The sequence below is a fragment of the Triticum urartu genome, chromosome 2A, assembly GCF_056163025.1.
Source record: "Triticum urartu cultivar PI428250 chromosome 2A, HENAU_Tu73, whole genome shotgun sequence".
Taxonomy (NCBI): Eukaryota; Viridiplantae; Streptophyta; class Magnoliopsida; order Poales; family Poaceae; genus Triticum; species Triticum urartu.
In genome coordinates, this window is record NC_141874.1 from 254,362,943 (window position 1) to 254,435,031 (window position 72,089).

Genomic DNA, 72,089 nt, shown 5'->3' on the forward strand with positions numbered 1-72,089 from the left:
TGCTAACGATCCGTGAAACCTAGAGATTCGAAGTAGCAAGCGGCGCACTCCGGGTACTCTATCGCAAACAAACAAGCATACAATAAGTACTCAACTAATGCATAGGTAAAACTCAAATAAAAGATCTAACCAGAAAGTTCAACTTAAGAACTCCGGTTGGCAAAAAGAATCAAATCGAATGAAGCAACGAAAGACAAACGGCAAAAGAAACAAGCTTCGTTTACTATTCTGGATCTAGGTCAAATTTTACAGAGGCAAAAACTTGTTTGAGTTGGTTAAATGGAAAGAGGGTTTCGAGACGAAACTCCATGCGCATGAATCGCCTGATTCCGATAAGCGAGCAAAAAGTTATACTAAAACGAAAATCGGATCAGGAATCGCGATCACAGAAATCATGGATTTAATCCGAGAAAAAGAAAACGACGAACAGATTAACGAACGAACGTTCGTTATCTGGATCAAAACGATGAACGCGTTCGCTAAAACAAACGAATAAGCGAACGCTCGCTAATTAACTAAACCAAGAAAAAAAACAATCTATCTTAAAACGAATCTAAAAAAACCGAAAAAAACCTGGTGAAAACCAACGGTTTAAAAAAAACGGCGGGCGGCGGCGGCGGGGCGGCGGCTGGGGCGGGCGGCTAGGGCGGCTAGAGTTGAGCGGCGGCGGCTTTGGGCTGAGGCGGCCCGGGTGGCTTGCTATATAAAGCCCCGGCCAGGCGGAGTCCTGGCCGGACACGGCCCAAGGTCGGCTCGGATTTTTTTTAAAATAATTACGCTCAGAAAAAAACAAAAGGAATACTAAACGGACTCCAAAAATCCCGAAATAAATTTTCCCCGGCTTCTAAAATCAAGCCGCACATAATGAACATTTATTTGGGGCCTAAATGTAATTTTGAAAAACGCGCATTTTTCCCAAATTCAAATAAAATAGCAAATAAAACCAAAATAAAATCTTATTTGATTTTATTATTAAATCCTCAATATTTCTTTATTTTGGGAAAGTCATTTTATTCCCTCTCTCATATTTTTGTAATATAAATAATTGAAGATAAAATAAATAAAATCAAATGATCCTATTCTCAAAATTTGAGAAAACTCAAATATGAAAATAACGAAACCACCAACTCTCTCCGAGGGTCCTTGAGTTGCGTGAAATTTCTAGGATCAACAAATTGCAATAAAATATGATATGCAAAGATGATCTATTGTATAACATTCCAAATTGAAATTTGGGATGTTACAAACCTACCCCCCTTAAGATGAATCTCGCCCTCGAGATTCAGGTTGGCTAGAAAATAGGTGAGGGTGGTCCTTCAGCAATTCTTCCTCTCGTTCCCAGGTGGCTTCATCCTCCGTGTGGTGGCTCCACTGAACTTTACAAAACTTGATAACCCTGCTACGGGTGACTCGGCTGGCATACTCAAGAATCTTAACTGGTTTCTTTTCATAGGTCAAATCACTGTCCAACTAAATCACTTCCAGCGGCACTGTATCTCTCAACGGTATATCAACCATCTCCGCGTGGCACTTCTTTAACTGGGAAACGTGGAACACGTCGTGAACTCCTGACAATCCTTCGGGCAATTCCAACTTATAAGCTACTTCTCCCATACGTTCCAAAACCTTGTATGGTCCTCCAAAACGTGGCGCTAACTTTCCCTTAACTCCAAAGCGCTTAACTCCCCGAAGTGGAGATACTCGAAGATAAACTCGGTCTCCGACTTCGTAAAATGTCTCCTTGCGTTTAGAATCTGCATAGCTCTTCTGCCTGGACTGGGCTACCTTGAGCCTATCGCAAATCAATTTCACTTTTTGTTCAGACTCCTTAATCAAATCCGCTCCAAACAACTGACGGTCTCCAACTTCATCCCACGACAATGGGGTCCTGCACCTCCCTCCGTACAAGGCTTCGAAAGAGGCCATCTTCAAACTGGATTGATAACTGTTGTTGTAAGAGAACTCCGCGTATGGCAAATTCTCATCCCAACTAGATCCATAATCTTGTGCACAGGCTCTCAGCATATCCTCCAAAATCTGATTGACTCTCTCAGTCTGTCCATCTGTCTGTGGATGGAAAGCTGTACTGAACTCTAGCCTGGTACCTAAAGTCTCATGCAATTGATTCCAGAACTTTGAGGTAAATTGGGTTCCTCTATCTAATACAATGCTCCTTGGAACTCCATGCAGACATACGATCCTGGTCATGTATATCTTTGCCAACTTGACACTAGTATAGGTAGTCTTTACTGGAATGAAATGAGCTGCCTTTGTCAAACGATCGACTACAACCCAAATAGAGTCATAGCCTAAACAAGTTTTGGGCAATCCCGTGATAAAATCCATGCCTAACTTATCCCACTTCCATTCGGGTATCGGCAATGGCTGTAGCAATCCTGCTGGCTTCTGATGCTCTGCCTTTACTCTCTGACATACATCACAAACTGCTACATACTCCGCAATATCCTTCTTCATTCTGGTCCACCAGAAAGTACCTTTCAAATCCAAATACATCTTGGTATTTCCTGGGTAAATCGAATATGGTGAATCATGGGCCTCTTGCAGAATTAACTTCCTGATCTCCAGGTCATTAGGCACATAAACCCGATCTTCAAACCATAAGGTATCGTGCTCATCCTCACGAAATCCTTTAGCTTTTCCTTTGCTCATTTTCTCCTTAATAAAAGCAATCTCCTTGTCAATCTTCTGGGCTTCTCTAATCTTATCCATCAAAGTAGACTGAATCTCCAATGCTGCTACATAGCCTTTCGGCACTATCTCCAAACCTAGCTCACGAAGATTTTCGGCTAACTCTCTTGGTAAATCTCCCTTCATTAGGGTGTTGACATAACTTTTACGGCTCAGCGCATCGGCTACTACGTTAGCCTTTCCGAGGTGATAATGCAATCTCATATCATAATCCTTGATGAGCTCCAACCATCTCCTTTGCCTGAGGTTCAACTTCTTCTGCGTGAAAATATACTTCAAACTCTTGTGATCCGTGTATACTTCACAATGGTTTCCAATGAGGAAATGTCTCCAAGTCTTCAATGCATGCATTACGGCTGCTAACTCCAAATTATGCGTAGCTAATTCCACTCATGAGGCTTAAGCTATCATGAGGCATATGAAACAACTCTTCCTTCCTGCATAAGCACTGCTCCAAGTCCTCGACGTGAAGCATCGCAATACACTTCATAATCCTTGTTCTGATCTGGCAGAATCAACACTGGTGATGTAACCAAACGTTTCTTCAACTCCTGGAAACTGGCCTCACATTCCTCGGTCCATATGAACTTGGTGTCCTTCTTCAACAAATCTGTCATAGGCTTCGCAATCTTCGAACAATTTTCAATAAATCTCCGGTAGTATCCTGCGAGTCCAAGGAAACTCCGGATCTCTCCAACTGTTGTTGGCGCTTCCCAATTTGTCACGGTGTCAACCTTGGTGGGATCTACTGCTATACCTTCTCCGGATATAACGTGTCCGAGAAATCCAACTTCCTTCAACCAAAACTCACATTTGCTAAACTTGGCATATAACTAATGTTCCCTGAGCTTACCAAGTACCAAACGCAAATGCTCCTAATGCTCCTCTTCATTCTTCGAGTAAACCAGGATATCATCAATAAACACTACGACGAACTTATCCAAAAACTCCATAAACACTTTGTTCATCATGTTCATAAAATATGCAGGTGCGTTAGTCAGACCAAATGACATAATGGTATACTCATACAGCCCATACCTGGTGGTAAAAGCCGTCTTAGGTATATCCTATTCTCGAATCTTCAATTGATGGTATCCTGATCGCAGATCGATCTTGGAAAATACCTTAGCTCCTTGCAATCGATCAAATAGATCATTGATCATCGGTAGTGGGTACTTGTTCTTGATGGTTACTTCATTCAATCCTCGATAATCAACAACCATCCTTAACGATCCATCCTTCTCCACTAGAAGTACTAGCGATCCCCAAGGCAAAGAACTTGGGCGGATATATCCTTTATCCAATAACTCCTTAATCTGCTTCTTAATCTCTTCCAAATCCTTTGCGGGCATCCTGTATGGTCTCTTAGATATTGGCCCTGTGCCTAGCAAAAGCTCAATCAAAAACTCAATATCTCTATCATGTGGCATGCCTGGCAACTCCTCTGGAAATACATCAGGGAAATCCTTCACCACTGGTACTTCCTCTTGCACAACTCCTGCTAACGAATTTATTTGAGTCCTCTTCAACACATGCCGGGATACATACTTGATCCTTCTTCCTTCTGGGGTGGTGAGCAAAATCGACTTACTAGCGCAATCTATGTTTCCTCCATACATCGACAGCCAATCCATACCCAGAATTACATCCAAACCTTGTGATTCCAAAATGATTAAATCCGAGGGAAACACATGCCTACCTATACTCAATGGCACTTGAAAACATCTTTGGCTGGTCATATACTCCGCTCCTGGTGAGCTTACTAACATGGGTGTTCTAAGAACCTTAGTGGGCAGGTTATACTTATCCACAAATCCCCTTGATATGTATGAATGCGATGCACCAGTATCAAAAAGAACGAGTGAAGTAAAAGACTTAACCAAAAACTTACCGATTACTGCATCCGGCTACTCTTCAACCTCCTCCATGTTAACGTGGTTCACCTGTCCCCTATTGATAGGGTTTGGCTTCTTCCCAGAGCTTCCATTGCCATTTCCATTCTGAGATTCAGGACATTCATTGGCATAATGTCCGGTCTTCTGGCACTTAAAGCAAGTGACTTGGCTTAGGTCTCTCTTGGCTGGGGTTGATGGGTTGGTACGGTTCTGGCCGTTGCTTCCTCCATTCCCATTACCATTTTTGGGGCCATTATGATTGTGCGAGCTACCTCCTCCATGGGTATGCTGAAAATGCCCTCCCGGTCTAGGGGTAAAACGCGGCTTCTGCTGAGCTCCTGAATTGTACTTCCCTTGTCAATACTTCCTCTTGTGATTCTCAATCTGCCGCTACTTCCCTTCAATCATAAGAGCACGATCTACCAACTCCTGGTAGTTGTTGAAGGTTGCTACCATCAACTGCATGCTCAACTCATCATTCAGCCCTTCCAGAAACTTCTCCTGCTTAGCTGCATCCGTAGCAACGTCATCTGGGGCATAACGTGCTAGCTTACTGAAGTCCTCCACATACTGGCCAACTGTCCGTCCTCCTTGGCGCAAGTTGCGAAACTCATGCTTCTTCATGGCCATAGCTCTTGATGAAACATGGGCGGTACGGAAAGCCTGCTGGAATTGGTCCCATGTGATAGTGTCGATAGGGAAAGTGGTTGTGAAATTCTCCCACCATGATGCTGCGGGTCTGTTAGGCTGATGCGCGGCAAACTTCACCTTTTCCGCATCTGTGCATCCTTCTGTGATCAATTCCCTTGCTGTCCTACGGAGCCAATCATCTGCTACTATCGGCTCGGTGCTACTGGAAAACACCGGCGGATTCAGCCTAAGAAAATGAGCTAAGTGATCAACAGGTGGTGGTGGCGGTGGGTTGTTGTTGTTGTTCCCCTGATTTTGATTCTGACTAGCAACTGCATCAATGTGTTCTGCTGCTGGATCAACTGAGTGAGCTCCGGTGGGAAGGTAAATCCGGGGTCAGGTCTCGGAGGCATCTGAGGGTTTAGAAAAGATGAGATTTAAGAATAGAGAGGGGTCTAGAGAGAAAACACTACCCATATGCACATGAGGCAAAAGCAAACAATTTACTTCATTCAATCAATCAAACAAGGACATACAATCGGCCTAACTATCGCAAAAGTGCTCGGACTACTATATTTACATGGTGGACTACTATTACTATTGGGGTGGTCTACTAGAAATATTCTTAGGTTGCAGACTCCATGATATCTGCTCCAGCTTCATCAACATAGTCATCATCGATATCATCTGGATCCGAGTCGGTGTCGTCGATGATGATGTAGTCTTCCGGGCGAATCTCCTTGGGTTCTTCGTCTTCTTCTACTGGTGTAGGGCCTCCCATGAATATTCCGATCTTCTTGATCAGATCGTCATTCTTCTCCACTAATACCTCGATTTCCTCTTCATAATCTTCATGTGTAGCCTTGAGTTCTTCCTCTAGTTCCTTGATTCTTGTCCTTGCCTTCTTCAGATCTATCATGTCGGCGCACATCTGGTTCTCCTGGCGTCGAATGTGCTGGTTTAACTCCTGGATAAAAGCTGCAATTGATCTATCCTTCCTTGTGATGATCATCTCCCAGTGCTCATCTCGGCGCCCAAAAATCTGGTAGATAGTATCCTTGAGATCATTGCGGTAAACTTCTCCAATATGTCCCATGGCGATGTGAGCTGCCATGCTCTTTCCTAGACACCAGGTTGGTGCATCAAAGGAAAACTCTATGGGCTCGGTGACTGGCATGAACGTCCTTCCTGGAACTTGAACTTGGATCATCCAGCGCTCCTCTTCAGGTAAAGTGGCGTTGTAGGTTCTGGTGAAACTTGGTACTCCTATGTTTAGATATCTAGTGACTTCCTTCTAGTGACGTACAAAGGGTGTATCTTCATCCCGTTGTGTGAACTTGTTTCTTGCATCCGCCATCCTAAAAGAGAAAAAAAGATGAGAAGTCAGAATGAGAAGAGAGTAGTGATCTAGGGCTTTAGCTTAATGGTCGTGTCCTACAGTCAGCATGTGCTCTGATACCATCTTGTAGCGACCAGACCTCAAACGGTCCAATCTCTATGCTCGGGTGTCATCCCTGGATCAGTAATGCTGAAACCACATAGTACTTGAAGGATTTATAACAGAGTAGCAATCACACACTTAATACATCGAGTGTCTCAAAAGATAACTTATTACAATAAATATGGCTTAAGGCCATCTAATAATGATAACAGCGGAAGGCTTGGAAGATAAGTGAGTCCATCAACTCCAACGGCATCATTGAGTATAGAACCACGACCTAAAAGGCACCTTACTCGTCGTCTGAAAAGTCTGCAACATGAACGTTGCAGCCCGAAACGGGTCAGCACATGGAATATGCTGGCAAAGTAACACATAGAGAGCAATGAAATAATAAGGATATACTACATGCATATTGGCTGGTGGAAAGTTCTATGGTTACGGTTTTGCGTAAAGCCAATTTTTCCCTACTACAAAGAATTCATTTTTATAAACTATTAGGTGGTTGTTAAACATTGAGAGTGTAGACACCCTCTCAATCCCAATTAAGCATCAACATTAAAACCCAACAAAATTAATTAGAGTAACATGATGAGATTCACATGATAATCCAGGTACTAGATACTCAAGTTGTCCATAACCGGGGACACGGCTAACCATGATTAGTTTATACACTCTGTAGAGGTTTGCGCAATTTTCCCCACAAGACTCGATCTCCTCCCCTGAGATTCTAGCACTACATGGTGTTTGAGAAATGGATGACCGAGACATAGTCTTTCAGAAGTGCTCACACCTTATGAACGGGTAGACCGTTACACCTACTTTCCCCTACATCTGCTAGTCTACCACTATAAGAGTTCGCACAACTTAGTGAACTATGCTAGAGCCCATAGTAGCTTGTGGCTGCACACGGAAGTTTCTAGCATGAATAATATCATGATCCTTTTGAGCCTAGGTGGCGGTCCAAAAGAAAACATGCAATCACTGGAATACCCAGGTGCCTCAATCCACCCAGATGTGTATTTAAGTTGCCACCTTAGATAAACCATTGAATTAACAATCTCACATCTGTCATGGATACACTCACCCTATCCATGTCTACTAGCATAGCATGGCCTAATAAGCAACGTAGATGTAACTCCTAAAGGTTTGATAATAACAGGTAATAGGTACTACCTCGTCTACTTCCCAAACCCACAATTTAATTATGTCCTAATCGTGCAATGTGTGAGGATTGATCTAATGCAATAAAAACTGGGACATAGGAAGTATGATCATAGTGTTACTTTCCTTGCTGACGATCCGTGAAACCTAGAGATTTGAAGTAGCAAAGGGCGCACTCTGGGTACTCTATCGCAAACAAAAAAGCATACAATAAGTACTCAACTAATGAATAGGTAAAACTCAAATAAAAGATCTAACCATAAAATTCAACTTAAGAACTCCGGTTGGCAAAAAGAATCAAATCAAACGAAGCAACGAAAGACAAACGACATAAGAAACAAGCTTCGTTTATTATTCTGGATCTAGGTCAAATTTTACAGAGGCAAAAACTTGTTTGAGTTGGTTAAACGGAAAGAGGGTTTCGAGACGAAACGCACGCACTTGAATCGCCTGATTCCGATAAACGAGTGAAAAGTTATACTAAAACGAAAATCGGATCAGGAATCGTGATCAGAAAAATCGCGGAGTTAATCCGAGAAAAAGAAAACGACGAGCAGATTAACGAATGAACGTTCGTTCGTTAAAACGAACGAATGAGCGAATGCTCGCTAATTAACTAAACCGAGAAAAAAACCGATCTATCTAAAAACGAATCTAAAAAAACTGAAAAAAAACTGGTGAAAACCAATGGTTTTAAAAAAAAACCGGCGGGCGGCGGCGGCCTCCGGCGGCGGCGGGGCGGTGGCGGCGGCTGGGGCGGGCGGCTAGGGTTGAGCGGTGGCGGCTTTGGGCTGAGGCGGCCCGGGTGGCTCGCTATATAAAGCCCCGGCTAGGCGGAGTCCTGGCCGGACACGGCCCATGGTCGGTTCGGATTTTTTTTAAAATAACTACGCTCAGAAAAAAACAAAAGGAATACTAAACGGACTCCAACAAACCCGAAATAAATGTTCCTCGGCTTCTAAAATCAAACCGCACATGATGAACATTTATTTGGGGCCTAAATGCAATTTTGAAAAACGCGCATTTTTCCTAAATTCAAATAAAATAGCAAATAAAACCAAAATAAAATCTTATTTGATTTTATTATTAAATCCTCAATATTTCTTTATTTTGGGAAAGTCATTTTATTCCCTCTGTCATATTTTTGTAATAGAAATAATTGAAGATAAAATAAATAAAATCAAATGATCCTATTCTCAAAATTTGAGAAACTCAAATATGAAAATAACGGAACCACCAACTCTCTCCGAGGGTCCTTGAGTTGCGTGAAATTTCTAGGATCAACCAAAATGCAATAAAATATGATATGCAAAGATGATCTATTGTATAACATTCCCAATTGAAAATTTGGGATGTTACACCAATCCCATCTCGGTGAGACCAAAATCCCTATCGGTAGGACCAAACTGATTAGGGTTTCTGGCTATGGCTATGTCAAATGAACTCGGTGGCGCCGGATGGATCAAATTGGTGGGGCCGAGTTTGATTTTTGGTTTGCGACATATGTGGATATAATAAAGTGGTTGAGGGCTTTTGGAGTATATAGTTAAGCATTTTTAGCAAGCAAGCCATATATCAACAACTCATCGCCTTTTAATATTATTGGCTTTTCCTATGGACTCAATGTGATCTTGGATCACTAAAATGAAAATGTAGAGTCTTGAGCTTGAGCCAATATGTGTCCTTAGCATTTTGAGGGGTCCACATCTCTTGTCCATGCCATGCCAATCATTGAACTTTCTGAAAAGATTATCTTGAATGGATATTAGTTCAATGAGCTATATGTTGTTAATAATTACCAAAACCACCCAGGGATTAGTTGCACTTTCACCGATAAGAGCCATAGATACATGAAAATAAGCAAACAACACATAGAAAATAGAATATGTGAAAAACAGAACAATCTGTAGCAATCTGGATATTTTGAATACTTGTATAACTCCAAAAATTCTGAAAATTAGGATGAACTAAGAAATTTATTTATTAATCTTCTACGAAAAGAATCAGTATTTTATCATGCTTCTGCTAAAAATGAGAAATGTTTTCCTGAGTGCAAAAGTTTGTGTTTTTCAGCAAGATCAAATCAACTATCACCGTAAGCTATACCAAAGGTCTTACTTGACACAAGCACTACTTAAAACACAAAACCACATCTAACCAGAGGCTAGATGAATTATTTATTGCAAAACAGAACCTAAAAGTAAAAAAATTGGGTTGCCTCCCAACAAGCGCTATTGTTTAACGCCCTTAGCTAGGCATAAAACGTGAATAGATCTAAGTATCATCATCTTTGGCATGCAATCTATAAGTGGATCTCATAATAGATTAATAAGGCAATTTAATTCTATTTCTTGGGAAGTGTTCCATGCCTTTCCTTAATAGAAAATTAAATCTAAGGTTTCCTTCTTTCATATCAATAATTGCACTAATCATTGTAAGGAAAGGTCTACCAAGAATAATAGGACATGTAGGATTGCAATCTATGTCAAGAACAATGAAATCTACGGGCACATAATTCTTATTTGCAACAATAAGAACATCATTAATCCTTCCCATAGGTTTCTTAATAGTGGAATCCGCAAGATGCAAATTTAAGGAACAATCATCAAATTCATGGAAACCTAGCACATCACAAAGAGTTTTTGGAATCGTGGAAACACTAGCACCCAAATAACACAAAGCATGTCACTCATAATCTTTAATCTTAATCTTAATAGTAGGCTCCCACTTATCATAAATTTTTCTAGGGATAGAAACTTCCAATTCAAGCTTTTCTTCAAAGGATTGCATCATAGCATCAATGATATGTTTACTAGAAGCTTTGTTTTGATTATAAGAATGAGGAGAATTCAACATGGATTACAACAAGGAAATACAATCTATTAAAGAACAATTATCATAATTAAATCCCTTGAAACCCAACAGAGTGGGTTCATTGCTACCTAAAGTTTTGACCTCTCCAATCCCACTTTTATCATTTTTTCCATCAAGATCTAAAAACTCTGAATCATTGGGATGCCTTCTAACTAAAGTTGACTCATCTCCAGTCCAACATTTATCAAGATTTATATTGGAAAACAAAGATTCAATAGGAGTCACATCAATCACTTTCAGATCTTCATCATTATTTTTACAAAACTAGAAGAACATGCTTTTATAAACCAATCTTTTTCAGCACGCATCTTAGTAGTTCTTTCTTTGCATTCATCAATGGAAATTATCATAGCTTTGAGAGACTTACTGATATCATGCTGGGTGGAATAGATCTAAGTTTCAAAGAATCAACATCAAGAGAAATTCTATCCATGTTTCTAAGGCAATGATCATGAATATAGGCATCACGTCCATGTCAAGTAGATCGAAATGATTCTGCATCTACTACTATTACTCCACACATCAACTGCTATCCAGCATGCATCTAGAGTATTAAGTTCATAAGAACATAGTAACGCTTTAAGCAAGATGACATGATGTAGAGGGATAAACTCAAGCAATATGATATAAACCCCATCTTTTTATCCTTAATGGCAACACTACAATATGTGCCTTGCTGCCCCTGCTGTCACTGGGAAAGGACACCGCAAGATTGAACCCAAAGCTAAGCACTTCCCCCATTGCAAGAAAGATCAATCTAGTAGGCCAAACTAAACTGATAATTCAAAGAGACTCGCAAAGATATCAAATCATGCATATAAGAATTCATAGAAGAACCGAATAATATGCATAGATAATCAAGTTCATAAAACCACAATTCATCTGATCTCGGAGAACACACCACAAAAGAGTATTACATCGAATAGATCTTCAAGAACACCAAGGAGAACTTTGTATTGAAGATCAAAGAGAGAGAAGAAGCCATCTAGCTAATAACTATGGACCTGAAGGTCTGTGGTAAACTACTCACGCTTCATCAGTGAGGCTATGGTGTCGATGTAGAAGCCCTCCGTGATTGATTCCCCCTCCGGCATATCACCAGAAAATGCCCCAAGATGGGATCTCACGGGTATAGAAGGTTGCGGCGGTGGAAAAGTGGTCTCATGGCTCCCCTTGATGTTTTTAGGGTATAAGAGTATATATAGGGGAAAGAAGTACGTCGGTGGAGCTCCGTGGGGCCCACGAGGGTGGGGAGCTCCTACCCCCCTTCGGCGCGCCCTCCTATCTCGTGGCCACCTCACGGAGTTCCAGACTATCACTCCAAGTCTCCAGGTTTGCTTTCGGTCCAAGAAAGATCATCCCGAAGGTTTCATTCTGTTTGGATTCCGTTTGGTATTCCTTTCCCGTGAAACACTAAAATAGGCAAAAAAATAGACACTGGCACCGGGCCTCCGGTTAATAGGCTAGTCCCAAAAATAATATAAAAGAGCATATTAAAGCCCATTAAACATCCAAAATAGATCATATAATATCATGGAACAATCAAAAATTATGGACACGTTGGATCCCCAAGTTTAATTCCCGCTCGTCCTCGAGTAGGTAAATGATAAATACAGAATTTTTGATGTGGAATGCTACCTAACATATTTGTCAATGTAATTCTCTTTATTGTGGTATGAATGTTCAGATCTGAAAGATTCAAGACAAAAGTTTAATATTAACATAAAAATAATAATACTTCAAGCATACTAACAAAGTAATTATTTCCTCCCAAAATAACATGGTCAAAGAAAGCTCATCCCTACAAAATCATATAGTTTGGTCATGCTCCATCTTCGACACACAAAATACACAAATCATGCACAACTCCGATGACAAGTGAAGCAATTGTTTCATACTTTAGTAATCTCAAACCTTTTCAACTTTCACACAATACATGAGCGCGAGCCATGGACATAGCACTATAGGTGGAATAGAGTGGTGGTTGTGGAGAGGACAAAAAGGAGGAAGATGGTTTCACATCAACTAGGCGTATCAATGGGCTATGGAGATGGCCATCAATAGATGTCAATGTGAGTGAGTAGGGATTGCCATGTAACGGATGCACTAGAGCTATAAATGTATGAAAGCTCAACAAAAGAAACTAAGTGGGTGTGCATCCAACTTGCTTGCTCATGAAGACCTAGGGCATTTGAGGAAGGCCATCGTTGGAATATACAAGCCAAGTTCCATAATGAAATTTCCCACTAGTATATGAAAGTGACAAAATAAGAGACTCTCTATCATGAAGATCATGGTGCTACTTTGAAGCACAAATGTGGAAAAAGGATAGTAGCATTGTCTGTTCTCTCTTTTTCTCTGATTTTTTTCTTTCTCTTTTTTTGGACCTTCTCTTTTTTTGGTCTTTCTCTTTTTTTCCTCACATGGGACAATGCTCTAATAATGATGATTATCACACTTCTATTTATTTACAACTCAAAGATTACAACTCGATACTTAGAACAAAAATATGACTATATGCGTGCCTCCGGCGGTGTACCGGGATGTGCAATGAATGAAGAGTGACATGCATGAAAAATTATGAATGATGGCTGTGCCACAAATACGATGTAAACTACATTATCATGCAAGGCAATATGACAATGATGGATCGTGTCATAATAAACGGAACGGTGGAAAGTTGCATGGAAATATATCTCGGAATGGCTATGGAAATGCCATAATAGGTAGGTATGGTGGTTGTTTTGAGGAAGGTAAATGGTGGGTTTATGGTATAGGCGAAAGTTGTGCAGTACTAGAGAGGCTAGCAATGGTAGAAGGGTGAGAGTGCATATAATCCATGGAATCAACATTAGTCATAAAGAACTCACATACTTATTGCAAAAATCTACAAGTCATCAAAAACCAAGCACTACGCGCATGCTCCTAGGGGGTAGATTCGTAGGAAAAGACCATCGGTGGTCCCCAACCGCCACTCATAAGGAAGACAATCAAAAAATACCTCATGCTTCAAATTTGTTATACAACGGTTACCATACGTGCATGCTACAGGACTTGCAAACCTCAACACAAGTATTTCTCAAATTCACAATTACCCCACTAGCATGAATCTAATATCACCATCCTCATGTCTGAAAACAATCATCAAGTATCAAACTTCTCCAACTATTCAATGCATCTTATATGCAGTTTTTTATTATACCCAACTTGGATGCCCATTATATTAAGACTAATTTTATAACCAAAACAAATTACCATGTTGTTCTAAAAGACTCTAAAAATAATAAAAGTGAAGCATGATATATCAATAATTTCTATAAAATAAAACCACCACCGTGCTCTAAAAAGATATAAGTGAATCACTAGAGCAAAATTGTATAGCTCAAAAAATATAAGTGAAGCATATAGAGTATTCTAATAAATTCCGATTCATGCGTGTCTCTCCCAGAAGGTGTGTACAGCAATGATGATTGTGGTAAACTAAAAAGCAAAGATTCAAATCATACAAGACGCTCCAAGCAAAACACATATCATGTGGTGAATAAAAATATAGCCTCAAGTAAAGTTACCGATAGATGAAGAGAAAGAGGGGATGCCTTCCGGGGCATCCCCAAGATTAGGCTTTTGGTTGTCCTTGAATTTTACCTTGGGGTGCCTTGTGAATCCCCAAGCTTAGGCTCTTGCCACTCCTTGTTCCAAAATCCATCAAATCTTTAGCCAAAAACTTGAAAACTTCACAACACAAAACTCAACAGAAATCTCGTGAGCTAGTTAGTATAAGAAAATAAACCACCACTTTAAGGTATTGTAATTAACTCATTATTTATTAATATTGGTGTTAAAGCTATTGTATTCCAACTTCTCTATGGTTCATACCCCCCAATACTAGCCATAGATGCATCAAAATAAGCAAACACCACGCGAAAAAACAGAATCTGCCAAAAATAGAACAGTCTGTAGCAATCTCTAGGTTTCGAATACTTATGTAACTGCACAAATTCTGAAAAATTAGGATGACCAGGAAAATTTGTATATTGATCTACTGCAGCTGGAATTGGAATTTTAACGCTCTCTGGTAAAAAATTAAAATTATTTTCGTGAGGCGTACTTTCTGTTTTTATCAGCAAGATCAAACAGCAATCACCCAAGAAGATCCTAAAGGCTTTACTTGGCACAAACACTAATTAAAACATAAAAACACAATCATAACAGAGGCTAGATAAATAATTTATTAATAAACAGGAGCAAAAAGTAAAGAACAAAAATAAAATTTGGTTGCCTCCCAACAAACGCTATCATTTAATGCCCCTAGCTAGGCATAAAAGCAAGAATAGATCTAGGTATTGTCATCTTTGGTATGCAATCCATAAGTGGTTCTCATAATAGATTCATAAGGTAGTTTAATTTTATTCCTAGGAAAGTGTTCCATGCCTTTCCTTAACGGAAATTGGAATCTAATATTTCCTTCTTTCATGTCAATAATTGCACCAATCGTTCTAAGGAAATGTGTACCAAGAATAATAGGACATGTAGGATTGCAATCTATATCAAGAACAATGAAATCTACACGCACATAATTCCTATCTGCAACAAGAAGAACATCATTAATTATTAATATATGTTTCTTAATGGTGGAATCCGCAAGATGCAAATTTAAAGAACAATCATGAAATTTACGGAAACCTAGCACATCACACACAGTTTTTGGAATCATGGAAACACTAGCACCCAAATCACACAAAGCATAGCATTCATAATCTTTAATATTAATCTTAATAGTAAGTTCGCACTCATCATAAAGTTTTCTTGGGATCGGAACTTCTACTTCAAGCTTTTCTTCATAGGATTGCATTAAAGCATCAACGATATGTTTAGTAAAAGCTTTATTTTGATCATAAGAATGAGGAGAATTTAAAATGGATTGCAACAAGGAAATACAATCTATCAAAGAGAAATTATCATAATTAAATTCCTTGAAATCCAAAATAGTGAGTTCATTGCAATGTAAACTTTTGACCTCTTCAATCCCACTTTTATTAATTTTTGCATCAAGATCTAAAAACTTCGAATCATTGGGACACATTTTAACTAAAGTTGACTCATCTACAGTCCCATCTTTATCAAGATTCATATTGGAAAACAAAGATTTAATAGGAAGCACATCAATCACTTTTAGATCTTCATCATTATTATCATGAAGACTAGAAGAACACGCTTTCACAAAGCAATCCTTTTTAGCACGCATCCTAGCGGTTCTTTCTTTGCACTCATCAATGGAAATTATAATGGATTTGAGAGACTCATTGATATCATGTTTAGGTGCAATAGATCTAAGTTTCAACGAATCAACATTAAGAGAAATTCTATCCACGTTCCTAGCCAACTCATCAATCTTAAGTAATTTTTCTTCAACCAAAGCATTGAAATTATTTGCGAACTCATAAATTCTTTAACACTAATCTCAAAATCAGAGGGCATCTTATTAAAATTTTCATAAGAGTTGTTGTAGGAATTACAATAATTATTACAGGAATTACCAGGAAATGGCCTAGAATTAAAGTTTCCTCTATACGCGTTGTTACCAAAATTGTTCCTACCAACAAAATTCACATCCATCGATTCATTATTATTCTCAATCAAAGTGGACAAAGGCATATCATTAGGATCAGAAGAAACACTTTTATTAGCAAACAATTTCATAAGTTCATCCATATTTCCACTCAAAACATTAATCTCTTCAATTGCATGAACTTTTTTACTAGTGGATCTTTCAGTGTGCCATTGAGAATAATTAACCATAATATTGTCTAGGAGTTTAGTAGCTTCTCCTAAAGTGATTTCCATAAAAGTGCCTCCCGTGTCCGAATCTAAAAGATTTCTAGAAGCAAAATTCAGTCCGGCATAAATTTTTTGTATAATCATCCACAAATTCAAACCACGAGCAGGGCAATTATGTATCATTAATTTCATCCTCTCCCAAGCTTGTGCAACATGCTCATGATCAAGTTGCTTCAAATTCATAATATCGTTCCTAAGGGGATAATCTTAGCGGGAGGAAAATACTTAGAGATAAAAGCATCTTTGCACTTATTCCATGAATCAATACTATTTTTAGGCAAAGAAGAGAACCAAGTTTTAGCATGATCTCTAAGTGAAAACGGAAATAGCTTTGTCGGTGTACTAGAGTAGGGGTACCCTAGTATCCCGAACTTGTGCACGGGCAGTCGCAGCATCCCGCGGCAAGGCTTGCCGGGTGACCGCCAAGGTCCTCCGTGGTTCCTTTGGAGCCATTCAAGGACAAAGTATCCAAGCCAAGGAGACAAGACCCCGGCAAGAGAAGCTTGCCGGGAAGGCCAACCAAGGCACCTCAAGACCCCGGCAAGAGGAGCTTGCCGGGAAGGCCAACCAAGGCACCTCAAGACCCTGGCAAGAGGAGCTTGCCGGGAAGGCCAACCAAGGCCTCTCAAGGAGCTTGCCGCGACGCGCCACGCGTCCCGGCAAGGCCCGGTGAGCGACAAGCTCCCGGACGCGACAAGACAACAACCGCGGCAAGGCGCTTGCCGCGGCAAGCCACCACTCTGTGCCCGCGCTCCAGCACGTCCACCAACGTGTCGCTCTGGGACCCTTCCAGGCGTACGTGGCGGGAGGCTGTGCAGCCAGCGGCGCGCGGTGGCAAGCGGCGCTGACAAGATTGCCATCGTGGCGAGCAGTGGCGTCCCTGACGGTCCCTTTTGCACTGTTTAAGCGACGCAGATGGGCATTTAATGCCCTTGTCCCCTGCCGTTAGGGTTAGGTATGATACACTGTAGCAGGTAGCTGTACCTACCGCAGCACCTTTCCATTTTTACCCTTTGTCTCCGTTGCCACCTGTCGGTGACCCCTTGAGCATATAAAAGGAGGCCCATCCGCAACGTAGAGGGGGGAGGAGAACACTGACGCTCGGTCTCGCTAGCTGCTGAGGGGTACTGTAGCACTCCGCGCTCCCGAGCAAGAACTCAATACAAACCACAAAGCAGGAGTAGGGTTTTACGCATCCGTGCGGCCCGAACCTGGGTAAACCGCTCGTGTGCTTCGCCTCGATCCGCTCTTCATGCGACCGCCCCCACCCCCCCCCCCCCCCCGCCGAACCGAAAGGGACTCTGTCTCCCGATCCCATAGGTGTTCGTGGATGAAAGGGGAGGAGAACACTGACGCTCGGTCTCGCTAGCTGCTGAGGGGTACTGTAGCACTCCGCGCTCCCGAGCAAGAACTCAATACAAACCACAAAGCAGGAGTAGGGTTTTACGCATCCGTGCGGCCCGAACCTGGGTAAACCGCTCATGTGCTTCGCCTCGATCCTCTCTTCGTGCGACCGCCGCCCCCGCCGAACCGAAAGGGACTCGGTCCGCCGGTCCCATAGGTGTTCGTGGATTAGTCCCCCGACATCTTTGGCGCGCCAGGTAGGGGCGTCGAGGTTGTGTGAACCAGATCCGGCGTTCACACGAGCTAGATCTTCATCGACATGCCGCCGAAGAAGAAGGCTTCGGAGGCGGCTGCTCCGTCCGCGCCAAACCCACCACCGCCGGAGCAAACGGCTGATGGGGCAGACGCCGGCGGAAGAACAGGCATCGACAAGGGAGCTCACGGTGCTGCCAGGTCCAAGGACAAGGCTGCGCCGCCATCGGCGGCGTAGCCGGCTCCCATAACGACCGGGCGCACTCCAAGACCTCGGCGTCCGTACATGCACCGCGCCCATCTCAGGAGGCGCGGGACCGGCAGCGTCATGGTACTCACGGTACCATGCGTTTGCTGGACCAAGATCGAGCTGGTGGATCTCGGAGTGCTCAATACCAGCATGCACGCCAACATGCTGGCACGAGCGAGGCATGGTCGCCTGGACGGGATACTGCTCCTTCTAACATAGTTAGAAGTCCGAGCATATCCCGCTCCTCGCACCGTTCGCCACCGCCACCCGCCACTGCAGCAGAAGCTTTGGCGCGAGCTCAACTGCTCCTGGACTACCCTCCAACGGCAGACAAGACCGACGACTGGAGGGCCACCATCCAGAGACTCATCAGCTTCGCCAACGGCGACACTCAACGGCAGTCGAGCACGTCGCAGCCGCGGCAAGTCAGCTAGGCACAAGCCGGTGACGACAAGACCGGTGGGGGTGCAACCACTGTGCATTCTCCGCCCCGAAGGCCAAGATCGCCGACTCGCCGGATCCACCTCGACAGCGACTCCACCGCGTCATCAGATCCACGAGCTCGTCGCGATCAGCGCCAAGTTCTTCACGAACGACAACAAGAAGACGCTCGTACTCGCATCGAGCGCAGAAGAGAAGCGCGACGTCAATCGGACCAGCGCGCTGGGCCCTCTGTCGACATGCATGCGCCAGGGAAACCAGGCGACTTGCCATACGCGGTAGGTTGCCCTGCGTTTACTCGTGAGCTGCGGCAAGTCCAGTGGCCCAGCACGAAGAATTTCAAGCCGGACATACCAGAGAAGTACGACGGCAAGTCGCATCCGTCGGAGTTCCTCAGCATCTACACCATCGCGGTGCAGGCTGCCGGGGGGTGGGACGACAAGATCCTTGCCAACTACTTCCCGCTGGTGCTCAAGCCCAACGTCAGGTCCTGGCTCATGCACTTGCCGGACAACTCCATATCCTCCTGGGCAGACCTATGCCATCAGTTTGTCAGTGCCTTTACAGGCGGCCACAAACCTCATGGCCAAGAGAGTGACCTTCATCTGCTTGCCCAGAAGGAAGGAGAGCCCCTGTGCAAGTACATTCAAAGATTCAGCCGTGTACAGCACAACATCCCAGATGTCCACCCTGCCGCGGTCATCAGCGTGTTCCATCAGAACGTGCGTAACCACAGGATGCGGGAGGAGATGGCGATGTGCAAGATCAGAGACGTCAGTGAGCTGTATGCCCTGGCCGACAAGCATGCACGTGCTGAGGAAGGGAGGAAACTCCCCGGACAGGATGCAGGAGCAGGAGGATCTGATAGCGAGGATGCCGCCCCGGCAAAGAAAAACCGGTGGCGGAACAACAGGAAGAAGAAAGGCAAAGATGTGCTAGTCGTTGAGCAGTCCGGCAACGAAGGTGGCACCAAGAAAGCCAAGGCTGGTAGCTCCGGCAAGGAGATTGCCGCATGCACCAACTGCCAGGCTATGTCGGTCGCCGACAAGCAGGACGACACCGACAAGCAGTACTGCAAGATCCACCGCACCAAGGGCCATGACCTCCAGAGCTACAAGAAGGTCGAGCAGCTTGTCCAACAGCAAAAGGCTGAATACGAGCGACGTGACAAGGAGAGGGCCCAAGGAGGCGCTGGAGAATCCGGCAAGAAGCGCGCCGGCCGGGGAGGACGCCGCGGCAAGGCCAAGCAGCGGCAAGGAGACAGACCTCCCCGCGGCCGCGACAAGGATGAAGATGACGACGACGATGAAGACATGGATGATGTCGAGACTAGTGAGTAGGAGTTCCAGAAAGCCACAGAGGTCTTGTGCATTGACGGCGGTGCTTCTCTGCATACTTCGCACCGCCAACTCAAGCAGTGGGTGCGGGAAGTCAATGCGGCAGAACCACCCGTCGAATCACGCAAGCTTCTGAGATGGTCCAGCACGCCTATCATCTTTGATATTGAGGACCACCCTGATCGCACAACTGTGGTCGGGTGCTTGCCGATGTTGGTTTCACCAACTATCCGCAACCTCAAGGTCACTAAGATGCTAGTTGACGGCGGGGCCGGCTTGAACCTGATCTCCTCCGCTGTACGCCAGAAACTCCAGATCCCTGATAGCGAGCTTGAAGAGACCGGCACATTCCAAGGAATCAACCCGGGAAGGAGCAAACCGAAGGGGAAGGTCACGTTGCCAGTAACATTTGGCAGCGAGTTGAACTTCAGGACTGAGAGGGTCACTTTTGACGTTGCCGATATTCCATTGCCTTACAATGGGATACTTGGCCGTCCAGCACTCGCCAAGTTCATGGCAGCCTCTCACTACGCATACAACATGCTGAAGATGCCAGGCCCGATAAGCGTCATCTCTGTCCCCGGCGACAAGAAGGATGCTCTTATCTGCGCCGACAAGATCTACCGGGAAGCGGCAGCCGCAGCAGATTGCAAGTCACCTGCCGTTGAAGCTCCCGGGGGAAAGAAGACCAAGTCCGACAAGAGTTCTGATGCCCACTCCGGCAAGCGCACCTCTTCGGAGTGCTGCGCTGCCGTCGAGGACGCACCATCGAGCTCCACCGGCAAGTGTAAGAAGACAATGGCAGCTCCGCCAGAGACCAAGAAGGTGTCCGCCAAAGAGGACGGCACTGGTGGTACCTTCACCATCAGTGCCACTCTCGACCCTAAATAGGAAAGCGCGCTCATTGCTTTCCTGCGGGCGAATGTCGACGTGTTTGCGTGGCAACCGTCTGACATCCCCGGTGTTCCCAGGAAAGTAATTGAACACCATCTCGCCGTTTGTCCTCATGCACGGCCCGTCAAGCAGAAGGTCAGGAAGCAAGCAGTGGAGCGCCAAGAATTCATCGCAGAAGAGATCAACAAGTTGGAAGCAGTAGGCCTTGTCAGAGGAGTGCTCCATCCTACGTGGTTGGCCAATCCTGTAGTCGTGCGCAAGGAAAACGGGAAATGGAGACTTTGTATCGAATTTACCGATGTTAACAAAGCTTGTCCCAAAGACCCATTTCCTTTGCCGCGCATTGACCAGATTGTTGACTCCACGGCCGGATGTGACTTGCTTTCATTTCTTGACGCGTACTCAGGATACCATCAGATCGTCATGGCAAAAGAGGATGAAGAGAAGACCGCATTCATTACTCCATGTGGCACATACTGTTTCATACGGATGCCTTTCGGATTAAAAAATGCTGGTTCAACATTTGCAAGAGTAGTCCATGTCGCTCTTGAGCCACAAATACACAGAAATGTGGAAGCCTACATGGATGACATAGTGGTCAAGAGCAAGGACAAGGCAACTCTGATCCAAGATTTAGACGAGACCTTTCCAAATCTGCGCAAGATCAGCCTCAAGCTTAACCCCGAGAAGTGTGTGTTTGGAGTCCCCTCCGGCAAGCTTCTCGGGTTCTTCGTGTCTCAGCAGGGAATCGAAGCCAATCCCGACAAGATCAAGGCCATTGAGCTGATTGAAGCACCAAAGCGCGTCAAGGATGTACAAAGACTTGCCGGTTGCGTGGCTGCTCTCAGCAGGTTTATCTCTAGGTCTGCTGAGCGCGCCCTGCCCTTTTTCAAAATATTGAAAAAGGCAGGTCCAATGAAATGGACTCCGGAAGCGGAGGCTACGCTGCAAGATTTGAAGAGGTACCTGTCCTCCACTCCAATACTTGTCGCACCTAAGCCACAAGAGAAGTTGCTGCTGTATATAGCGGCAACCAATCAAGTGGTTAGTGCTGTGTTAGTAGCAGAGAGGGAGGCAGATGACGAGCCAGCAATCATGGCAGGCACATCCAGCGACAAGCAAGGGGCTTCCCCGACAAGCCCTGGTCCCGACAAGGATGGATCTGCGCAGACGCGCGAAGAGATACAGAAGAAAATGGTGCAGCGCCCAGTTTACTTTGTCAGTTCCCTTCTGCAGGGGGCTAGGTCAAGGTACTCTGGCGTGCAGAAATTGCTTTTCGGCCTTCTCATGGCCTCGAGAAAGCTGCGCCATTACTTCCAAGCACATGAGATCACAGTTGTCACTCACTTTCCGCTGAAGAGGATTCTACGGAATCCAGAAACGACAGGCAGGATTGTTGAGTGGGCACTGGAACTGTCAAGATTTGGCCTTAAGTTTGAGAGTACTTCAACTATCCAAAGCAGAGCATTGGCAGAATTCATAGCAGAATGGACGCCAACACCAGATGAAGAAATTCCAGAAACGAGCATCCCCGTCGACGAAGCAAGCAAAGAGTGGCTGATGTACTTTGATGGTGCCTTTTCGCTGCAAGGCGCCGGCGCTGGCGTGCTGCTTGTCGCACCCACCGGAGAGCACCTCAAGTACGTAGTCCAGATGCACTTTCCCAAGGAGCAAGCAACAAACAATACTGCAGAGTATGAAGGCTTGCTTGCCGGTCTCAGGATCGCGGCAGACATTGGGATCAAGAAGCTCATCGTCAGGGGTGACTCGCAGCTTGTCGTCTGCCAAGTGAACAAAAGCTATCAGAGTCCGTTGATGGAAGCTTACGTCGACAAAGTGAGAAAGCTAGAAGAGCACTTTGACGGCCTACAGATGGAGCATGTTCCAAGAGCTCAGAACGCCATTGCCGATAGCCTATCAAAGTGCGGCACACTTAAGTTACCTGTGGAACCAGGGATCTTTGTGCTCAAGCTGACTCAACCGTCTGTAACGCCATCAACTGGATAGAGCAAGAAGAGGAAGTTGATTTCTGGTGACTATTTGCCGGCAGAGCTCCCCGAAGCCGCCGCCAAGAAGGTCCCCAAGATCAACGCCAAGAGCGCTGAGGAGCAGTCTGCTCCGGCAAGCCCTAGGGTTTGTTCCGTTGAAGCAGAAGCTCCCGACAAGTTTTGCTCCGGCAAGCTTGCCGGGGAACGTCAAGCTCCGGCAGAGCCGCAGGTTCTCGCCGTAGAAGCGGATGTTCCCGCAGCAGCAGATTTTCCTTTAGTCCTTGTTGTCGAGCCACAAGCTCCAGCATGGGCACAGCAGATTGTCCGTTTCCTTCAGACAGGAGAACTTCCCGAAGAGCAAGAAGAAGCGGAAAGAGTAGCCCAGCAGTCAAGTATGTACCAGTTTGTCGACAAGACACTGTACAGAAGAAGACTCAACGGTGTGAAATTGAAGTGTATTCACCGGGAAGACGGACAAAAGCTGTTGGCACAGATACATGGAGGCATATGTGGTCAGCACATTGGCGCAAGAGCACTTGCCGGCAAAGCGTTCCGGCAAGGTTTCTTTTGGCCGACAGCCCTCCAGGATGCAACTGCACAAGTAACCAAGTGTGAAGCGTGCCAGTTCCATTCCAAGCAGATACACCAACCAGCTCAAGCTCTCCAGACGATCCCTTTGTCCTGGCCATTTTCGGTCTGGGGGCTCGACATCCTCGGCCCCTTTCCTCGAGAAATCGGGGGCTTTGAGTACTTGTACGTTGCAATCGACAAGTTCACAAAGTGGCCGGAAGTGGAAGCAGTGAGGAAGGTGACAGCACAGTCAGCAGTCAAGTTCTTCAGGTCGATTGTTTGTCGCTTCGGGATCCCTAACAGGATAATCACCAACAACGGCACGCAATTCACGAGCCGCACCTTCATGCAGTACATCCAAGATCTTGGCGCCAAGGTCTGCTTCGCTTCTGTTGCTCACCCGAGAAGCAACGGTCAAGCGGAGAGGGCAAATGCTGAAGTGCTGCGTGGGCTCAAGACCAAGACTTTCGACAAGCTGCACAAGTGCGGAAGAAACTGGATCGAGGAGCTGCCGGTGGTTCTTTGGTCGATCAGGACGACGCCAAATCGAGCCACTGGCCAGACACCTTTCGCTCTAGTCTATGGAGCAGAGGCAGTTCTCCCCACGGAACTCGTATACGGGTCACCTCCAGTGCTCGCTTATGATGAGCTTGAGCAAGAGCAGCTGCGACAAGATGACGCGCTGCTCCTTGAGGAAGACCGTCTTCAGGCTGCTGTGCGAGCTGCTCGCTACCAGCAAGCTTTGCGCCGCTACCATAGCTGCAAAGTTAACGCCAGAAGTCTCGAGGAAGGCGACCTTGTTCTTCGGCGTGTTCAGTCTGCCAAGAATTCCAACAAGTTGACGCCGAAGTGGGAAGGCCCTTACCGGGTGAAACGAGTCACTAGGCCTGGCGCTGTCCACCTTGAGACCGAAGATTGCATTCCGGTAAGCAATTCCTGGAACATTGAGCATCTTCGTAAGTTTTACCCATAAGGCGCGGTTGCCGGAACCTGTTCTGGCAACCACCTTTTGTACAAGTCTTGCCGTTGTTTCATGTAATCCTTTGTACAAAGCCGGGAGCAGACCCCGTGCATAAGTAAAGCTCATGTGCTCCGCACATTTTGTCAATTTCACGCTTTCTATTTTTTGCATATGTGATCTGACACTTTGTGCAGCACCTACTCCCCGGTAAGCAATAACGAGCCGTAAGGCTCCATATCTTTATTTTCTCTTCTTTCTTTTTTCTCAAGGAAAGGAAGGTTCCCCTCGCCCACAAGTTTGCCGGGGGGAAAGGAGAAGACGATGGTATGGACCAGGCATCGTTCAAGAAAGTTTCGCCTTACCGGGAAGCAAACAACAGAAAAGCTAAGTTGCCAAAGTTTGAGCAATCAGATTTTTTAAAATTTTAAGTTATCTCCCTTGAACGACCGCACTTTGTATGGAAAACCTGTGCGCGGAGGAACCAACTCGTAGCTAGTTGCGCCTTTACTTTGTTTCGAGTCTGCTCAACAACTTAAGTGAGCTGCGACTAGTTGCGACAAGGTTTCTTGTCGGTAACGGCACCGCCAGCAGGCTGCTGACGTTCCGCACTCAACGCTCGTGGCTAAGGTGCCTACACCGACAAGTTCCCAAAAAGTGTAGGGCGAAAACATACAAAGGGAGGAATCAAGTAAAGGGAATAACATCGCAATCATTACCCGGAATAGAGTTATATTACAAGGTAGCTTGTCGCGGCTCTAACAGATTGTTCTCATAACATGATCAGCAGCGACAAGAAAAGAAGAAAATGGGCGGCCTAGTCTACGTGATCGCCCTCGATCCTCTTGATCCCGCTCACCTTGTCCAGATCACAATGGGTGCGACAAGGGTCTTGAGCGCCTCCAGATCAGCATCCGGCGGCAGGGTCTTGAGGACGTTGGTGAGGTTGAGGCCCGGATTGCGGAAGGCCACCTTCACCAACACTTTTTGAAGAGCTCCCGCGCAGATCTTGCGCGACTCGTCGGCCAGCTGCTTTGGGATTCTCTCCCGGAGTCGCTGGAGGGCCGTCGCCACGCCTTTGAAGAACAAGGTGAGCTTGGCGCTGGGTTGGAGGTTCTCATCAGAGGGATACCCGAGATCCTCCACCCCCAGCCGCGCCAGCTCCCTGTCAACATCTGCGGCAGCAATCACGAGACTCTCCGTCCAGTGCTCCACATTCTCCCTGAAAGCATTCTGGGCAGCGGCAGCACTCTCCAGCAGCGCCTTGTCGGCCTTGATCTCCTCCTTCAAAGCCACCTCCTGCTCCTTGGCGCCGTCCAGCGTCTTGGTCAAAGTGGTCAGCTTCAACTCAAGATCCGCGTTGGAGTCCTTGGCGGCGCTAAGCTCTTTGCCCTTCTCGGCGAGATCGGCCTCCAGCTGCGCCACCTTCGTCTCCAGCTCCTTCTTGGCGGCCTCGGCAACTGCGGCAGCATCCTCTGCTTTCTTAAGGGCTCCGCCGAATTGTTGCTCACGCGCGGAAAGCTCCTCCTCGTGGGCGTCGAGGTTGACTTTCCGCTGCGCCAGCTCGCCCTCCTACGCAAACAGCTTCTCAGCGGCAAGCCGCCGTTGCTCTTCAACCTCGGCCTTCTCAAGGAAGAAGGCCTTCTGCTCTTCGGCGAGTTGCTCCCGCTCCTTCGCCAGGGACCGGAGAGCTTCCTGGTGGAGACCCCGGAGCTCCTCCGCGTGCTTCTCGATGTCTGCTCCCGCTTTCGCGACAAGCGCCTCTCGGGATTCCAGCTTGGCTTGCCGCGCACGGTAGAGCGACAACAACTTCCGCAGCAGCCGCTCCTCCTCAGGCTCATTGCTGCTGCTGCTCGGCGCGTGAACCAGCGTCAGCCCAGCGGAGGCGAGCACCTCCCCGTCGAAGATCTCTGCCTCGACCGGCGCCCTGGAGCTTGAAGCCCAGGGGAGGTTGATGAAGACGCCATCGCCGGCCTTCAAGTAGACGCCTGGCTGGGGCTCTTCGGAGCCTGGCGCTGCGGTAGCGGCGGACGGGTCGACGTAGCGCCTGGCGCTCCTGCGGCCTCAGGGCCGTCAGTACGATCGCCGGACCCCTTGCCAGCTGCTGCGGCGGCAACTTTGGCGGCCTTTGCGCCGGTGGGATCGTCAGCACCGGCTGCTCCCTCGGTGGCAGCGGCGTCGTCGGCGGCAACCTCGGTCTCCATCGGCTCCGCAGCAGATGAGTCTGACGGCCGGAAAAGGGAGAAGAGTCAAGCAAATATCCAACAAAAAGAAGATCAAAAGAAGAAGAACCCAAGGGAAGTTTTGAAGCGAAAGGATTACCTGTACCGGGTTCTGCAGTCGTGGTCTCCGTCGTCGGGGGGCCGCTGGTGCTGTCCCTTGCCGGAGACTTCTCCCTTGCCGGAGAGCTCTCCCTTGCCGGAGGACTCTCCCTTGGCTCCTGGTGGGGCTGCTCTGCTCCTACACAAACCAACAGTCAGATATCAACAAAGACAGAGTATCCATGCGCACCTCACAGTGGAAAGCGAACCATATACTTACGCTGGGGGCTGCTCTGGAGAAAAGTTGCCGGGTCCGGCAAGGTTGTCTCGGGCGCACCCCCTGCTGTCGCAGTAGGTTCGTCCTCGATGACAATCACCGGGGCCTTGGCTCTCTTCGCTGCTCTCTGGGCCAGAGTCCTAAAGAGGAACAAGTTCAGAGTAAAGGAAATGAGATACAAGACAAACAGCAAGAATTGAAGAACTACAAGTACAACAAGAGAATCTTACTCTTCTTCTTCCTCGTCGGAGCTGAACACGGAGAAGTTGAAGTCCGGCTCACCACCGGCGTGAGGAGGCGGAGGAGTAGGTTCCCTTGGCTACTTGGCGGGAGCAGTGGCGGTGGTCTGAGACGACCCCGCTCCGGCTGTCGCCGCGGCGTGAGAAGCGGCAGGAGTAGAAGCGGTGGTCCGGGAGGGCCCCGCTCCGGTTGCCGTCGCAGCGTGAGGTGCTCCCGCGGCAACGGTGCTTGCCGCGGTGGAGCGTGTCACGCGGCGCGGCGACTGTTGACTCGCCTGCCGCTCCGCTACGTCACCGGCCTTGCGGAGACGCCTTCTTGGTGGGGATGGAGGCTCTGCTTGCGGCGAGCTGCCTGAAGATGAGGAGGAAGAGGAGTTGATCTCCAGCGAGCCGCTCGTATCCTTGGCCGGCTCGCTCGACTCGAAGCCATGCCCGGCAAGTTCTTTCTCGCCGACGGGCTCCTCTCACTCGGCACGGCTTCCCACCTCTGCTGCCTCTGCCTCCTCCACGGTGAATCCAAATTCGCCCGCGGCTGCGGCTGCCGCCGCCTCTTCCAGCCTAGTGGCGATGCGTGTCATCTCCGCATCGGTGGTGTCGCGGGTGAGGCTATCCTTTTCGTCGGAGCGGATCGGCACTTCTACCAAGCCATCGAAGAATTGCTGCACGACGTCGTCTGTAGGCTCTTGCCAAGTTGGAACAATTCCATGCGAGTCGCACAGCGGCATCATTGCACGGATGCGGTCGAGCGCGGAATTGTTGCACAACGGAACGACACCCCCCGGCAACCTGAACACTTCGGGATGTTGAGGGTCATACTTGAACAGCTCCTGGAGCATCGCGTTGAGCTCCAGAACAGTGAAGTTGAAGTTGAGGCCCGGACGCAGCCTCATGATATCCGCCGCATTCTTGAATTCCCAGGCGGGTCTCCCCCGTTCCTGCAGGGGGGCGATGCGGCGACAAAGAAAATCTGCGCCAACAGCGCCTACAGTGAGCCCGGCAATCCTGAGGCGTAGGATCCGGGTGACGGCAATCTTCAGCCTATCGTCTTCCGGGGCCACGTCACTCCAATCGCTGCCGCATGCTACTGGGATTTGGCGCCGGGCGGTAAACGGCTGCGGGTTCTCCTCGTCAATCCAGCACCAGTCTGCTCTCCATTCCTCCCACTTGCCGCGGAACTCTCCCTCCAGATAAGTGTCCTTCTTGCCGGCCCTCGAGATCCAGGCGATTCCGCCGGATAAAGGCTCTCCTCTCTCTACTCGGGGCATATAGAAGTGGCGAAAAAGGGCTACATTGGGATGGACTCCGACAAAGTTTTCACAGAGATGTGCGAAAACTGCCATGGTCAGAACGGCATTGGGGGTGAAGTCAAGGAGGTGGAACCCGTAGGTATTCATAATATCGCAGAAGAACTCAGAGAATGGCGGGCAGAGCCCGCAGTAGAAGAAGAAGGCGAAGAAAGGATATCCGTTTGGAGCCGTCTTCCAAGTGGCGGCTGGAAGTACCTTCGTGCACGGATGCGCTCGCGTCTCCGTCGACCAGAAGAGGTAGTAGTTCTCCCTCAGCTCCCTCATGGTGAGCTTGGGGGGGAAGACTGCCCGCTCCTTTCGCAGCGCCGCAAGCCGCTGCGCCTCGGTCGACTTCACAACCTTCCCCTTGTCGGCTCTTGGAGCCATGGCGGAAGTGGTGGAGGAGGTCGACGGCGTTGGTGGCGCTGGTGGCGATGGGGGGCGGAGCGCTGCTCTCTTTCGGCCTTGGGAAGATGAGGGAGCGGCGGAGATTTCCGAGATTGAAGCAGCAACCGGTAAATGGGCGAACTACCCCTGTTTCCCCTGCTTATAAAGAGGGAGGGGGCGGACGTTCCGCATTTCCGATTAAAGAAACCACCCACGATCTCTCCCACGACGCCGCATTCAATGCGTGCCGTTCGGGGAGGGCGCGGTGGATACGGAGAGACGTACGGCATAAACCAGGCCGCGCGTGCCCGTGCCCTGTTTTGGGCCTGGCCCAACAGCGCTCGGCACCGTGTATGACCCAGGCCCGGGGGCTCCTGTCGGTGTACTAGAGTAGGGGTACCCGAGTATCCCGAACTTGTGCACGGGCAGTCGCAGCATCCCGCGGCAAGGCTTGCCTGGTGACCGCCAAGGTCCTCTGTGGTTCCTTTGGAGCCATTCAAGGACAAAGTATCCAAGCCAAGGAGACAAGACCCCGGCAAGAGAAGCTTGCCGGGAAGGCCAACCAAGGCACCTCAAGACCCCGGCAAGAGGAGCTTGCGGGGAAGGCCAACCAAGGCACCTCAAGACCCCGGCAAGAGGAGCTTGCCGGGAAGGCCAACCAAGGCCTCTCAAGGAGCTTGCCGCGACATGCCATGCGTCCTGGCAAGGCCCGGTGAGCGACAAGCTCCCGGACGCGACAAGACAACAACCGCGGCAAGGCGCTTGCCGCGGCAAGCCACCACTCTCTGCCCGCGCTACAGCACGTCCACCAACGTGTCGCTCTGGGACCCTTCCAGGCGTACGTGGCGAGCGGTGCAGCCAGCGGCGCGCGGTGGCAAGCGGCACTGACAAGATTGCCATCGTGGCGAGCGGTGGCGTCCCTGACGGTCCCTTTTGCACTGTTTAGGCGACGTAGACGGGCATTTAATGCCCTTGTCCCCTGCCATCATGGTTAGGTATGATACACTGTAGCAGGTAGCTGTACCTACCGCAACACCTTTCCATTTTTACCCTTTGTCTTCGTTGCCACCTGTCGGTGACCCCTTGAGCATATAAAAGGAGGCTCATTTGCAATGTAGAGGGGGGAGGAGAACACTGACGCTCGGTCTCGCTAGCTGCTGAGGGGTACTGTAGCACTCCGCGCTCCCGAGAAAGAACTCAATACAAACCAAAAAGCAGGAGTAGGGTTTTACGCATCCGTGCAGCCCGAACCTGGGTAAACCGCTCGTGTGCTTCGCCTCGATCTGCTCTTCGTGCGACCCTCGCCCCCGCCGAACCGAAAGGGACTCGGTCCGCCGGTCCCATAGGTGTTCGTGGATTAGTCCCCCGACAAGCTTCAATTTAACAATACCATTATCCACATATTTATTCTTCTGCATATCACACAAATCAACAAAGTTGTTTAGATGGGTAGCGACATCTTCACGAGGAAGGCCAGAAAATTGATCTTTCATAACAAGATTCAACAAAGCGGTATTAATTTCACAAGATTCGGCATTGGTAGTAGGAGCAATCAGAGTGCTAATAAAATCATTGTTGTTGGTATTGGAAAAGTAACACAATTTAGTGTTATCTTGAGCCATCGTGACAAACAATCAATCCAACACACAAGCACACAAGAAGCAAGCGAAAAGAGATGAACGGAAAAAGAGGCGAATAAAATGGCAAAGGTGTAGTGGGGGAGAGGAAAACGAGAGGCAAATGGCAAATAATGTAATGAGAGGGAGAAGAGTATATGATGGGTACTTGGTATGTCTTGACTTGGCATAGATCTCCCCGGCAACGGCGCCAGAAAGCCTTCTTGCTACCTCTTGAGCATGCGTTGGTTTTCCCTTGAAGAGGAAAGGGTGATGCAGCAAAGTAACGTAACTATTGCCTCAGTTGTTGAGAACCAAGGTATCAATCCAGTAGGAGACAAAGAACAAGTCACCTAGTACCTACACAAACAATCAAGAACCACGCAACCAACACGATAAAGGGGTTGTCAATCCCTTCACGGTCACTTGCGAAAGTGAGATCTGATAGAGATAGTAAAATAAATATTTTTGGTATTTTTTGTATAGATTGGAAAGTAAAGATTGCAAAATAGTAAATGAGATGCGATAATAAAGGACATGCAATATAATAAGGAAGATACCCAGGGGACATAGGTTTCGCTAGTGGCTTCTCTCATGATACCATGTATTACGGTCGGTGCACAAATTACTACCGAGTAATTGATAGAAAAGTGCATCGTTATGAAGATATCTAAGGCAATGATCATGAATATAGGCATCATGTCCATGTCAAGTAGATCGAAATGATTCTGCATCAACTACTATTACTCCACACATTGACCACTATCCAGCATGCATCTAGAGTATTAAGTTCATAAGAACAGAGTAATGCTTTAAGCAAGATGACATGATGTAGAGGGATAAACTCAAGCAATATGATATAATCCCCACATTTTTATCCTCGATGGCAATAATACAATACAATACAATACATGCCTTTCTGCCCCTGCTGTCACTAGGAAAGGACACCGCAAGATTGAACCCAAAGCTAAGCACTTCTCCCATTGCAAGAAAGATCAATCTAGTAGGCCGAACTAAACCGATAATTCGAAGAGACTTGCAAAGATATCAAATCATGCATATAAGAATTCAGAGAAGAACCAAATAATATTCATAGATAATGAAGTTCATAAACCCACAATTCATCGGATCTCGGCAAACACACCACAAAAGAGTTTTACATCGAATAGATCTCCAAGAACATCAAGGAGAACTTTGTATTGAAGATCAAAGAGAGAGAAGAAGCCATCTAGCTAATAACTATGGACCCGAAGGTCCGTGGTAAACTACTCGCGCTTCATTGGAGAGGCTATGGTATTGATGTAGAAGCCCTCAGTGATCGATTCCACCTCTGGCAGATCACCGGAAAAGGCCCCAAGATGGTATCTCATGGGTACAGAAGGTTGCGGCGGTGAAAAAGTGGTTTCATGGCCCCCCTAATGTTTTTTGGGTATAAGAGTATATATAGGCGAAAGAAGTACGTTAGTGGAGCTCCATGGGGCCCACGAGGGTGGGGGTGCACCTACCCCCCTGGGCGCGCCCTCCTATCATGTGGCCGCCTCACGGAGTTCCAGACTTCCACTCCAAGTCTCCTAGTTTGCTTTCGGTCCAAGAAAGATCATCGCAAAGCTTTCATTCCATTTGGATTCCGTTTGGTATTCCTTTTCTACGAAACACTAAAATAGGCAAAAAATAGAAATTGGCACCGGGCCTCCAGATAATAGGTTATTCCCAAAAATAATATAAAAGAGCATATTAAAGCCCATTAAACATCCAAAATAGATAATATAATAGCATGGAACAATCAAAAATTATAGATACATTTTGGATGTATCAGGATCTCATGGGTACAGAAGGTTGCGGCGGTGGAAAAGTGTTTTTGTGCCTCCCTGGTTGGTTTTGGAATATTTGAGAATATATAGGTAGAAGAAATAGGTCAGTGGAGCAACGAGGGGCCCACAAGGGTGGGGGGCGCGCTCCGTGTGGCCACCTCATGGCTTTCCTTACGTGTACTCCAAGTCCTCTGGATGTCTTCTGGTCCAAGAAAAATCACCGCGAAAGTTTCATTCCATTTGGACTCCATTTGATATTCCTTTTCTGCGAAACTCTAAAACAAAGAAAAAACAGGAACTAGCACTGGGCTCTAGGTTAATAGGTTAGTCCCAAAAATAATATAAAATAGCATATTAATGCGTATAAAACATCCAAAACAAATAATTTAATAGCATGGAACAATGAAAAATTATAGATAAAGTGGAGACGTATCACCCACTCTTTTAGATTACGAAGATTTCAATTATGATAATTGCTCTTTGATTGAGTGTATTTAGTTTTTGCAATCCATGATAAACTCACCCAATACCATTGAACAAAATAAAGCTTTTACTAAACATATTGCAGAAGTGATACATCTCCGTCATATATACTTTTCCTAATGCTTTTGCTCTTGTTTTGGACTCTAATTTGCTTGATTTGAATGAAACAAACCCGGACTGACGTTGTTTTCAGAAGAACTACCATTGTGTTGTTTTTGTGCAAAAATAAAAAGTTCTTGGATTGGAACGAAACATTTTGGAGAATTATTTCAGAATATATAAAAATACTGGAGCCAAGAACCACTAGAGGGCGGCACTAGTTGAGCACAACCCACCAGGGCGCGCCACCCCTCCAGACACGCTCAGGTGCGTTGTGCCCACCTAGTGGCCTCGCAGACCCTAATCCCAACTCCTTAAATACCCATATTTGGAGAGAGAAATCAAGGAGGAAGTTTCATCGTGTTTCACGATACGGAGCCACCGCCACCTCCTGTTCTTCATCGGGAGGCCAGATCTGGAGTCCGTTTGGGGCTCTGGAGAGGGGAATCTTCGATCTTCATCATCACCAACCCTCGTTCATCACCAATTCCACGATGCACCCCACCGGGAGTGAGTAATTCCTTCATAGGCTCGCTGGTTGGTGAGGATTTGGATGAGATTCATCATGTAATTGTGTTAGTTTTTTTAGGGCTTGATCCCTAGTATCCACTATGTTCTGAGATTGATGTTGTTATGACTTTGCCATGCTTAATGCTAGTCACTTTGGGCCTGGGTGCCATGATTTCAGATCTGGACCATTTATGTTTTCAGCATTGTATCTATGTTCTACATCCGATCTTGCAAGTCATATTCACCTATTACGTGTTATGATCCGTAAACCCCTGTGTGACAGTAATTGGGATACTTTCCGGTGATGTTCGTAGTTTGAGGAGTTCATGTATTCACTATGTGTTAATGCTTTGCTCTGGTTCTCTATTTAAAGGAGGCCTTAATATCCTTTAGTTTCCTTATGGACCCAGCTACCACGGGAGGGTAGGAAAAAACATGTCACACAAGTTCTTTCAATAAGCACATATGACTATTTACGGAATACATGAGTACATTATATTTATGAACTAGAGCTAGTTTTGTATCGCTGTAGGCTATGACTGTTAGATGATGTATATCATCCAACAAATCTACCGATCCAATGCCTACGAATTTCCTACATATTGTTCTTGTTAAGTTACTACTGGTACTATTACTATTACAACTGCTACAAAATCATTGATATCACTGTTACCGTTACTATTGCTGTTACCACTACTAACAAAACTATCATATTATTGTGCTATTGATCACTTTGCTTCAGATATTTAATCTACAGGTGTGGTTGAATTGACAACTCAACTACTAATACTTACAAATATTCTTTGGCTCCCCTTGTGTCGAATCTATAAATATGGGTTCAATACTCTACACTCAAAAAGTGTTGCGATCCCCTATGCTTGTGGGTTATCAAGACCTTTCTAGTGCTATTGTCGAGGAGCATAGATACATTTGTTGAGTCACTTGGGATTATTATCTATTTATCACTATGAAGAATCTGAAGGGTACTAAGACAAAGATCGTTCCCTCTAAGGCGAGGGGAGGTAAGGAACTTCCATCACACCCTGCACATGATTCACCTTCTGTTTTGAGTAGACTTGTAACACCACCACATGCTATTAGTCCTGATATGTCACAAGTCATTGATGATGCTACTTCTACTATGAATGATACACATGATGACACTAATACCTTGCTTGATGGTAATGTGCCACTAGGTGAATTTCTTGATGAACAACTTGCTAGAGCTAAAGATATTGAGAATGCTCAAACTGATGAAGTACTTGAAACTGAAAATCTTGAAACACCTATTAGACCTAGCCCTCCTATATATGAAATGCCTAAGATACCTGAAGGTTATGTTATGGACGAGGAGATAGCTAGAGACTTTCTTGCTTGCAATGATAGAGATGATCTAAAGAAATTATTATGCAAACTGGAAGAAAAATCTTTGAATGCTAGAATGAAATGTGATCCTAAGTTTGCTACTTCACCTATCTTTGTTACTGATAAGGATTATGAATTCTCTGTTGACCCAGAGTTAATTACTTTGGTTGAATCTGATCCTTTCCATGGCTACGAAACTGAAACTGTTGTGGCACACCTTACTAAATTAAATGATATAGCCACCCTATTTTCCTCATGATGAGAACACTCGCTCATTAAAGGGTGATGCTAAGATATGGTACAATACTCTTGCTCCTAGTTGTGTGCATAGTCCCAGGATATGATTTAATATTTCTCTGAAAATATTTTCATGTTCATAAGAAACAAGTTGCCTTACAGGAAATATTTAACTTTTTGCAAATTGAAGAAGAGAGTCTCCCACAAGCTTGGGGGAGGCTTATCCAATTGCTTAATGCTTTGCCTGATCATCCTCTTAAGAAAAATGAAATACTTGATATCTTCTATAATGGACTAACCGATGCTTCTAGGGACTTCCTAGATAGTTGTGCTAGTTGTGTTTTCAGGGAGCGAACTGTTGAACAAGTTGAGTAATTATTGATTAACATATTGAAAAATTATGATGATTGGACTCTTCCTGAACCACTGCCTAAACCCACTCCGAAGAAGAGGGGTGTCTTATATCTCAGTCTTGAAGATATGCGAGACGGAAAGAAATGTATGAAAAAACTGTATTAAAACTAAAGATATTAAAAAATTACCTCCTATTGAAGAAATACATGGACTTGATACACCACCACCAAAGGTCGCAGAGGTAAACTCTTTAATGAAATTTGATGAAAGGGATAACCCTTCTAATATGCATCCTAGTCAATGCCTTTATGAGTTTGATAGCTACATTAAAAAACAAGACCACTTCAATGAAAATGTTATGGAACAATTGAATTACAAGTCTGATATGTTTGCTCGCTTGAGTGACTTGTTATTTAGAATGTCTAATGATTTTAGAGGTGTAGGAAAACATGCCTCTATGGTTCATACTCAGTTAGAACAAGTTGCTAAATCTCAAAGAGAATTGCTTGATGAAATGAACAATAATATAAATGATCATGTTGTTAGAGTAATGACTAGACGAGGAAAAATGACTTAGGAATCACTCTATCCTAAGGGACACCCTAAAAGAATTGAAAAAGACTCTCAAAGAATTAACACTAATGCAGCTAGTCCTTCTAAAAATAAGAAGAAAAAAGAAAAGTGATAGGACTTTGCATACCTCTAGTGAACCTGAAATAAAAAAACCTCCTAAAGATAATAATGATGTTTCTATCTCTGATGCTGAAACTCAATTTGGTAATGAACAATTGTAACACCCCATTTGTAACACTTCCCATTTTGGCATGTATCCAACATTGTTCATGATCTAATTCCAAGTTGGTCCATCCTTGTTGGCTTCATTTTTGTTTTTCTTACGTATTTTACCTATTGCATGGCCTTGTCTGTCGGTGTTCTGGGATCGAGGGTACCCACACTTGCCTGCCTGCGACCCACGACGTGGGTCCATCAACGGCCTGGTATGGCCCACCTTCATCATCGACAAATCAAGACCCTCGCGAGGGGCCAAGCCTCGCGAGGCGGACGACACCAAGACCTCTGAAAGGAGCGGCCTCCTCAGGCTGGCTCTTGAGGAGTGGAGATCTCTATGCAAGCCTCCACCTCATAAGGTTCAGAAGATGATGATGCAAGCAATGATGACCAAGGCTAGGCGGTCGCCAGCGGGTGCAGTATAGCAGTTTCCTCTTTGGTGCTAAGGAGGCTAGCGCAGGCGCGGAGTCATAAGGAATCAGCCAAGGGTTTCCATTCTCATGCAACAAGACCAAGACCGCCAGGATGGCAGGATAGAGGTCATCACCGAGCCCACCGTGGCGTCATGGCCAGAAGCTTTGCAAGCGAAGACCACCTTTCATCAGGATAAGATGCACTAGTTGTCTCCCTTAGAATTTGGCCGTTGTGGGATCCCTTCCCGCCTGCATTTTGGGGGAAGAGGACCAAGGCCACTCTAAAGATAGCCTAGCCACCACCATACAAGGGGATGGGCGAATGGATCATTCAGATCATCCTCTTCCTCACCAGCTCAAGAACACGCCTCCTGAGGTTGTTCTTCCATTGTGCTAGCTCATCCTCAGCCCATGTCGAGGCTAATCCACCACAAAGCAGGAGTAGGGTTTTACACCGCAAGGTGGCGCAAACCTGGGTAAACTGCCTTGTCCCATATCTTTCCAGTTCATTGAGCTAGGCCATGAGAGGGGCGAGTAGGAAGACTGAGGAGGTTGAGTTCTTCGCATGCACCCCTGAGTTTGAATCTATCCAGGGTCTGCGGTGCCTGGAATCCGACATTTGGCGCGCCAGCTAGGGGTGTGTCGGAGCTTCTCTTCCTCCAGTCGACCACCGTTTCGCCATTCTCATGGCTGACGCTCCAAGGGCTCGCGTTGAGCACTGGGCCACCCAGCCTAGCCAGGCAGTGCTTTCGCCCAAGAAGATCTCCACTCCGCGCACCTCGCCGCCCGCACGCCGCCCAGCGTCGCCGGCTGTGGGTGGCGCGGACCGCCTCTGCCCGCTCCCGTGTCGTGCCGCAACCGCATCACCACGCGGTCTTCGAGCTACGCCGCGGCGACAGCACTACATAGCCGCCGGGAGCACGTGAACACAAGAGCCGTGCTCATCGTGGCACGAGAGCTGCTTCGATGCAGGCTGGTGGAAGGCGGCCATGACACCCTGCTGGAGCAGGTCGCCGAGCTGCTCGACACCTCCTGCAGGGGCGCGACACCTTTTTGCACCTTGCCCATGTCATAGGCTGTGCCAGGGACACGTGCCGGCCCCTGCTACGCCCGTGCACACCTCCTCGCAGGATTTCACAGCACTAGCCCGGCCCGTGACGCCGCTCATCCTACTCAAGGTACGCTACTTCCAGGCATAGAGAGCACGAATGATCTCTCATGGGGCCGTGCCAAGACGCTACCCTACGACCACCATGACTTGGCACCGGGCCTGGCAACCAACGACGCAAAATGACCGGGCGACGACTCCGGCGTGGCGGCCTCGAGCACCCCTGTGCCTCTGATACGTCCCCAATGTTTCTATAATTTATGAAGTATTCATGTTGTTTTATTATCATTCTTGGATTTTTTACAATCATTTATAGCAACTTTATATCATTTTTTGGGACTAACCTATTGACCTAGTGCCCAGTGCCACTTGCTGTTTTTTGCTTGTTTTTTACATCGCAGGAAATCAATATCAAACGGAGTCCAAACACTGCGAAACTTTTTGTGGATTTTTTATGGACCAGAAGACCACCAGTGGGCCAAAGAACCACCTGGGGGGTGCCCCGATGGGGCACAACCCACTAGGGCGCGCCGCAAGGCTCTATAGCCACCGAAAACCAATCTAGACCCCGTTCTGGCACTCTGGAAGAGAGGGAAATCATCTCCGGTGGCCACCACGATGAGGAGGGAGTAGTCCACCCTCGGGGCTGAGGGTTCGTACAAGTAGCTATGTGTTTAATCTCTCTCTCTCTCTCTTGTGTTCTTGAGATGTCATGATCTTTATGTATCGCGAGATTTGTTATTATAGTCGGATCATATGGTGTTCTCCCCTTTCTATCTTATTGTGATGACTTGAGTTTTTCCCTTTGAGATTTCGTTGTTATCAGCTTGAATACTTGTATGGATTTGAGAACACCTAATATATGTCTTGCAATTGAATACTCGTGGTGATAATGGGTTATAGTATTGATTCACTTGATATATGTTTTGGCACTTAACTTGTGGATTCCCGAGGTGACAATAGTGTAATCTATGCATAGGGGTTGATGCACGTTCTTATCTTTGTTTCTCCGGTAAAAATCTTGGGGCACTCTTCGAAGTTTTTTGTGTTGGATTGAGTATTATGAATATGAATTTTCTTTGGTGTTATTTTAGTACGAACTCTAGGATAGATCGAACGGAAAGAATAGCTTTGTGTTATTTTAGTACGAACTCTTGAATAGGTCGAAAGGAAAGAATAGCTTTGAGGTGGTTTCGTACCCTACAAACAATTTATTCTTATGTTCTCCGCCAGATAGGAACTTTGGAGTGATTCTTCATCGCACTTTGAGGGGTGGTTATATGATCCAATTATATTAGCATTGTTGAGAGGTTGCACTAGCGAAAGTACGGACCCTAGGCCTCATTTTCAAGCATTGCAATATCGTTTTTGTGCCTGTTTACTATTTTCTATCTTACTGTTTTTATTTATTCTGATTATAAAAATATATTTCTACCATCAATATTACATTTTTATCATCATCTCTTCACTGAACTACGGCACCTATACAATTTTCCATTGTATTAGGTGTACTGGGGACACAAGAGATTTCTTGTATTTGGTTGCAGGTTCGTTTGAGAGAGACCATCTTCATCCTACACCTCCCATGGATTGATAAACCTTAGGTCATCCACTTGAGGGAAAATTGCTACTGTCCTACAAAACTCTGTGTTTGGAGGCCCAACAAGAGTCTACAAGAATAAACTTGCGTAGTAGACATCAAGCTCTTTTTTGGTGTCATTGCCGGGGAGGTGAGTGCTTGAAGGTATATCTTTAGATCTTGCAATTGAATCTTTTAGTTTCTTGTTTATCAATAGTTTGGTTCGTAAAAGAAAACTACAAAAAATGGAATTGAGGTTGCATCATATTATTGATCATCTTTATAATATCTTTTGTGAAAATGATGGAAAAGAAAATTGTGCTCAATTTATAGAAGAAGAATTCAATAGAATGTTTCGAATAAATTATGAGCATGATTGCAATGCTGTTAGTATGAATTTTTTGAATATCCATGATACTAATGATATGCAAAGCCATAAGCTTGGGATGCTATATTTGATGAAGATGATATTTTTAGTCCCCCAAGATTTGATGTGCAAATTTTTTATAATGATAGCATGCCTCCTATTTATGATGATTATATTGATGAAAGTGGATTTGGAGAGATCATGACTTTATTTAGTGATGAATCCACTATTTTGGAAGCGGTTTCAATTGATTGTGACAACAAAGTTGCTATCTATGATGATTATGGTGATGACATATATGTTATAGATAATAATTATAAGCATGAAACTTGGCATCATGATTCTTATTTTCAATCCCATGATAGATATTTTGTTGAGTTTGCTCCCACTACTATACATGAGAATAATTTTGCTTATGTGGAGAGTAATAAAATTTCTATGCTCACGCATCACAAAAAGAATGCTTTATGTGATAGCTATTTTGTTGAATTCATTCATGATGCTATTAAAAATTATTATGAGAGAGGAACACATGCTTCTACGTATCTCAATAATATGAAGTTTCCTCTCTATGTGTTGAAAGTTTTGAAGTTGCACTTGTTTTGCCTTCCTATGCTAGTTGGTTCTTGCTTCCATAAATTATTTTCTCACAAAATCCCTATGCATAGGAAGTGGGTTGGGCTTAAAAGTGCTTGCCATGTGATTCATGATGCTCTTCTTATGTTTCAGTTCTTCACTTTTATGTGAGCATCATTGAACCCATCATGCCTAGCTAAAAGGCATTAAGGAAAAGCGCTTGTTGGGAGACAACCCAACACTCTTACCTACTATTTTTGTGTGTTCACATGATTATGCTACTGTATTGATCATGTTTTATTGCCTTTGTTTCAATGAACTTCCAAGTAAAGCCTTTGGGATAATGTTGGATGATAGTTGATTTGATCTTGATGAAAAACAGAAACTTTTGCACTCACGAAAATAATTCTCATTTTTAAAAGAAGCGTGATAAAATACTGATTCGTTTTGCAGAAGATTAATAGACAAATTATCCAGGTTTTCCTAATTTTTCAGAATTTTTGGATTAACAGAAGTATGGTTAGAGTACAGATTACTACAGACTGTTCTGTTTTTGACAGATTGTGTTTTCAATGCATAGTTTGCTTGTTTCTTAGTTTCTATGGCTTATATTGCTCAATATAAATTGTGGAAAAGATATGCTACATTAGTAATTGTGTGGAGACAATTATTAATCTTGTATTTGACAGTACCAAAGTAAAATGGTTTGCTCTTTATCATACTAACCTATCTCACAAAGTTTCGTTAAGTCTTGTGTGATTGAAGTTTTCGAGTTTTCGGTGAGATGTCGATATGAGGAGAATAAATAGTGACAAGACCCAAATATTGGAGATGCCCAAGGCACCCCAAGGTAATATTCAAGGAAAATCCAAGCAGCTAGGCTTGGGGATGCCCCGGAAGGCATCCCCTCTTTCGTCTCCAACATTATCGGTAACCTCACTTGGAGCTAAGTTTTCATTCATCACATGATATGTGTTTTGCTTGGAGAGTCAATTTATTTTGTTAGGATTTTATTTATGTAATTTAGAATAATATTTTGCATCTTTCCTTTCAATAAAAGTATCAAGTATAGCCTTTGCCATGCTTATTTTACAAGGCTACATGTTGGTGCTTGAAAACAGAAAGTTTACCGCTGTTGCAAAAATTCCCTAGAAAAGTAAGAATGTGATAAAATGTTGAAATTTTTGCAAAATAATATATGATAAATTTTCTATAGTGTGGTAAATTTTCATAATACTTGGATTTAGGAAAGTATTGATACTCTTGCATTCTTTACAGACTATACTGGTTTGGCAGATTGCTGTTATGTTTGCATACGTTTGCTTGTTTAATGATTCTATTTGAGGATAGGAGTATTAAATATGTAGAGGCATTTAGTGTTCAACGTTGAATAATAATTTTAATGATTTTCTATAGTAGAGAATGATAAGGTTTCTACATTGGTTTATACTAACTTATCTCACGAGTTCTTGTTGGATTTTGTATGGATGAAGTTTTTGAGATTTAGGAAAACCATGATATGAGAAGAATTAAGGAGACACAAAAGCTCAAGCGTGGGGATGCCCAAGGAATCCCAAGATAATATTTAAAGAAGTCTAAAGCATCTAAGCTTGGGGATTCCCCGGTAGGCATCCCACCTTTCCTCTTCAACAATTATCGGTTAGTATCGGTTGAGCCTAAGTTTTTGCTTCTCCACATGATGTGTGCTATTCTTAGAATGTCATTTTATTTTGTTTTTGCTTGCTGTTTTAATAAAATGCTTAGATATGAAGTTTTTAAATAAAATAGAGTCCTCAAATAGTTGTTAGGGAGGCTAAGTAAGCGGCATTCACATCCCGTCAAAGAAGCTCTTTTCTGTGTCATTTACTCTTGTGCTTCACTTATATCCTATGAGTAAATTGTTGAATAAATTGAATGTCATAAAGTTGAAATCATATCATTCCTAGTGGTATCTTCACATTGGTTTATAAAGTGAAATCTTTTGAGGCTTGACAAGAACAATATTGGTCATACAAGCAATTCACAAATAAATAGTATAAGGAAGAGAACTTTCACATATAAATACACTATCATTGAAATCTTTTGTGATTGTGAGCCCCCATCAGAATATTATATGCCAAAATTGTTGCCTTGGACAAGGAAGACAACGTAATGGTTTATGTTTGTTCATATTCACATAGAAGTTGTATTGTCATAGATCCTTCAACATGTGGTGCTTTCCCCCCATATTTGCTAGCCAAAAATTCCGCACCAAGTAGAGATACTACTTGTGCATCCAAAAACCCTTAAACCCAAATCTTATTTTCAAGAGTCCACCATACCTAACTAAGGATTGAGCAAGATCCTTCAAGTAAGTTGTCAACGGTACAATAAGGCAATAAAAATTGCTTCTATAAGTGTGAGATCATTTAGTGTAAGAGAAAATTGAGCGGTGTACGAACTTGTGATCGCAAAGAATAAACCTAGGCGCGCCCAGGTGGGTTGTGCCCACCTTGGTGGCCTCCCGCACCCCCTCTTTACCCTATAAATTCCCAAAAATTCCAAAACCCTCGGGGGTTAACCTAGATCAAAAGTTCCGCTGCCGCAAGGCTTTGTACCCACTGAAAACCTATCTAGACCCTGTTCCGGCACTCTGCCGGAGGAGGAAATCATCTCCCGTGGCCATCTTCATCATCCCGGCGGCCACCACGATGAGGAGGGAGTAGTCCACCCTCGGGGCTGAGGGTTTGTACCAGTAGCTATGTGTTTAATCTCTCTCTCATGTTCTTGAGATGTGACGATCTTGATGTATCGCGAGCTTTGTTATTATTGTCGGATCATATGGTGTTTTCCCCTCTCTATCTTGTTATGATGAATTGAGTTTTTCCCTTTGAGATTTCGTTGTTATCGGATTGCATACTTTTATAGATTTGAGAACACTTGATATATTACTTGCAATTGAATACTCGTGGTGACAATGGGGTATCGATTGGGTTACTTGATATATGTTTTGGCACTTAACTCACGGATTCCCGAGGTGACATTGGGGTAATCTATGCATAGGGGTTGATGCACGTTCTTCTCTTTTTTCTCCGGTAGAAATCTTGGGACACTCTTTGAAGTTCTTTATGTTGTATTAAGTATTATGAATATGAATTTGCTTTGGTGTTATTTTAGTACGAACTCTAGGATAGATCGAACGAAAAGGATAGCTTTGTGTTATTTTAGTACCAACTCTTGAATATATCGAATGGAAAGAATAGCTTTGAGGTGGTTTCGTACCCTACAAACAATTTAATCTTATGTTCTGCGCTAGATAGGAACTTTGGAGTGATTCTCATCGCACTTTGAGGGGTGGTTATATGATCGAATTATATTAACATTGTTGAGAGGTTGCACTAGCGAAAGTACGGACCCTAGGCCTCATTTGCAAGCATTGCAATATCGTTTTTGTGCCCTTTACTATTTGCTATCTTGCTGTTTTTATTTATTCAAATTATAAAAATATATTTATACCATCCATATTACACTTTAATCATCATCTCTTCGCCGAACTAGTGCACCTATACAATTTGCGATTGTATTAGGTCTGTTGGGGACACAAGAGATTTCTTGTATTTGGTTGCAGGGTCGTTTGAGAGAGACCATCTTCATCCTACACCTCCCACGGATTGATAAACCTTCGGTCATCCACTTGAGGGAAAATTTCTACTGTCCGACAAAACTCGGCGCTTGGACGCCCAACACGAGTCTACAACAATAAAGTTGCATAGTAGACATCAGCCTCTCCTGATGGATAGGCGGTACGCACCAAGAAGGAGCCCCTGCCCGCTCCCTACACCGGCCTGGGCATCAAGGCCACACCAAGCCGAGGCTCTTCACGAGCCGCCCCGGAGCTTCACCAACGACTTCGATGACAACAGCCACTGGGTACAGCCGATGTCTCAGGAGCACAATTTCACTAACCATGGACCGCAGGTGAACCAAGCTACGGCGGCAGCCATGGATCTCAGGATGATGGCCCCGCTATAGGTGGATGAGGTGCACTAGGGTCTGTGCGTGCGGAGACCGGTGCCAGGGCCTCCTCCGCGCCGCATGGAGCAAGGCTCCGCACGGAGGTAGGTCCCCTGCCGGGGAAGGCGCCGGAGAGCCCTTTCCCCCGCAGAGGACCTGCGGTCGCTGGGGGAACCACCAGCGCCCCCCTTGCCCCTTGGTCTCATCCTGGTTTCTGGATACCCCAACAGTGGTCGGGGGAGGCACAGGGCGGGCCCCTTGTCAGGCGCCATGGGCGCTCGTGAAGATCTCCGCTCATGACATTCTCATGTAATAATGAGTTGGTGCTGTACACGCCCCGGAGTCTCCTGAGCGCCGCTCTCGGGCCTCACGGGGGCTCCCACCCATGTCCAAGTGGAAGCACCATGCTCCACGCTCGCCGTCGACACTATCCCCCAATGACTATGCGGATGCCTAGTGGAAGCACTTAGCTCCACGCTGGTGAGAAGACAAGAAGACTAGCTAGGTGCCAGACGCGACCGTTTGATTTCGCCCTTTTTCTTTGACCCAACTTGCCGTCTTTTGGAATGAGATTTGGAGTTTCTTGCATTTATCAAAAGATAAAACGGGGGGTGTTTCTTGGCTCGTGGTGATTTCTTGCTTTCTGGCTTCGTGTTTAAGAGTAAGGCTCATGCCTGCTACCCCCCTGTGAAAGCCCCGCGAGCGGAGGCTGGGCATGGAATGCGCGCATCGAGCACGCTCGTGCTACCTCAGGCGACACAGGTCGCCCCGGGGGTCAGGAATGCAATTGTCGCAGGACCAGCGCGTGCACACCTTGTGTCGGTGTACAAAAATAGGGGCGCATATTTGTACCCCTTTTCCTGTGCACGGCAGTCAGCGCTGCACCCATGGCCACACCAAGTAGAACGAGGGAGGTGAGCCAAGGTAAGATCGAAGCCCAAGACAATCAAAGCAACGCCAAGGCCAAGACCACAAAGAGCAGAGGGACGAAGCAAGTTCCCCCGGCAAGACCCTTGCCCGGTGGCCTCAGCGGTCCCGGCAAGACTCTTGCCGGGACATCTCGCCCCGCACCAACAGAGTGAGCCACCATTGAGCTCACGGCCCCTAGTGCCATCATCAGCGTGGGGCCAGGGCTTGGGACGGCACCCCTGTGGTGGCATGCGGATCTTTGTGAAGACATATTCAAGATCAGATTAGAAGACGACGATTCTCGGCAAAATCCTTGCCGGGGACGACAACATGCCACGACAAGACCCTTGCTGAGCCACCCGGCAAGGCCCTCGCCAAAGACGCCGACAAGGCCACCACCAAGCCCACGTCAACCAAGCTTCCACCGCCGTTCACATGCAGCTGCCAGCCCAACCACCTGGGCGGGAACCTGTGTGGCAACATGCGTGGCAACATGTAGCTCCTAGGCCAACTCATCAAGCGCCTGCGTGGTGGCATGCAGATCTTCGTGAAGGCTCCACCACCGCACCAACTCAGCTGCTTGCCTGCCTACATGGCACCGCACGCATCCCTGGCCAAGGCGTGTGTCGAAGCGAGGAGGAGCGGCGACGGACGGGACGGGCCTCGGCCCCGTCCCCGATAAAGCAAGAGGACACCTAAGCGATGCATTAAATGCACTTTGTCCTGTAATATGAGGGATATCCTCATGCCACTGTAGACCTTTCCACCTCCTATGTGCCACTGTGGCAACCCCTTTTTCCTATAAAAGGAGGCCCGAGGCGACGAGGATGTGGATTCGGCTCTTTCGAACCACATGCTGACCACAGCTAGTTCGAGAGCTCAAGAACTCTCAGAAATACACCCACCAAAGCAGGACTAGGGTTTTACGCATCCTCGCAGCCTGAACCTGGGTAAACGATCCTTGTGCTGTCTACTAGCCCTGCTCTCCTCGCAACCCTACGCCCCGGCAACCATAGTAGGGATTCTTGTGATCACATAGGTGTCGTTGCACGCCGACATCCTTGGCGCGCCAGGTAGGGGCGCACAATTATGAGAATCCGGTCTGGTAGTTAGCATAGCGGTTCTTCATCGCTTTCGGTTTCTGAGAAGAAGGCGGCTGGAGGAACGACGCCGTCTCGGCGACAGAAAATCTAAGTCATTCAGAGCCTTGGAGTATTTCCTCTTACACTTAAGGTTAGCGTCCTCGGAGATCTGGCCTATGTATGGGAAACCTGCACGCAAGCCCCCCCCCCCCCCCCGCGATTGGCAATGCCTTTGTTATGTTTCGAGTCCGCTCAACAGCTCAAAGCTGCTGCGTCGAGAGTGGCGGGGTAGCCTTCCGCACCTGGCAACGCTCCTGACTTTGACTCGAGTCAAACTCTACAGCTCGGGCGGCCGCGCTAAGGGCGGTAAGGTGGTTTGCCTGACAGCAAGCACACCTGGCAGGCCAGGGGATTCGTCCCCACGACGCCGCCCTGGGTTTACGCGCTGGCAAGCCTAACTGGTTACATAGGGTGGACATACAAGGAAAAATCAAACAGGAAAATAACATGCATGATACTAAAAAGTGATGCAGAGTTATGTTACATCAAATTGATGTTGCGGTTCTAACTAGAGATAGTAATTGTCTTGGTTGTGAACCTGCAGCGGCGATAAAAAAATGGGATGCCTAATCCCGGCGCTGGCCCTCCACCCTTAGAATTCCGCCGACTCGGCTAATGGTAGGCTCGATGCGCTCCCTGAGCGGCGCAAGGTCGGTTCCCTCCGGCAAGCTCTCCAGCGCGGCGTCGAAGTCGAGGTCGGGGTACCAGTGCGCCACCTTGTTGAGAACCTTGGTCATGGCAACCTAGCAAACCCTCCAGGACTCGTCGGCCAGTGAGGCCGCCCGGTTGGCGTGGAGCCGCTCCAGAGCGCCGACGACCTTCTCGAAGAACATGGTCAGGCTGCAATTGGCGCTCATGCCCTGCTCCGGGACATACCTCATGTCCGGCATCCCCATGATGCCAGCTGCACGGCGGCCTGGTTGGCGATGGTGGCAAGGCGATTGAGCCAACGGTTCTCGCCCTCCACGTGGTCCGCTAAGTTGAGGCCCTCGTTCTTCCTCAACAGCTTCTCGACCTCCAACTCCTTGCCGAGGGTCCCCTCTCGGGTTGTGGCCTCCGACAGCACCTTCTCGAGACCCTCCAGCTTCAGCTTGAGGTCTTTGATGGAGTTGTTGGCCTCGAAGAGCTCCCCAGCCTTGCTGACGACCACGCCCTGCGCCTCTGTCAGGGCACTATTGAGCATGTCCTGCTCCTGGGACAGCTTCAGGGCCTGCTCCTTCAGCCTGTTGCGCTCTGCCTCCAGCTCCTCCACCTTGCCGGCGTGGACCTGGGCCTGGGCATTGAGTGCCTCCTTGTGCCTCTGCTCCAGCTTGCTGGTTCACTGCAAGACAAGCTTCTCCAACTCTGCATCCTTGCCGCGAAGCATGGCGGCAAGCTTCTCCTCGCGCGCAGCGAGGTCCTCCTCCTGGGAGTTCAGCGTGGCCTCGCGCTGGGTCCGAGCGGCTTCGGCGGCCTCGGCCAAGTTCTTCGCCGCCTCCTAAGCTTTCTCGACGTCGGCGATCTTAATGGTGAGCTCCACATCGCACTTGGCCTGCTCACCCTGGGCCGCCTTGAGCTCCTTGTGGGCCTCACGGAACCAGTCCTGCGCCTTGGCAATGCGCATCTGCAGGTCCGCCTCCGCCTTCTCCACCAACGCCGTCCTGGACATAGCCTTGTCCAGGCGGGTGCGGTGGAGCACCTGGAGCTTCCGGAAGCTGGCGCCCATGGTGTGGAGGAGCCTCTCTTCCTGCGAGCCATCGCCGCCAACGGTCGGCTCGTCGACGACCTCAAGCCCGGCAGCGGCAAGAACCTCGTCGTTGAACACCTCTCCCTCAACTGGTGTCCTGGTGCTTGACACGCTTGGAAGGTGGACGAACAAATCGTCACCCACCCTCAGGTACTTGCCAGAGCCGGAAGCAGCAGAGGAGGAAGGCTGGTCACCAGCCTTCTCCTCCTCCTCCTCGGCAACGGTCCCGTCGGCTTCCCCGACAGGCCCTTGCCGGCCTCCTCAGCGGCAGCCTTATCGGCCTCCCTGGTGGGCCCCTCGGTGGCGTCCTTAGCAGCGTCTTTGGCATCCTCCTCGGCGGCGATCCTCTCGGCGTCCGCCTCGGTGGCCTTGGCGACGCCCTTAATGACAGCGTCCACGCCCTCTGGGTTCACCGAGGAAGAATTTGGGCGCCGAAGAAGGGGGTCAGGCAAGGCCAGGACCAAGAGCCAAAAAAGGGGGAAGCAGGGACGAACGGCAAACGACTTACCTGTGCCAGTACCCGGTTGGGAAATGGAAGCCCCCTCCCCGCGAACATTTGGCGTCGAGGCAAAGCCGCCGTCGCCCAATTTCTCCTCCTCCTCCTCCATGTGCCTGGGCCCGATGCCTGGCGCCCATGTCAGAGACGCCCCTCGGGGCGGCGTGGTCGATGGGGGCGGCGTGTTGGGTGTAGCCCTCTGTGGCTCCTCCTGCTGCTACTCTCCTCCTGCGTACCTGACAAGGTCAGCACCAAGGTGTCATTCCCCTGACAAATGTCGACGGGAGAAGAGTGATGAACTTATGCTGGGGGCTCTGCCGGGGGCTGCTGTCCGGGTTGCTTAACACCACTAATGGCGCCCCTGAAGTACCAGCTGGTGGCTGGCTACTCGTCGAGACCTTGGCCCTCTTCGCTCTCTGGGCCAGCGTCTCCCCGTCCCTGCAGAGATGAAAACAAGTCAAGACAAGCAACACAGATTGAGGAGGCAGAGATAACGAAAAGGAACTAGATACTTACTCGTCGTCCGCCTCCTCCTCTGCTGTCTTCCTCTTCCTCCTCGGGCTGAGGGATCCATAATCAAAAGTAACCTCCATATCAACATTCGCCGGAGAAGGAGAAGGAGGTGGTGTCTGGGCACGCGCGGACGAAGAAGGAGCGGCTATCTTCTTCACCGCGGCCTTCGCTGGCTTCTTTGCTGCCACGGCCCTCGTATGGCGCCCGGGCTCCTCCAAGGTCAGTTGTGACCGTGCAGCCCTGCCGGGCCGGACCGACTCGCCGGAACTGGCCTGCCGCAGGACTCGCCCCCTCCCCATAGGTGGCGTCGGCTCTGCGGTCTCGGCCTCCTCCGGCGACGACCCGCCGGTCACATCCTCAACCAAAGGAGCATCGGTGTGGGCGCTGCTGGCTCCCCCGGCGGCCATCGCCCACTGGGCGAGCTCCTCCTCCTCTGCGGCTGTCGCGGACTTGTTCTCTACTCCACCGGCATTGCCGGCCTCCCTGGCGAGTTGCGCCTCCCTCGTCCTGGTGGCGATGTAGTTCAGCTCCGCCTGGGAGGTGTCCTGGACAAGCAGCCGCTCGACGTCGGCGTTGACATACACCTCATGCAGGGTGTCAAAGAACTGCTGCACTTCAGCGTCCTCCAGCTCCTTCCAGCTCGGGACGGGGCCGTGCGCGTTGCAGTTCGGCATCATGGCGATGATCTTGGACCGACGCGAGTTGTTGCACAACAGGACCACCCCCGTCGGCAGCTTGAACACAGGCCCCTTGAGGACCTTGCCGGCCTTCGCGGCGGCCCTCGCAACCTTGCCAGCCCGCTCGACCTCGCCGTCATGGCCCGCGTCGAGCTGGAAGATCCGCTGGCAGAAATGGGCATGCGCCATCACTGTGAAGTTGTGGTCGAGGCTGGGGCGGAGCCGCATGATGTTGGCGGGGTTCGTGAAGAGCCAGGCTGGCCTCCCCTTGTTATGCAGAGGAGCGATCCGGCGACGGATGAAGTCCGCCCCGATCATATCAAGGGGGAGCCCGGCCTGGGTAAGCCGGAGAATCCTGGTGATGGTGACCATGAGCTTTCCATCGTCTACGTCGCTCCAATCGCTTCCGTGAACCGGCGGTGCCCGACGAACTCTGCAGAACACCGGCGGGTCCTTCTCTTTGATCCAGCACCACCGGCCCCGCTATTCTTCCCACCTCTCCTTCATGGCACCGTCCGTGTATGCTCCCTTGGATTTTGGGATCCAAGCGATGCACCCCGAGATGGAACCTCCCGTTTGGATCCGAGGGAAGAAGTAATTGCGGAAGAGCACCGTGTTGGGGTGCAACCCGGCAAAGCCTTCGTGGAGGTGCGCGAAAAGGGCCATGCACGCCACCGCATTCGGAGTAAAATCCAGGAGGTGGAAGCCAAAGGTGTGCATGATGTCGCTAAAGAAATCGGAGAAGGGAGGACAGAGCCCGCAAGAGAAATAATCAACAAAGAAGGGCTACCGATTCGGGGCAGCCTCGGCACAGTCGGCGGGGATGACGCGCGTGGCCGTATGCCCGAAATTCTCTCCCCACCCGTCTTCACTCCCCACAGGGGCCTGAAGGAGTCCCGAAGCTCGAACACGTTGACCGTCGAGGGGAAGAAGGCAGACTGCATCCGCTGCACCGCTAGTGCACCCTCCGGCGGCTCCACGGCTCCGACGTCCTTGGCCACTCCCTTGCCCTTGGTGAATTTTGGCGCCATGGCGACTTCGGGAGGAGGGAAGGACAGAAGGCGGCGGAAGCACAACGACGGCAAGTGGGGACGAAGCTTAAGGAAGAAGAGGAAGGCAGATGGAGGTTTCCGAGATTGCGGTTGCACGGAGGGTAAAAGGAACAGTGCGCCCGCAATTATCCCTTTTTATGGGGAAGCCACGGGGCGCGCTGCCCATTTACTGCGACGTGACGCATGCGTGTGGAAACCGTCCCACACATGTCGCCCACATCACGCACACCCCTCCATGGCGCGCCACGCGCGCGGGTCATGGGAGGCGGAGCGCGCGAAGAATCTTACCATGGTAAAAACTGCCCCACCTGCCCACGCACCATTTTGGGCCTGGACCAACAACATGTTGCACTTATGTGTGGCCCAGGCCCGGGGGCTCCTGTCGGTGTACAAAAATAGGGGCGCATCTTTGTACCCCCCATTTCGTGTGCACGGGCAGTCAGAGCCGCGCCCATGGCCACACCAAGCAGAACGAGGGAGGTGAGCCAAGGTAAGCTCGAAGCCCAAGACAATCAAAGCAACGCCAAGGCCAAGACCACAAAGAGCAGAGGGATGAAGTAAGTTCCCCCGGAAAGACCCTTGCCGGGTGGCCTCAGCGGTCTCGGCAAGACTCTTGCCGGGACAGCTCGCCCCGCACCAATAGAGCAAGCCGCCCTTGAGCCCACGGCCCCCAGTGCCATCATTAGCGTGGGGCTAGGGCTCGGGACGGCACCCATGTGGTGGCATGCGGATCTTTGTGAAGACATATTCAAGATCAGATTAGAAGACGATGATTCTCGGCAAGATCCTTGCCGGGGACGACAACACGCCATGGCTAGACCCTTGCCGGGCCACCCGGAAAGGCCCTCGCCAAAGACGCCGGCAAGGCCACCGCCAAGCCCATGTCAACCAAGCTTCCACCGCCGTTCACATGCAGCTGCCAGCCCAACCACCTGGGCGGGCACCTGCATGGCAACATGCCGCTCCCAGGCCAACTCATTAAGCGCCTGCGTGGCGGCATGCAGATCTTCGTGAAGGCTCCACCAGCGCACCAACTCAGCTGCCTGCCTGCCTACATGGCACCGCACGCATCCCTAGCCGAGGCGCGTGTCGAAGCGAGGAGGAGCGGCGACGGACGGGACGGGCCTCGCCCCCGTCCCCGATAAAGCAAGAGCACACCTAAGCGATGCATAAAATGCACTTTGTCCTGTAATACGAGGGATAACCTCATAACACTGTAGACCTTTCCGCCTCCTGTGTGCCACTGTGGCAATCCCTTTTTCCTATAAAAGGAGGCCCGAGGCGACGAGGATGGGGATTCAGCTCTTTCGAACCACACGCTGACCATAGCTAGTTCGAGAGCTCAAGAACTCTCAGAAATACACCCACCAAAGCAGGACTAGGGTTTTACGCATCCTCGCGGCCTGAACCTGGGTAAACGATCCTTGTGTTGTCTACTAGCCCTGATCTCCACGCAACCCCGCGCCTCGGCGACAGTAGTAGGGATTCTTGTGATCCCATAGGTGTCGTTCCACACCGACACCTTGTCGTAATCCGGCGATCGGCTCCTCATGAGGCTCTCTTGGGCGGGCCAGTAGACTCCTCAGGAGGCTTAAAACCTTGCGAGCCCTTGGAGGGCTCACCTCGGGAGGAGGGCGCTTCCGCAACATCAGGGCCCATTCAATACCTACGAAACCGAAGATAAGTCGCGACAACTACTCCCCCTCCAGGCTCACGACGGCATGTTCCAAGTCTTCTCTCAAAAGCATAGCATCATTTCATACATTATAAGGCCCCCCCTTCGAAAATGCTTTCACGCCCCGCAGGGCCGTGTCCGAAGGTTTTTTGCGTACAAGTTAGGGCAAATGGGGAAATGTAGGCTTAGCCTGATGCGCAGTCACCAGCGTCATCCTCGTCATCATCATCCATACCGCCTGCATTGTCACTGGCGCTGTCCTCGTCATGATCATCCGCACCGCCTGCGTTGTCACTGGCGTCGTCCTCATCAGTGTCGTTTGCCCCGCCCCCGTCGGCCGCAATCACGGCCGCGTCGTCCTCAGGAGTGAACTCCGCGACCAGGTCATCCACATGGTCGTCCACCCAGTCTGGTAGATTGCCCTGGATGACTCCAGGCACTGGGGCTATCATGGCATTGAAGTCAAAATGGGGGTCACAGTTGAGAAGGTGACTAAAGACTTGCGATAATGCATGCCCAAGAAGGCCCTGGCTTCTCTCTAGACGGGTCACGATCTGGGTGAAGAAGCGGAGGTGGCTGGCGTCGTCGTCTGATACGTCTCCATCGTATCTATAATTTTTCATTGTTCCATGCCAATATTATACAACTTTCATATACTTTTGGCAACTTTGTATACTATTTTTGGGACTAACATATTAATCCAGTGCCCAGTGCCAGTTCCTGCTTGTTGCATGTTTTTTGTTTTGCAGAAAATCCATATCAAACGGAGTCCAAATGGGATAAAAACCGACGGAGATTTTTTTTGGAATATATGTGATTTCTGGGAAGAAGAATCAACGCAAGACGATGCCCGAGGGGCCACAAGGCAGGGGGCGCGCCCCAGGGGGTCAGGCGCGCCCTGGGACCTCGTGGCCACCCTGTAAGGTGGTTGGTGCCCTTCTTTCGCCACAAGAAAGCTAATATCCGGATAAAAATCGTGTCCAAAATTCAGCCCAATCGGAGTTACGGATCTCCGGGAATTTAAGAAACGGCGAAAGGGCAGAATCTGAAACGCAGAAACAGAGAGAGAAAGAGAGACAGATCTAATCTCGGAGGGGCTCTCACCCCTCCGCCACCATGGAGGCCATTGACCGGAGGGGAAACCCTTCTCCCATCTAGGGGGAAGGTCAAGGAAGAATAAGAATAAGGGGGGCTCTCTCCCCCTCTCTTCCGGTGGCGCCGGAACGCCACCGGGGCCATCATCATCACCGCAATCTACACCAACCACTTCACCGCCATCATCACCAACTCTGCGCCCCCGTCTATGCAGCGGTCTAATCCCTCTTTTACCCGTTGTAATCTCTACTTAAACATGGTGCTCAACGCTATATATTGTTTCCCATTGATGTATGTCTATCCTATGATGTTTGAGTAGACCTGTCTTGTCCTATGGGTTAATTGATGATTGTGATTGGTTTGAGATGCATGTTTTATTATTGGTCATGTCCTATGGTGATCTCCGTGTCGCACAAGCGTGAGGGATCCCTGTTGTATGGTTTGCAATATGTTCATGATTTGCTTATGGTGGTTGGCGTGAGAGATAGAAACACATACCCGAGTAAGTAGGTTGTTTGCGTATGGGAATAAAGAGGACTTGATGCCTTATAATGCTATGGTTGGGTTTATCTTAATGATCTTTAGTAGTTGCGGATTCTTGCTAGAGTTCCAATCATAAGTGCATATGATCCATGAAGAGAAACTATGTTAGCTTATGCCTCTCCCTCAAATAAAATTGCAATAATGATTACCGGTCTAGTTATCGATTGCCTAGGGACAAATAACTTTCTTATGTGACAATAAGCTCTTTACTAAAACTAACTTAGTGGTGTCTTCATCTAAAAAGCCCATACTTTTTATTTACGCGCTCTTTATTATCTTGCAAACCTATCCAAAATCACCTACAAAGTACTTCTAGTTTCATGCTTGTTCTAGGTAAAGCGAACGTTAAGCGTGTGTAGAGTTGTATCGGTGGTCGATAGAACTTTAGGGAATATTTGTTCTACCTTTAGCTCCTCGTTGGTTCGAGACTCTTACTTATCGAAAGAGGCTACAATTGATCCCCTATACTTGTCGGTTATCATCGTCCTCGTGCAGATGAGTGACGCTCTCCTCGCAGATGGTGTCTAAAGCACGGTTGGCCCTGACCCTAAGGTCTTGGAGCATCGTGGAACGCTCGTGCTGCATCGTTCGACGGCGGCACACCTCATTCTCGGTCTGCTCTGCAAGGGACACGATGGCCTCAACCTGCTACTGAACTGAAGACAGGTCGGTTCGAGCAGAAGCCAAGTCGGCTTGGGCGGAGGCCTGAGTCAGTTGGCAGCCATGTCGCGCTGCTCTGCCATGTCTAGCTTCGTCCTGAGAGCGGCAGTCCTGCCCTCAAGCTCAGCCTCCAGGAGTTCCAACTTCTAGTGGTACTCGTCGGCAAGAGCCGCACAAATGTTTTCCACCCTTTCGTCAACTTTTTGCTGGACCCTAGCCTCCCGAGCGACAATAGCATCCTCAGCCGCAGATACCTAGCGCTCCCACACCTCTAGTCGCTCAAGCTCCAGGCTGCGCTCCAAGACCTCCAGTGCTAGTGCCTCCTTGCGCTCCTAGACCTCCTTCTCATTGGCGGGGGCCTCACTTGACGGTGCTGCCAGGACAGCCCTGCGCGCCTGGATCTGCTGCTCGAGGATGGCGTTCGAATTTTGAAGCTCCCACTCCCGCTCATCGGCCGCCCCGTGACAGCGGTCGGCGGCCCTGGGTTCTTCCAAGGCATGGGCGCAAGCCTTGCGAGAAGTGGCAAGGGATATCGCGGCGTCCGCACGGGCGCGCTCATGCTAGAGGTGCCCAAGGTTGATGGTGACCTTCAACTGGTGCCACTCGCGCGCCAGGCGGAGGCCCACCGCCTCGAGGCGGGTGTCGACATCGACAAGCTCCCCTCCGAACCAACTCAACACGCCCATTGCTTCCCGGAAGAGGTCCTGGCGGACGGCGCTATGCCCGCGCCCAAGCTCTAGTGCGCGGCCGAGCCCTTCCTCCGCGTCGGGGGCTGCAGGAGAGGCGCATAGTGGCTCACCTTTCTCCGACAAGGGGCCGGTGGCTGGCACTTCTCCGACCATTTCCCGGCCCTTTGTCAAGGCGTTGGGTGATAACCCACAAGTATAGAGGATCGCAATAGCTTTCGAGGGTAGAGTATTCAACCCAAATTTATTGATTCGACACAAGGGGAGCCAAAGAATATTCTCAAGTATTAGCAGCTGAGTTGTCAATTCAACCACACCTGGAAACTTAGTATCTGCAGCAAAGTGTTTAGTAGCAAAGTAATATGATAGTGGTAGTAGCAGCAACAAAAGTAAAGACAGCAAAAGTAATGTTTTTGGTATTTTGTAGTGATTGTAACAGTAGCAGCGGGAAAAGTAAATAAGCGAGAACCAGTATATGGAAAACTCGTAGGCACCAGATCAGTGATGGATAATTATGCCGGATGCGGTTCATCATGTAACAGTCATAACATAGGGTGACACAGAACTAGCTCCAATTCATCAATGTAATGTAGGCATGTATTCCGTATATAGTCATACGTGCTTATGGAAAAGAACTTGCATGGCATCTTTTGTCCTACCCTCCCGTGGCAGCGGGGTCCTATTGGAAACTAAGGGATATTAAGGCCTCCTTTTAATAGAGAACCAGAACAAAGCATTAGCACATAGTGAATACATGAACTCGTCAAACTATGGTCATCACCAGGAGTGGTCCCGATTATTGTCACTTCGGGGTTGCCGGATCATAACACATAGTAGGTGACTATAGACTTGCAAGATAGGATCTAGAACTCACATATATTCATGAAAACATAATAGGTTCAGATCTGAAATCATGGCACTCGGGCCCTAGTGACAAGCATTAAGCATAGCAAAGTCATAGCAACATCAATCTCAGAACATAATGGATACTAGGGATCAAACCCTAACAAAACTAACTCGATTACATGATAAATCTCATCCAACCCATCACCGTCCAGCAAGCCTACGATGGAATTACTCACGCACGGCGGTGAGCATTATGAAATTGGTGATGGAGGATGGTTGATGATGACGACGGAGACGAATCCCCCTCTCCGGAGCCCCGAACGGACTCCAGATCAGCCCTCCCGAGAGGTTTTAGGGCTTGGCGGCGGCTCCGTATCGTAAAATGCGATGATTTCTTCTCTCTGATTTTTTTCTCTCCGAAAGAAAATATATAGAGTTGGAGTTGGCGTCGGAGGGTTTCTAGGGGGCCCACGAGGTAGGGGGCGCGCCCTAGGGGGTGGCGCCCCCACCCTCGTGAGAAGGGTGTGGGCCCCCTGGTCTTCATCTTTGGCGAAGATTTTTTATTGTTTTTTCTAAGATGTTCCGTGGAGTTTCAGGTTATTTCGAGAATATTTGTTTTCTGCACATAAAACAACATCATGGCAATTCTGCTGAAAACAACGTCAGTCCGGGTTAGTTCCATTCAAATCATAAAAGTTAGAGTCCAAAACAAGGGCAAAAGTGTTTGGAAAAGTAGATACGACGGAGGCGTATCAACTCCCCCAAGCTTAAACCCTTGCTTGTCCTCAAGAAATTCAGTTGACAAACTGAAAGAAAGAAAGAAAAACTTATACAAACTCTATTTGCTCTCGTTATTGTAACTATGTCAAGCCAGCATTCAAGTTTTCAGCATAGATCATAACTAACCACATTTGCAATAATTCTCAGGTCTCACAATTACTCATATCAATAGCATAATCAACTAGCAAGTCATAATAATAAATCTCGGATGACAACACTTTCTCAAAACAACAAAAATATGATATAACAAGATGGTATCTCGCTAGCCCTTTCTGAGACCGCAAAACATAAATGCAGAGCACCTTTAAAGATCAAGGACTGACTAGACATTGTAATTCATGGTAAAAGCGATCCAATCATAGTCATATCCAATATAAATTAACAGTGATGAATGCAAATGACGACTGTGCTCTCCAGCTAGTGCTATTTAATAAGAGGGTGATGACTCAACATAAAAGTAAATGGATAGGCCCTTCGCAGAGGGAAGCATGGATTTGTAGAGGTGCCAGAGCTCGGTTTTGAAATAGAGATAAATTGTATTTTGAGCAGTATACTTTCATTGTCAACATAACAACTAAGAGATGGCAATATCTTCCATGCTAAACCCATTATAGGCGGTTCCCAAACAGAATGGTAAAGTTTATACTCCCCCTCCCCCAACAGGCATCAATCCATGGCTTGCTCGAAACAACGAGTGCCTCCAACATACATCAGGTCCCAGGGGGAGTTTTGTTTGCAATTAATTTCGATTTAGTTTGCATAAAGCATGGGACTGGGCATCCCGGTGACACGCCATTTTCTCGTGAGTGAGGAGCGGAGTCCACTCCTCTTGAGAATAACCCGCCTAACACGGAAGATAAGAACAGACTTTGTTGATACATGAGCTATTCGAGAACACAAAATAGAATGTTTATTTGAAGGTTTAGAGTTTGGCACATACAAATTTACTTGGAACGGCAGGTAGGTACCGCATATAGGAAGGTATGGTGGACTCATCTGGAATAACTTTGGAGTTTAAGGGATTGGATGCACAAGCAGTATTCCGTCTTAGTACAAGTGAAGGCTAGCAAAAGACTAGGAAGCGACCAACTAGAGAGCGACAACAGCCATGTACATGCATTAAAATTAATAAACATTGGATGCAAGCATGAGTAGGATATAATCCACCATGAACATAAATATCGTGAAGGCTATGTTGATTTTGTTTCAACTACATGCATAAACATGTGCCAAGTCAAGTCACTTAAATCATTCAAAGGAGGATACCACCCCATCATACCACATCATAATCATCCCAATAGCATGTTGGCACACAAGGTAAACCATTATAACTCATAGCTAATCAAGTATGGCACAAGCAACTATGATCTGTAATTGTCATTGCAAACATGTTTATTCATAATAAGCTGAATCAAGAACGAGGGACTCATCATATTTACAAAAACAAAAGAGGTCGAGTTCATACCAGCTTTTCTCATCTCAGTCAGTCCATCATATATCATCCTAATTGCCTTTCACTTGCACGACTGAACGGTGTGAATAATAATAAGAGTGCATGTGCATTGGACTAAGCTGGAATCTGCGAGCATTCAATAAACAAGAGAAGACAAGGCAATATGTGCTCTTGGTTAAATCAACAATAATTCATATAAGAGCCACTTCAACAATTTAATTACGGTCTTCTCCTACTGACCCAAAGAAAAGAAAAGAAATAAAACTATTTACACGGGAAAGCTCCCGACAAGCAAAAGAAGAACACGAAATATTTTTGGGTTTTCTTTTTAATTATCACTACTACAGCAGAAAAATAAACTACTACTAATTTTTTTGTTTTTCTTAAGGTTTAACAAACACACAGGAAGAAAGCCGGAAAAAGAGAATAAACTAGCATGGATATTACAGTGAAAAACTATGAGCACCGACATCTAGCAATGAGTGTGTGTGAGCATAAATGTAATGTCAGTGAGAAATACGTACTCCCCCAAGCTTAGGCTTTTGGCCTAAGTTGGTCTATGGCCACGGCTGGCCTGGCGGATATCCATAATAATAGTTGTTGGGGTCGTATTGTGATGAGGAGGAATAGCTGGGATCGTACTGATGTGCTGCGGTTATCGCCTGCTGAGCTACAGTGTGGAGTTGAGCTGCCTCCTCTCTCCTCTCGTACTCTTCTGCCTCCTCTCTGGTAATAACATATCTTCCTTTTGTCTGTGAATTGAAGAAGGCAGGAGCAGGGAGAGTAATACGAAAAACACGTCGTTTATCAAAAATTAAACGATATAAGAGAGGTGATTCAGGCCTCTCGACAAACTGGTGCGAAGCCATAGAGTCATAATCTCAATATGCAGGAGGCAACTCCATATCACCCTCACGAATGTCTATCTCAAGAAAATGAGCTAAGCAGGTTGCATAAATTCCTCGAAAGAAATCTCCATTATGTCTATTATGATGCAACCTACGAGCTACAATGGCTCCCATATGATAAGATTGGTCTCCTAACACAGCACTCCTAAGAATGCTAAGATCAGGGACACACAAGTGACATGCTTCATCCTTAGCATTTATGCATCTACCGATGAAGAGAGCAAAATAATGTATAGAGGGAAAGTGAATGCTCCCTATGGTAGCCTGCGTTATATCTCTAGATTCCCCCACATTTATACTAGCAAGAAAGTTTCTAAATTCAGATTTAGGGGGATCCCTAACACTACCCCATGATGGAAGTTCGCAAGCAGAAGTGAAATCCTCTAGGTCCATGGTATAAGATTTGTCATAAAGATCAAACATGACTGAAGGAGAATTACGCGAAGATGAATACTCAAACCTCCTCACAAATGAACTTGTGAGATCATGATCTGGGGGCATTTGTTAGCCTCAAAATCTTCAAGACCGGAATTGCGCAAATATGCTTTGAATTCTTCTTTAATTCCCGCACAGTCCATAAAATTTTCCGACGGCCATTCGCAAGGCCGTACTGGAGCGTCTCTTGGTGGATCCTTGTCAGCATCGCGCATAGCAATCCTGGGACCTTGCTTCTTAGAGGAACCACCTTGGAACATCTTCCTAAACATATTGTTTTTCTCTGAAAAATTCTGAAATTTTTAGTAACTTCAAAATAAAAGTAATCCAACTTCAATAAAACTGATAGCAACTACTCCTACAAGTGCCTAGAGCCTATATCAAGCATTAGAACTACTTGGAACCATATAAGTTTGACATGCAAGCTCAAGAACATGGTCACCTCTGCAGCACAAATTTGCAAAGAATAAAGCACTAGAACAAAAACTAATTGGACCAATGGAGGAGTCACATACCAAGGAACAATCTCCCCAAGCAGTTTTGCGAGAGGTGCTTTGAGCAAGGAGATCGAAAATCACAGCAAAAGTGGCTGGAACTCGTGCTTGAGTTGGTTTTTTGGGTCTGTGTGAGATAGAGGAAGAAGATGGGTGCTGGGATAAGTGGAGGAGGGCTACCATGGGCCCACGAGGCAGGGGGCGCGCCCTATAGAGGGGGGGGGGGCGGCCCACCACCCTCGTGGCTAATTGGCAGCTCCTCCCGCGGTAATTTTTGCATAGTAAATCCTCAAATATTCCCGAAAAAATCATATTAAATTGGCATGTCATTCTGAGGACTTTTATTTTTGGGATATTTTTATATTGCACGGATAAGTCAGGAAACAGACAAAAAAATACTATTTTTACTTTATTTAATATAAATAACAAAAAGTAAAAGTGGGGTATAGAAGTTTGTGCTTCTAGTTTCATCCATCTCATGCTCATAAAAAAGAATCCACTAACAAGGTTGATCAAGTCTTGTTAACAAACTCATTCTGATAATCATGAAACCGGAGAAATTTAGAATAGCACTAAGTTACCTCAACGGGGATATGCACATCCCCAATAATAAGAATATCGTATTTCTTCTTGAAAGTAGGAAGAGGAAATTCAAAACCTCCAAATATAATCGATGGAATTTTTCCAATAGAGTTGATACTATGAACTTGAGGTTGTTTCCTCGGAAAGTGTACCGTATGCTCATTACCATTAACATGAAAAGTGACATTGCCTTTGTTGCAATCAATAACAGCCATGCAGTATTAAGAAAAGGTCTTCCAAGAATAATAGACATACTATCATAACGTTGATTCTTTGATTGTGGGTTATCAAGATCAACAGCAGGTTCAATTTCTACATCATTATCATTACTAGGTAGAGCATCATCATGAACATCATCATTAATATTTTTACTAGGTTCATGTTCATTACTAGATTGTGTTTCAGCATCACACATAGAAATATCATTTGGATTATCAGGTGGTTCAGCAATAGGTTCACTAGAAGTTTGCACAGTTCTATCATTTTTCTTCTTCTTTTTAGAAGAACTAGGAACATCAATATTATTTCTCTAAGAATCTTGCTCGATTCTCTTAGGGTGTCCTTCAGGATACAAAGGTTCCTGAGTCATTCTACCAGTTCTAGTAGCCACTCTAACATCATAATCATTTTTCTTACTATTCATTTCATCAAGCACTTCTTTTTGAGCCTTAATTACTTGTTCTACTTGAGTGGTAACCATAGAAGCATGTTTGCTAACAAGTTTAAGTTCACCTTTAATATTAGCCATATAATCACCCAAGTATTTAAGCATATCGGAATCATATTTCAATTGTCTACCAAAATAAGACTTGAAATTTTCTTGTTTGACAATAAAATTATCAAACTCATCAAAGCACTGCCTAACAGGCTTAGAGTGAGGGATATCACCTTCATCAAATCTATAGAGAGAATTTACCTTTACTACCTGTGTCGGGATATCAGGATCAGGAGGTTCTTCAGTAAATAAATAATTAAGATCATATGTTTATTCAACTGGCGGTATATCAAGACCATGTATTTCTTCAATAGGAGGTAAATTCTTAACATCTTTAGCTTTAATATCTTTTTCTTTCATAGATATCTTTGCCTCTTGCATATCTTCAGGACTGAGAAATAGAACACCTCTCTACTTCGGAGTTGGTTTAAGAATAGGCTCAGTAATTGGAGCATGAGTTGGCTCAGGAGGTGGCTCAAGAGTTGGCTCAGGAGTTGGCTCAGGAGGTGCCCAATTATTTTCATTTGTCAACATATTATTCAGTGTTCTTTTCCTGAAAAGAGAACCATCACAACTATCCAGGTAATCTCTAGAAGCATTGGTTAGTCCATTATAAAAGATATCAAGTATTTCAGGTTTCTTAAGAGGATGATCAGGCAAAGCATTAACTAACTTGAGAAGCCTCCCCCAAGCTTGTGGGAGACTCTCTTCTTTAGTTTGCACGAAGTTGTATATTTCCCTCAAAGTAGCTTATTTCTTATGAGCAGGGAAATATTTAGCAGAGAAGTAATAAATCATATCCTGGGGACTACGCACACAACTAGGATCAATAGAATTAAACCATATCTTAGCATCACCCTTTAAGGAGAACGGAAATATTTTGAGTATATAAAAGTAACGTGATCTCTCATCATTAGTGAACAGGGCAGCTATATCATTTAACTTAGTAAGATGTGCCATAACAGTTTCAGATTCATAGCCATAAAACGGATCAGATTCAACCAAAGTAATTATATCAGGGTCAACAGAGAATTCATAATCCTTATCAGGAACAGGAATAGGTGAAGTAGCAAAAGCGGGGTCAGGTCTCATTTTATCTCTAAGTGATTCTTTGTTCCATTTAATTAATAACCTCTTAAGCTCATATCTATCTTTGCAAGCTAAAATAGCGGCAGAAGATTCCATATCAAAAAGATAACCCTCAGGAATAACAGACATATTTTCATCATCACTATCATCATCGTATTCAGATTCAATAATTTCTTTTTCTCTAGCCCTAGCAATTTGTTCATCAAGAAATTCACCAAGGGGCACAGTAGTATCAGGCATAGAAGAAGTTTCATCATAAGTAGATGCATAGCAGAAGTGGCATCATCAATAACATGCGACATATCAGAATGAATAGCAGAAGTAGGTGTAGGTGTCGCTAACTTACTCATAACAGAAGGTGAATCAAGTGCAGAGCTAGATGGCATTTCCTTACCTCCCCTTGTAGTTGAGGGATAGATCTTGGTTTTTGGATCTCTCAAGTTCTTCATAGTGTCCAGCAGATATAAATCCCAAGTGACTCAAAGAATAGAGCTATGCTCCCCGGCAATGGCACCGGAAATTTGTCTTGATAACCCACAAGTATAGGGGATCGCAACAGCTTTCGAGGGTAGAGTATTCAACCCAAATTTATTGATTCGACACAAGGGGAGCCAAAGAATATTCTCAAGTATTAGCAGCTGAGTTGTCAATTCAACCACACCTGGTAGAGTATTCAAGCACTTAGTATTTGCAGCAAAGTGTTTACTAGCAAAGTAATATGATAGTGGTAGTAGCAGCAACAAAAGTAAAGACAGCAAAAGTAATGTTTTTGGTATTTTGTAGTGATTGTAACAGTAGCAGCGGGAAAAGTAAATAAGCGAGAACCAGTATATGGAAAACTCGTAGCCACCGGATCAGTGATGGATAATTATGCCGGATGCGGTTCATCATGTAACAGTCATAACATATGGTGACACAGAACTAGCTCCAATTCATCAATGTAATGTAGGCATGTATTCCGTATATAGTCATACGTGCTTATGGAAAAGAACTTGCATGACATATTTTGTCCTACCATCCCGTGGGAGCGGGGTCCTATTGGAAACTAAGGGATATTAAGGCCTCCTTTTAATAGAGAACTAGAACAAAACATTAGCACATAGTGAATACATGAACTCCTCAAACTATGGTCATCACCGGGAGTGGTCCCGATTATTGTCACTTCGGGGTTGCCGGATCATAACACATAGTAGGTGACTATAGACTTGCAAGATAGGATCTAGAACTCACATATATTCATGAAAACATAATAGGTTCAGATCTGAAATCATGGCACTCGGGCGCGGGGGACAAGCATTAAGCATAGCAAAGTCATAGCAACATCAATCTCAGAACATAATGGATACTAGGGATCAAACCCTAACAAAACTAACTCGATTACATGATAAATCTCATCCAACCCATCACCGTCCAGCAAGCCTACGATGGAATTACTCACGCACGGCGGTGAGCATCATGAAATTGGTGATGTAGGATGGTTGATGATGATGACGGCGACGAATCCCCCTCTCCGGAGCCCCGAACGAACTCTAGATCAGCCCTCCCGAGAGGTTTTAGGGCATGGCGGCGGCTCCGTATCGTAAAACGCGATGATTTCTTCTCTCTGATTTTTTCTCTCCGAAAGCAAATATATAGAGTTGGAGTTGGCGTCGGAGGGTTTCTAGGGGGCCACGAGGTAGGGGGTGCGCCCTAGGGGGGCCCCCACCCTCATGAGAAGGGTGTGGGCCCCCTGGTCTTCATCTTTGGCGAGGATTTTTTATTGTTTTTTCTAAGATGTTCCGTGGAGTTTCAGGTCATTCCGTGAATATTTGTTTTCTGCACAGAAAACAACATCATGGCAATTCTGCTGAAAACATCGTCAGTCCGGGTTAGTTCCATTCAAATCATACAAGTTAGAGTCCAAAACAAGGGCAAATGTGTTTGGAAAAGTAGATACGAGGGAGACGTATCATTGGGTAGCGTGGCCTCGCCGCACGAAGATGAAGTCGATGCTAAGGCCGCCCAGCTGCCAGCGAAGACCAGTGGAGGAGCCCTCGGCACGCCTCCTGCACCCAGGGGTAGCCGTGCAGGTGGGGTCCCGAGATCGCGGCTTCATGACCCTCCAGCGGCACCCCTGCCTAAAAGACCGAGCTCAGGCCTCGCGTGGGCATCTGTCGTGAGGGGCCTAGAATCGAGATCAGACCAAGGGCCTCCGGGGGTTGCTCCCCAGGTGGTTTCACCGCCGTAGCCGAAGGGATCCTGAGAAGCCAGGGTCAGGAAAGGATGCGACACATGGAGAACCATAAAGATAAGGTACTTACTGATACGTCCATTTTGCATCATGCTTTTATATTGATATTTATTGCATTACGGGCTGTTATTACACATTATATCACAATAGTTATGCATATTCTCTCTTGTTTATAAGGTTTACATGAAGAGGGAGAATGTCGGCAACTGGAATTCTGGACCAGAAAGGGAGCAAATATTAGAGACCTATTCTGCACAACTCCAAAAGTCTTGAAACTTCACAAAGCTTATTTTTTTAATATACAAAAAATATTGGGCAAAGAAAGAACCAGAGGGGGGCCACCAGCCAGTCATAAGGGTGGAGGCGCGCCCCCCGACCTTGTGGCCCCCCTGGCAGGCCTCCGGTGTCCATCTTTCGCTATATGGTGTCTTTTAGCCTGGAAAAAATCAGGAGGAAGCTTTCGGGACTAAGCGCCGCCGTCTCGAGGCAGAAGCTGGGTAGAACCAATCTAGGGCTCCAGCAGAGTTGTTCTATCAGGAAAACATCCCTCTGGGGGGGAATCATCGCCATCGCCATCACCATCGATACTCTCATTGAGAGGGGGTCAATCTCCATCAACATCTTCACAAGCACCATGTCCTCTCAAACCCTACTTCATCTCTTGTATTAGATCTTGGTCCCAAAACCTCAGATTGGTACCTGTGGGTTGCTAGTAGTGTTGATTCATCCTTGTAGTTGATGCTAGTTGGTTTATCCCGTGGAAGATTATATTTTCATATCCTTAATGATAATTAATACTCCTCTGATTATGATTACGATTATGATTATGATTATGCTTTGTGAGTAGTTACTTTTATTCCTGAGGACATGGGAGAAGTCTTGTTATAAGTAATCATGTGAATTTGGTATTCGTTCTTTATTTGGATGAGATGTATGTTGTCTTTCCTCTAGTGGTGTTATGTGAACGTCGACTACATGACACTTGACCATTGATTGGGCCTAGGGGAAGGCATTGGGAAGAAATAAGTAGATGATGGGTTGCTAGAGTGACAGAAGCTTAAACCCTAGTTTACGCATTGCTTCGTAAGGGGCTGATTTGGATCCATATCTTTCATGCTATGGTTAGTGTTGGGGATATTACTATTAAGTATGCCCACAAGGAGTTAGTCATGTTTGAAGCCCATGAAGACAAGAGGTATGGCGCTTTACAGAGGAGATCTAACATGAAGGTCCAGGGCTCCAAGGCAGATTAGGGCCCGTAGATATAAACTGCCATATGATATGTAACTTATGTTCTAAGGCAAGGAAAGGTAGAAACCGAGCCAGGCACGTGTATGAGCCAGCCTCGGGATTCTGTAAACCGCCGGGCGTTAACCTGTGTATATAAAGGGACGACCGGTGGTGGTTTAGGAACAACAAACAATAAGTCAAGAGCCAGGCAAAGCAGATTCGCTCCTTGGTCATCGAAACCCTAGCAATTCCATCACAACTGGAGTAGGCTTTTACCTTCACCGTAAGGGGCCAAACCAGTATAATTCCTTGCGTCCCTTGTCCGCTTTTACCCCTTCAAGCTAACCCGTCGCGATGGCTCCACGACTAAGTCCTTTCACGAGGACATCTTCCGTGACAATTGCACGACAGTTGGCACCCACCGTGGGGCTATCACACGATGGTTTCGAGTTCTTGAATGGCAGCTTCAAAGGACTCAAGGGATACGCTGTGGGCCGGATGACCAAGAGTCGTCGCGGCAAGCTCTACATCGATGACGCAGGCTAGGGCCGCGAGGCCGGCTCGATTGAGTACGGGTACCGGGTCCCCTTTGGCAGAATACATGTTTTCATTGGCAAGATCGGCGAACCGGGCCCTGAGCCGGACATCTGCACCGACATCGTCAAGATGGCTCAGCGTGCAAGACCTGCCCGAGTTCAGCCTACCGTAAAGCGTGCCTTCGTGGGAGTCATCCACGGAGTGGAATCTGAGGATAGAACGGTATCTGGTGGCAAAACCGTCGTTTACTCTTATGACGAGTCTTCAACTGGAGAGACCGAGTCACTGTATCAGCTGCAGGATGGCCGGATTAGTGGTGGTTCCGATGGCGACAGTATTCTGGACCTCTCTGATCCGTCGAGCCGAGTTGCAATTTTCATGGCTGGTACGTAGGCGACGCAGCATTCTTCTACCGCAGCGACGATGGTTTTCGGTTCAGCAGCTGCAACACCCGCCAGGGCAGGAGGCCCCGCGCCAGCGCCGGTTCAGGTTTTGTCTGATTTATTCGACACTTTGGCAAAATTGCTGGCAGCTGAAGTTAATCCGGCAGATCAGGATCAGCATAACACGGAAATTGCAAAGGTGAAAGAACATATAGCTCAAGCTAAGATAGATCCGGCAGCAGAGAACACAAGGATGGCCATAGAGCGGGCCGAGTTAGAGGCACAGGCCTATCGTCTTATGCTGGATCAGAGCGCATCAAATGATTTAATGAGGAGAAGGCACCGGTCTCACCTGCCACCGGTTTACGAGGGAAGGAACCTCTTTAACACGCCAGGAGCGGGAACCAGCAACCAGCCAGTGGTAAACCGGGTGGAGGCACCTGGAACAGGAGTGCCGGTTCAGCCGCGCGTGGTGGATCCGCCTCGCCATAACAATATCCTATCACAGCACGTCTCAACACCTCCGGGTCATTACTCTAACCCATTGGATAACATCGTCGTCGTCGCTTCATGATTGGCAACTCTCCCGATCAAAGGCGAGTCTACAGTAGCAGTTGAAACACGACGGGCTAGAGAGCTCCTTCAGACGGCTTTGATCCAACAGGAGGCTTATTCGCACAGTCGTGAGAGGATTCATCCCCCCCGCCCAAGTCGGAGCTACAGCAGGCATATTGATGAACCAGCTGTATCAAGCAGTGCGCGAAACAGTAACCCGCCGTGAGGGTATAACCCGGCGGGTGGCGGTGCTAATGCCCAGGATATGGTGGATCACGGTCGAGCACGTCGATAAGCCGAGTTAGCAGCGCAATACGCGGCTCGTCAGCTTACTCTGGTTCGTCCGACCACTTCAGTGGAACCAGGGGTGGTTTACAGTTCTTTTGGGGTGCCGTGTCTCACCCCGGCCTTGCGTAACGTGTGGCTGCCTAAGGACTACAAGAGTCCTCGTAAGGTGCCCAATTACACTACCGATTTACCCCCTGACTCATGGGCCGAGAGCTATCAGATGGCAATGGAGATGCTAGACGTGGATGATGCGGCATGCGCTAAGTACTTCACTATGATGCTAGAGGGGACAGCTTGTACTTGGCTGAAAAGTTTACCAGCTAACTCCATTGCGTCATGGGCTGAGTTAAAAAGCCGCTTTATCCAGAATTTAAAAGATACGTGCAAGCAGCCCATGTCAATTGTGGACTTAGCCACCTGTGTTCAAGAGGAAGGGGAGTCTACAACCCATTTGGTAAAATGAGTCTAAGCTATTTTGCATTCATCAGACCGCATCAATGCGGATACGGTAGTCTTGACGTTGGAAGGCAATTGCCGGTTTATGCCTTTGAAACTGAAGTTGGGAAGGCTCAAGCGTCACTACAATGACATGGCAACGCTCATGGAAGCTCTGGTTAAGTATGCCGATTCGGATAGTACCAAGGACCCTGAGTCTGAGGATGAAAAGCCAGGGAAGGGAAAGAAGAATGGTGGTGCCAAGATGCAGCAGCATAACCCGGCGGGTCATGGGAACAACGGTAAGCGTAAGGCGGATAATAGCTTGGACTTTGTGGATAACACCAACACCCAGGATAATGGTCAGCGCCGCAAGGGTAAACCGCCCCAGCGGGTTGGAGGATCAGGTCCCAATCTTGAGCGCCTGTTAAATCAGCCTTGCCAAAAGCACGGGTCGATAGAAAGGCCAGCTACGCACCTTTGGAAAGATTGCTTTATTATGCGGGAGTTCAAAAATTCAAATCTCTTTCAATACGACCGTGGACCTCCCGGCAGTTCAGGAGGCAGTTTTCATGGGCCGGGTTATGGTGGAGGCAACTCCGGTTCAGGATTCCAAGGCAACCAAACCGGACATGGCAATCAAGGCAAACAGGGCAACCAAGGAGGTTATAATCATCAGGGGAGTCAGCAGCAGCAACAATCGGGTTATCAGAGTAATCCGAAGCAGTTGAATAGTGGGCAGTATCATGTCTTGACCACTATTTTGTGTAAGCGCGATCAGAAGCTTCATAAAAGGGCAGTAAACTCTGTTGAACCGCCAGTGCCCCGTTATCTGCGCTGGTCTGAACAACCCATTTTGTGGAGTCGAGAGGATCATCCACACCGGGTTGATAATCCGGGTCACCTAGCATTAGTGGTGGCACCTCAGGTTGGGGGGTACAAGTTCACCAAGGTACTCATGGATGGAGGGAGTCGTATTAATATCCTTTATTATGAAACCTTCCGTCGCATGGGGTTGAGAGATAAAAATCTTAAACCGTCGAACACCGTCTGTCATGGTGAGGTGCCTAGTAAATCGGCATACCCAGTTGGTAAGATAGCTCTAGAGGTTGCTTTTGGAGACGATCATGATTCAAGATCAGAAACATTGACTTTTGAAGTGGTGAAGATCAAGAGCCCATATCATGCCCTCTTTGGACGGCTGGCTTATGCTAAGTTCATGGCAAGGCCCTGTAATGTTTATCTGCAGCTTAAGATGCCGGGTCATAAGGGGACCATCACAGTGCATGGGAGTCGGAAGATTTCTTTGGAATGTGAAGAAGGTGATGCAGCCTATGCTGAGTCGGTTTGTGCAACAGAGGAGTTGAAGTTTTACAAAGACAATGTTGATCCGGCAGATATGACTTCTCTGAAAAAACCAACTACAGAGCATGATCCGGCTTTGAAGTTTAAATCGGCCGAGGAGACTAAGCTGGTTGACTTCGTTCCTGGCGATTCATCCAGGCAGTTCAGCATCAGCGCTAACCTGGATCCGAAATAGGAAGGCGCGCTCATAAAGTTCATCCATGAGAACCGAGACATCTTTGCATGGAAACCTTCCGATATGCCATGTGTACCGAGGGAACTTGCTGAGCATGCTGTTAATATAGATCCTAAGTTTAAACTAGTCAGGCATTTTCTCCGCCGCTTCAATGAAGAAGGGCGCAAGGCTATTGGTGAGGAGGTAGCCCGGCTTTTGGCAGCAGGGTTTATTGTGGAGGTCTTTCACCCTGTGTGGCTAGCTAATCCGGTGCGGGTACTTAAGAAGAACGACACTTGGCGTATGTGTGTGGACTACACAGATTTGAACAAGGCCTGCCCAGTTGATCCCTTTGCTCTCCCTCGTATTGATCAAATCATTGATGCTATGGCGGGTTGTGACCGTTTGTGTTTTCTGGACGCTTATTCGGGTTACCATCAAATCAAAATGGCATTTAAGGACCAGGAGAAGACATCTTTTATAACTCCCTTTGGAGCAATCTGCTATGTATCTATGCCTTTTGGGCTCAAGAGTGCCCAGGTGACTTATTAGCGCCATGTACAGAATTTTCTTCATAATCAGATTGGGTGCAATGTTCATGCTTATGTGGATGATATTGTGGTAAAATCAAGAAAGGAGGAAACATTGATAGATGACTTGAAGGAGACTTTTGATAACCTCTGGGTTTATAAGATGATGCTTAATCTAGCTAAACGTGTCTTTGGTGTACCGGCAGGCATGCTCTTGGGTTTTCTGGTATCTAACAGGGGCATTGAAGCTAATCCGGAGAAGATCAAAGCTATCACTTCACTAGCCAAGCCAAAGTGTGTCAATGACTTTCAACGCTTGGCAGGCTGGATTACAGCTTTAAGCCGATTTATTAGTCGGTTAGGGGAGAAGGCCATCCCTTTGTATCAGATGCTGAAGAAGACGGATGACTTTGTTTGGAGTGACACTGCCAATGAAGCGTTTGATTATCTAAAGCGGCAGTTAGCTAAGCCACCTGTCCTTGCTGCTCCTGTTGATAAAGAGCCCTTGTTGTTATATGTGGCTGCTAATACATGGGCTGTTAGTGTGGCTATCGTTGTGGAGCGCAAGGAGGCCGGAAAAGAGTATCCGGTTCAACGGCCGGCTTATTATATCAGTGAGGTGCTTATTGAGTCCAAGCAGAGGTACCCACATTGGCAGAAGCTGGTGTATGGAGTTTTCATGGAAAGCCGGAAGCTCAAGCACTATTTTCAGGGTCATCCTATCACTGTGGTCACTTTTGCCCCCTTGGGGGATATCATCCAAAACAGAGAAGCAACTGGCCGGATTGCCAAATGGGCTATTGAGCTAGGACCTCATGGGTTAAAATATATGCCTCGGACAGCAATCAAGTCCCAAGCACTTGTGGACTTCATCAATGACTGGACAGAGTTGCAGGCACCAGAGGAAAAGCCAGATAACACTTATTAGACTATTCATTTTGATGGGTCCAGACAATTGGAGGGCTCAGGGTCTGGAGTTGTATTAACTTCCCCATGTGGTGATAAGTTTTGTTATGTTCTCCGTTTAATGTTCCCTTGCACTAAAAATGCAACTGAATACGAGGCCTTGCTCCATGGTCTTCGGATGGCTAAGGAGATGAATTTAATCTGGGTTCAGTGCTTTGGTGACTCGGACCTGGCACTTGGGATTCGAAGGATCCACTCATGGCGGCGTATCGACGAGAGGAGGACATAGTGGCTGGTCATTTCAATGGTTATCAGATTGACCATATAGACCGGCGAAAGAATGAAGCGGCAGACGCTTTAAGTCGCTTAGGCTCTCAACATAAACCGGTGCCGCCCAATGTCTTTCTGGATGTGCTACATAATCCGTTGGTCAAGATGCCTACAGAGGAGAATTTGGCTGTTCCTGACCCAGAGGCTCAATTGGTGGTGACTCTTCACATTATCCCGGATTGGACAGTCCCATACCTGGCGTACATGAACCGGGACGAGTTACCAGAGGATGAAGACTTGGCCAGGCAGATAATCCGTCGATCCAAATCAATGACCATTATCAATGGGGAGTTACATCATTGCAGTGTAACAGGGGCGTTTCAGCGTTGTGTGTCTTC